The sequence below is a fragment of the Miscanthus floridulus genome, chromosome 10 (assembly GCF_019320115.1).
Source record: "Miscanthus floridulus cultivar M001 chromosome 10, ASM1932011v1, whole genome shotgun sequence".
In the NCBI taxonomy this organism is placed as follows: Eukaryota; Viridiplantae; Streptophyta; class Magnoliopsida; order Poales; family Poaceae; genus Miscanthus; species Miscanthus floridulus.
Genome location: NC_089589.1, coordinates 106,319,425 through 106,391,513, shown reverse-complemented (window position 1 = coordinate 106,391,513; position 72,089 = coordinate 106,319,425). Strand labels below are relative to the sequence as shown.

General features: G+C 41.5%; 1 protein-coding gene and 1 long non-coding RNA gene across 2 annotated transcripts; one reads left to right on the top strand and one right to left on the bottom strand.

Annotated features, from left to right (window-relative positions):
- Positions 1-27,236: 27,236 nt before the first annotated feature.
- LOC136485255 (uncharacterized) lies at positions 27,237-29,718 on the top strand. Its single transcript, XR_010766381.1, has 4 exons — positions 27,237-27,671; positions 27,788-27,876; positions 28,334-28,515; positions 29,455-29,718. It is a non-coding gene; the product is annotated as an uncharacterized lncRNA (long non-coding RNA).
- Positions 29,719-42,813: 13,095 nt separating this feature from the next.
- On the bottom strand, positions 42,814-53,927 carry LOC136486009 (uncharacterized). The gene is made up of 7 exons (XM_066482772.1): positions 52,912-53,927; positions 52,076-52,515; positions 43,850-44,183; positions 43,578-43,760; positions 43,241-43,295; positions 43,031-43,150; positions 42,814-42,942 (listed from the first exon to the last, which is right to left on the bottom strand). The coding sequence occupies exons 1-7, from the start codon at positions 53,925-53,927 to the stop codon at positions 42,814-42,816; spliced, it is 2,277 nt and encodes a 758-aa protein (XP_066338869.1).
- Positions 53,928-72,089: the final 18,162 nt, after the last annotated feature.

Below are 72,089 nucleotides of genomic sequence, written 5' to 3'. Positions count from 1 at the left end.
TCATGGTTTGAATCATATCTTAAATAACAATTATGCAACTAGGTTTTATAAATAAAATATGATTTATTTTACTTTGGTATTATATTTTAAATCTAAATTTGACTTAATTGATATTATCTATAAAATATCCTATATATGTTTTTATATAATTAAAACACATGAAGCTAATAGTTTTATGAGTAGATCTTTCGGTAGTTGTATCTTTCCAACCTAGCTCTAATTAGCGTGCTCTTCGCGTCTGTGTGTTCGTAGTGAGACATAGATTCGTTTTACAAACTTTTCATCTTGATTTTATGTTTGGTGTACTGTTCTAATTTAGATCTATTGTTTGCTTCGTGTATGATTGCATGGATGCTTGTGTGGTGCTTTATAATCTTGTCCAGTCGGTGAGTTATACGTGGTGATCAAGAAGAAGAAGAAGAAGAAGAACGTTGAAGATTAAAGCTTATCGAATGATCGGTGTTTAAGGCAAGTATAGGATGGGATCTTCCTTCTTGTCCTATACACCTTTAATCATTTAATTCATACTACATGTTTCTACCTCGACTGCCACTAAGGATTTTCTAGTACTTTGTACCATATGCCTTGTCACCTATGGGTTATTGCATTGGGTAGTATGATGCTAGTGCTCCACTACAACCATGATCATATAACTTGACTAATGGTATATGCAATAAACATTAAAAGATGCTTTTTAGCAACATGGAACAAGGGGGCTAGAGCATTGGGCTATTTTATGGTGCCCTAGATTCCTCTCCCTAAGGACTTATCTGTATGTGATCATCCAAGACTTACAGTACAACTGTGAGGGCTACATGGCTCTGGCTTTAGCTTAGTATGAGGACATTTTCTAGCTTGTTAGTGGTTACCTATATTGATGTAAGAATGGCTTGACGAATTGGGTATAGTGCGGCCTCTGTCCCCTTGAGTATAGGCTGCGTGTCATTGTGCCATCGGGAAGGGGGCTCTACATCTGTTTGCCGAGTGAATCTAATGGCCCTAACTTGTTAAACAAACCTTTGAAAGACTTCATAGTGAACCCTATCGACCTTCCTTGGAAGTGGGTCAAGAGATTTGCTACCTTAGGTGAAAGGGTAAATCACGACTCATAGTGAAAGTGTACAACCTCTGCAGAGTGTAAAACTGGTATATCAGCCATGCTCACGGTCACGAGTGGCCATGGAACCCTTACGGAATAGATGATCACTAATGGTTAATGATGATGAACACTAATGATATGGATGATGAAGATGCTCATTAATTATTACTGTTTATGTTATTCATTATTCATGTTTACCTGATCATGTGTTTATGTGGGCTTGTGGATAAACTTGTTGCTACTCAATTGCTAAAAGATGACTAATTAAAAGCTAATCGTAGTTTAAACCAGTGTTAGCCTTTTGAGCCTCATGAACCCCATGTTATATTTATTGAGTACGACATGTACTTACGCTTGCTTTATTTTTCCCATATTTGGAAAAAATCCCGGATGGGTATGAGATTGCTAGAGTTTGGAGTAATTAGGCTTGTGATCAACCAGTCAGTTGTCCCTATGGATTTGGAGTCTTCGCTTGAAGATCAGAGTTGTCTTTCCGCTGTCTATACTCTGAGGTTATAATCTTTATACTAATACGCTATGTATTTAAGCATTGTCTTTTGATATTACCCTTATTTGTAGCTATATGTGAGATTTGACTTTCTGGGCTCATATATGGTGTGTATCTGGTTTTGTTCTTAAAACCAGGTGCTACAAAGTGGTATCAGAGCAATGCTGACTGTAGGACCTAAGCCTAGTTAGAAACTGGTCATCTTAAGGTTTTGAAATTGCTATAAAATCTTGTTCTATAAGTCTTGATATTTTCTTCTCTACTATATATCTATCCTTGATATTTATCTCCTCCTTGATGCTTGTTTTAAGCCTTTGTTCTCATCTTTACTCCTTTGTTTGATATGCTTTTAGAACTGTTCCTCACCACGTTCTTGCATAATTTGAAGATAAGTCTCAGGATTATTACCCCTAGCATAAAGAGGACGATAGTATCGCAAGTTGAGTCAATGACTGAATTGTGCATCTTTATTGCTTGTTGAATTGTCATAATGCTTATGATTGTTTTGAATCTTTGTAATGATTACAATGATCTTTTTGGGTGTTTCCACAATTTCATTTAGCTTATAGGCCTAAGGTATAAGGATTAATAAAATAAATAGTCGAGTTTTGTTTATCTCTAGTTTTCTCTATTCTGTCTTTTGGGAGCAACCTGTTTTTATCGGCTTATATCTCTGTTCTTGGATAGCCTAAAATCATGAGAAAAGTTTGGACAATAGTAGACTTCAATATCTTTCTCTGAGCGTAAGAATCAGCTAGATAGGTATTTTGTTTATGGAGATACGAAAATCACAAGGCAATGCATCGGTGCTGTTTGGAACCCGGAGCAATTTCTCTTGTGCACTATTTTCGACTAAGTTAACTGCAGAATTTGTAAAAGTGTTCTATAAGGAAGCTGTGGATAATTTTATAAGCTTTCCATCAGTATAATCTACAACTTCATTGGATTAACAGAATGAGAGTACAGCTATTTTACTATGCTGCTATTTTTCTGCTCGCGAGGAATTTCAGGATTTCTTATTCCTGCTCATATATAAGAGTATCATTGGGATGTCAGGACGTCGTGATACTAATTAGCTCATCTAGAAGAAGATGCAAGCTACCCTTCTTGTGTCCCCTAGTCTATCTTTTCTTAAGGGGGTAGCCAAGTTGAAGTATTTGCAAGATGTAGTATCATACGTTCTAGTTTACGCAGCAGAAGCGTGGTGGTACCCAAAGATGTGAAAGAAGTTTAGAGTCTCAATGAGGTTTGATTGAAGATTCAAGGAAGGTTTATCCAAGATCATCAAGATTTTGGTAGTGCTGCTGGAAGATGTTTTAAGTTAGTTTGGATCAAAAGACCTCAGCTAAGTGTCTAAAGGAGTCCAAGAAGAGGTTGAAGTAAAACCTATGTATTAAATTTGCCAGATCCGGACAAGAGCTTCATATCTACACCATGTCAAGGTGTGGAATGTGTCCTTATATGACAGGAAAAGTAGTAGATTATTCATTAAGTCAACTAAGGAAGCGTGAGTTGAACTACCTGACATGCATCTAGAGTTATCCACTATGGAGCATGGAAGTAATATCTTTTTGGAAGTAAAAGTGGCATATAGGAGGGTCACAAGAATCTACAGGACATCTTCACCAAGTTGGTCTTGAGCTTGTGATATCTTCGTTGGAATGAGATGGATTATGACTTGGAAAAGTGCTAACACCTGGAGAAGTAAAAGTCGTGACTGATGCCGTTAGCAACGAAGAGTCATGCTAAGAAGGTTCGGGTGACACCAAGGACTAAGAATGATATTTCAAGTTCGAGTAACTTGACCAAAATCATTAATGTTTTAAAGATTAGTGGTAGATTCTCCTTCTGACTAAGAGATTCGTCAGACTTTGTTGGAAGGTGAATATTCTAAGAAAGGAATTGATATTACGGACTAAAAATGAAAGATGGCCTAGTGATTGGAATTACCTGAGTATCATTTAGAGTATCTATCAGAACATTGGAATCAGTTTAGCAAGATACATGGAGTAAGATTAACATGTATGCAAAGTAAAGTGGGATTCTGATCAAGACGATGGAACTACGTCAGGATGTAAAGATGGATTCAAAGACATAGTATTCTATCTCCTAGTCGACGTCTTTCGAATATCGACGACGAGATTCATCTTAAGGCGGGTAAAATTGTAACACCCCAAAATTTGAATTTTTGGAAATAGAGCTAAAATGATTTAATTTGGAATTTTGTGCTCATAAAATATAGGAAAATAAATTTTTTTGTTAAATTAAAATTTATCATAAGGTTTAGCAACATGTTTGTGCATACATGCCCTTGCATTTGATTTATTTGGTTGAGTGGTTATGATTGAAAATTTAAAATAGTTGAAATTGCTTTTGCAAATGAAATTAAAAACAGTTTTGAAGTAAAAGAAAAGGGGAAAAAGAAAATATGAAAATAAGAGAATTTTTAAAGTTGTAAAATTTATTTTTGGGAGCATACCAAAATTTCTCCTTTTTATTTGTATTAAAAGTGTATTTTAAACCATATATTGAATTTGATTTGGTTCATATTTGAATTTGGTTTTGAAAACAAAATAGCAAAGGAATTCTTTGTTTTTTTCTTACCTGGTATCTGGCCCACCTGGCCTCTTCCCCTCCTGCGGCCCGTTCCGACATCGTCCGTGCGGCCCTCTCCCCCTCTCTCTTGCGCGGCCCAACTGGAGACTCAGCGGCGCAGGCCCACTCTTTCCCTTCCCTCGCGCCGGCCCAACAGGACGGCCCGCCAGCACGCCTCCTCTTTCCCTACCTCTGGCAACTGGTCCTTCTCTCCCGCGTAGTCGCCGACAGGCGGGTCCCAGCTGTCAGCCTCTTTTCCTTTCTTCCCCGCCATGCCCAACTCGGACTCTACCGCCACCATCGAGAGTCCACGCTGCCCCGTCCTCCGTCGTTGCCTTGCGTACCACGCCTGCGCCCGTCTTAAGTAGCTGATGCCCGAGCCCTACGCTTCGAACCCCAGCTCGAGAGCTGTAGCCACCGCATCGCCTGAGCGCCCGCAGCCTCGTCGTAGGAGATCCACCGCCGACTAGTTCGCCGCTACGTCGTCTCATCGACTCGCCGAGCCCCCTACCTGGCTTTGCGTAAGGGTTAGGAAGCAGTGAGTACCGCCCGTGCCCTCTCCCTCCTTCCCTGTTGCCAGAAATAGCTCGCCGTATGTTCTCTGGCAAACTGAGCCGCCATGTCAAGCCCCGCGTCCATCCCGTACCATAGCGGTTACCACCGATCCCTCCATCATGTTCTCCTCCTTCTATTCTTGCTCCTCGAGTTTTCCCCGAACCGAACAGTGGCCGGAACGCCAAGATCGAAGCATGTCGGCGACCTCCCCTGTTTTCTCCGGCGAGCACGCCGCTGGGGCTCGACGCCGGCCACGTTGTCCCTCTCCCATCTAATCTGTGCCACTCAAACCTGATCCAACGGCTCAGATGAGCCCGTACCTCTTCGGCTGTTGTTTTTGCATAATAACCCCTACGTTATCTAATATCAAACCCGCAGTACATAGCACTTTTTCAGAATCCGTTTTCTTCTTTGGAAAGCGTAGTTTTGTCGGTTTAGATACAAAATATGTTTTCAGTTATTTACTGATTTGCCACTGATTTTGTTTTAGCCATAACTTCTCTGTTTTACCTCCATTTTAGCCCATTCAAGTTGCGTTAGATTCATAGCAACGACATCTACGTGTTAGTAACAGTGTTTATCATGTCACTAATACTGGAATTTCATGGTTTGAATCATATCTTAAATAACAATTATGCAACTGGGTTTTATAAATAAAATATGATTTGTTTTACTTTGGTATTATATTTTAAATCTAAATTTGACTTAATTGATATTATCTATAAAATATCCTATATATGTTTTTATATAATTAAAACACATGAAGCTAATAGTTTTATGAGTAGATCTTTCGGTAGTTGTATCTTTCCAACCGTAGCTCTGATTAGCGTGCTCTTCGCGTCTGTGTGTTCGTAGTGAGACAGATTCATTTTATAAACTTTTCATCTTGATTTTATGTTTGGTGTACTGTTCTAATTTAGATCTGTTGTTTGCTTCGTGTATGATTGCATGGATGCTTGTGTGGTGCTTTATAATCTTGTCCAGTCGGTGAGTTATACGATACGTGGCGATCAAGAAGAAGAAGAAGAAAAACGTTGCAGATTAAAGCTTACCGAAGGATCAGTGTTTAAGGCAAGTATAGCATGGGATCTTCCTTGTTGTCCTATACATCTTTAATCATTTAATTCATACTGCATGTGTCTACCTTGACTGCCACTAAAGATTTTCTAGTACTTTGTACCATGTGCCTTGTCACCTATGGGTTATTGCATTGGATAGTATGATGCTAGTGCTCCACTACAACCATGATTTTGTAACTTGACTAATAGTATATGCAATAAACATTAAAAATGATTTTTAGCAACATGGAACAAGGGGGCTAGAGCATTGGGCTATTTTATGGTGCTCTAGATTTCTCTCCCTAAACACTTATCTGTAAATGATCATCCGGGACTTACAGTACAGCTATGAGAGCTACATGGCTCTGGCTTTTGCTCAGTATGAGGACCTTTTCTAGCTTGTTAGTTGTTACCTTTATTGGTGTAAGAATGGCTTGATGAGTCGGGTATAGTGCAGCCTCTGTCCCTTTGAGTATAGGCTGCGTGTCATTGTGCCATCAGGAAGGCGGGCTCTACATCTGTTTGTCGAGTGAATATAATGGCCATAACTTGTTAGACAAACTTTTGAAAGGCTTCATAGTGAACCCTGCCGACCTTCCTTGGAAGTGAGTCAAGAGATTAGCTACCTCGGACGAAAGGGTAAATCATGACTCACAGTGAAAGTGTACAACCTCTGCAGAGTGTAAAACTGGTATATCAGTCGTGCTCACGGTCACGAGCGGCCTTGGAACCCTTACGGAATAGATGATCACTAATGGTTAATGATAATGAACACTAATGATATGGATGATGAAGATGCTCATTAATTATTACTGTTTATGCTATTTATTATTCATGTTTACCTAATCATGTGCTTAAGTGGGCTTGTGGATTAACTTGTTGCTACTCAATTGCTAAAAGATGACTAATTAAAAGCTAATCACAGTTTAAATCAGTGTTAGCCTTTTGAGCTTCATGAACCCCATGTTATATTTGTTGAGTACGACATGTACTTACGCTTGCTGAATGCTAGAGTTTGGAGGAATTAGGCTTGTGATCAACCAGTCAATTGTCCCTGTGGATTTGGAGTCTTTGCCTGAAGATCAGAGTTATCTTTCCGCTGTCTATACTCTGAGGTAATAATCTTTATACTAATACGCTATATATTTAAGCATTGTCTTTTGATATTACCCTTATTTGTAGCTATATGTGAGATTTGACATCCTGGGCTCACATATGGTGTGTATCTAGTTTTGTTCTTAAAACCGGATGCAAAAGTAAAACAACACTTTATCACCAAAAAAATAGGTCATGGGTTCAAGATCCAAGCCATGTGCCATTTTTTCTTCTATTTTTTGCTAAAACAAATTCTGGCAACCCAATTATTAGTTGCCAGTAAATAAGCTTTTCTTCCATAATTTTAAATCATGGAAACAGAATACCATTAAAAGCAACGATTCGGTTTTCGTTGCGGTATAGAGCAATTAAAAATTAAATATTATGACCATTCAATAAATTAGTGAGAACAAAACCTTTATTGATAGTTTTTTTGCCCTGAAGCTTCATTACGAATTCTAATAATGAGCACCTTTACTCTTCTACCATTTTAACATTATATTTCTAAGTATCTGTTGGAAAAAGCAGTGTATATTAAATTTAAATCTGTTACACCAAAAAAATAAGAAGGGCTTTCGTCCAACACATCTTCGCGCGCGCGCCCGCCGGACGCTGGATCGAGTCCATCTCAGTTCTCTCCCTCCCGTGAAATACAGAAATAGAATACGATCCGTGCGCATACACACAGACACAAGAGCTCGCCTCGGCACCGTTTGGTAGCGCTCCCAGAGGCGCGTCGCCCTGCTCCCTGCTCAGATCTGTGCGCCCTGGGCGAATTTGCCCCTGACGTGAGCGTGGCTACGCGCGCGGGGAAGACGGTCGCTGTCACAGACGCAGAGAAAGAAGCCGTCGGGTGCTGCCGTCGAGGTAGTCGCAGCCACGGCCACTGGGCATGGAGAAGGAGTTGCCGGGCGCGGCTGCCGGGCATGGACACATGGCTACGGTCATCGGAGCGCGGGCGTGGGCATCGGGCCGCACGACTGCGAGATCGCCATGACGCTGACGCGCGGAGCTTCACGATGTTGTGGCGCTGAGGCGCGCGGACCTAGGCTTCAGGGATCACCGTTCGTACACAAGAAGTTACTTCGGCGAGGATAAGGGACGGTAAAGGATAAGAGCGGAGAAGAAAAAAAAAAGAAAGGAAAACAGAAGAAAAAAAGAGAAGGGCATTTTAGACATTTTATCCTTTTTATCCACTATAATAACAGCTTCACTTCATCCCAGAGCTGCCATGGAGCTGAAGCCGAAAAAAACAGCTCCACCGGTGAAGTTATATCATACAGGCCCAAAATATGACTGATAGATAGCGATTAGTGTTGTGGGACTCATGAAAAACTATATGCGTTGAGAGATTGGCCTCCTTGTATCCTTCGCCATGCATTGTGATGCTTTACCGAGCAAGGATAGCGATTAAGGATGTGTGTTTGGTTCTTCGGCCCAAGTTTTTGGGGATTGTTCGGGCAAGGTTTAGCTTGCTCCTGAGGGAGAGGCAAAATGGCTCGCTTGAGCGGGCAATTTTCTTGTTACATGCATCTGCGCAGGTAGGTGAGGCCACACAAGGTCCACACGAAACCAAGCATGCCCATGGTTTTGAGAGCTGGATTCTTCTTGACGTGGCCACATGAAACCTGCATGTGCGCAAGTTGGTGAGGCCACACAAGTGTATGATCGTCTAAGCCGTAAGCCACGTGCGTCGTCATAGGCGTGGCAAAAACTTGTGACCCCGTACAACGCATGGGCATATGTCTAGTAGAATAAAACCCACCGGAACCACTTGCATTTGCACGCCGTTGCACAGGGAACACGCAGGCGATGCGCCCATGAAGCCATCACCAGCAATGAGTTTCCATTGCTTCTGCCGCGGAGAGCGGCGAAGGCGAACTCGGCCTCCGCCGGGCGCCGGCGACTGGAATGAAAATGGCCCGGCCGGCGACCGCCACATCCAAATCGCAATCCAAGAGAAGCTGCGCGTATCACATGGCGGAGCGGGAAGTCGGCGGCGGCAGCTCGTCGATTAACTTCCACCGGGCGCGGCGGTCACTAGACGTACTCAAAATCGGAGCTGGCAGTGGCAGGCTCCTGAGCTATACGTCCAAATTCCTAAAGTCCATGTCCTAACCGAATCTCCTAGAATTGAGTCAAATTCTCAAGCCAGGCAAAGTCCTCGATTTAAGGCCAAAAAAGGGAATTCAACTTTTCTAGAAACAAGAACACATATGCGTACCTTCAGACTCGCCACTAAGCTTCTTCCCTTCAAAGTCCAGCTCCCTAGCTAGTTCTGAACCGAGTGCAGGCTATTAGGATGTATATCAGATATATATTGTAATATAAAGTAGTGGCACTGGATCGTTGCCGACGAAAAGACTGTAGCTTGTACCTGCTGCTGAGCCTACTGCACGTTGAGACTTGAGAATGAGAGGGAACTGTAGCTGCTGCTGCAGCAACGGCAATGGCTACTGGTGGACAGGCTCACAAACAGGACCCAAAGGCCCATAATCAGGACCCAGTCTCCGATAAGGGGACGATATAAGGTATATTTTTATAACTAAAAAAAGGTGTGTGTATAATTTATTAGATGTGATATCTTACCTACCCAATTGCGGGCCATTTGAAAACATGAACATATATATATATATCATGTGTGTTTTTCATGGCAGAGCTCTCAGAGCTGATTCTCTGCTAAATTCAGAAGAATCTCTGCTAAATAGCTTTTTAGAGAGAAGTAATTCTTCTACAGATTCCATGAAGTGATTCTGTGAAATAAATTAAGAGCTTGTGAGCTAAAAAAAAAGTAGTTCCTCCTGGTTCTTTGAAATAATTCTCCATCATGATTTGGAGAGTTTATGCTAAGAAATCAAAGAGAATAACTTTTAGCCATATAATCACTTCCCTCACAGAATCAGCTATCATAGAGAATCAAAATCATACAGAGCTCTACCAAACAAGCTCATACTCTTATGGTGACTTCTTGTTGCAGCTCGTCCCGCAATTGGTTGCAACTTGTTTATAGTTGATTAATGCTTTTTTATATATTTTCCATGTGTTCTAACTAGATGTGTTAGTTCCAACGGGTTGCTAGTGAGGGCCTCTTTGGCTCGTTCCCAAACGGTTTCAGTTCTCACTCTTCCAGAAAAGTCGCTTCTCTACTACAAAACCGAATCCCTTTAGGGTATGTTTGGATATAGATATTTATGGACATAGAATTTGAACAGGATTCAATAACAAATTAGTTTTGGTGGAGTGGAGTGTTAGGGCCTTGGTGGTGGGTCGGGCAGTGGAGTGTTAGGGCCCTGGTGGTGGGTCAGTCTGATCAATGCAAAGCAATATAGAGGGACATGGCTCGGTATTGAAGAATAGGGGTCCAAGTATAGTGAATGCCACTTGGTATATAATATTGGGCTCGAATTCCAGTTCGGAGTTATTAACCATATCCCAACAACTATATTCAAAGCTAGCCAATACCAATTCTAAATTCAAAGGCCGAATATCTATCCAAACAGACCCTAAATGAAACAGTATTTTTCTCTCACAAAAATCAGCTTCAGCCGGTTTATCAGTCGCAGAAACCATCAGCCGAACAGCTCCAAGGTATTATAGAAATGTTGCAAAACAACTTCTCCTATTTTTTAGGAATATTAGACAAAACAGATACAAGGTCTTCACACAAATGTTAATATTCCACATGCATACTAATTCAGTGTTACTTAGACAGACGTTGGCCTCAAATTAGTTCATCTTTGGCTGACGAAGAGCAGTAAAAGGGTTCACTTTTCTGAATGACGGATCATTGAACTCCCAATACTGCAATACAGAAATTTCACAGAGTTTCAAGATGCTAGAGCATCATGCAAAATAAAACGTTGTCACGATGCATCTGTTGATCTTCTGTGATATATAGATAGGTTTGTTGAATTTTTTCCCACTGAAATGCCTAGTGCTTGAAATCAAGGGGGAAATATATTAGTAGATGGGTTCACGACCATATACATGGACCCATAAGTAGAGGCTAACCATCATCTAACAGCAAACCATGTCAACTACTCAGCTCTATATAGAAGGCAACATAGGCAAACTAATTAAGATCAGGCGACTACAAAAGACAAGTGGCATACAGAGTACGATTGTACAGTATGCAAAAAACGTTTTGTAGCAACGAGGCAATTTTTTTGTAGGGGCGGCCGGTGATGGAGCCGCCCCTACAGTGACATGTTCGGTAGCCTAGAGACCAGCCGCCCCTACAAATAGATCGGATTTATAGAGGCGGCTGATAATACCAGCCGCCCCTGCTGTGTCCATTTGTAGGGGCGTCTGAATCACCGACCGCCCTGCAAATACCGAACCACAATAAAATTCGGTTTGCCTCGCCCGGCCCGTCGCCCTCTCTTTCTCTCCCCTTCGCTCCCTCTCCCTCTCCCTCTCGACGCGACCTCCACGGCCGTCCCCACGGGGGAGCCTAGGGTTTCGCCTCCCCACGGCCGCACCCCCCGCGGCGCCGTCAGCGGCCGTCCCCACGGGCTCCCCTCCGGCGGCGGCGCCCCCCGGCACGGCCAAACCCGGCGCACCGGCCCTGTTCTACCGCACATGCGCACCGCCGCCCTCACAGAGTCACGGCTCCTCCCCAGTCCCTAGCCGCGCCGCCGCCCACAAGGTCGCCTTCACCGGCAGCAGATCAAAGTCGGACCGTCGCATCGCATCTCAACTAGCGGCTGCCCAGATCCACATCTGTGGACGTCGCCGCCACACATCCTGTAGGCGAGGCACAAGCGGAGGGGGGAGGAGGTGGTTCGTTGCCCGACCCAACCCGGCGACCCTACTGCTCCGGCCGTCGCGTCCCACCATTGCCCCAACATCAGAGGTCCGTCTAGGTCTGCACAGGTTGAGCTCCTCCCTCCAACGGCGGCCGAGGTACCCTTATGGCGCGATGGCGAGGTACACATTCCTTCAGATCCGGTCCTCTCCCACCACCTTTCGCACATACAGATGCCTGATTTGGTTGTTCGCTTGTTGATTTCGTGTTTTGTGGTGGTGGTGTGCCGGTGGTTCAGATGAATACCAAGGAAGGAAGGTTCGTACAGGATGCAGCCCAAGTGTTTGATGGAATTCCGAGAAGTGGCGTAAGTACAGGTGCTGGTGGGTAAGTATCCATGTTTCTTTGCCCATAATTACTAGAAGTAGTGAATCCAGTATTCTCAAGCAGATAGTGATGGCTTGGTTGATGTTTCAGTATTCTAAAATTAGATAATGATGACTGAATGTTGAATGCAGACTGCATTCAAGTACTACAGAGTGAACTTTCTATTGGCGTGCATATTTTTAAGAATGTCTTCAGTGACTCTTATTACATGTGACAAATCAAATGTTTGTGTGCTGCCTTGTATACCAAGATAAATAAATACTAACAAGATGGTTGCTTATTTGCCGGCTGGGGATGAAATCAATATGTAGTTAGCTATTAGAGACTGAAGATTTCTTTTAGCTAGTAGCATTTCATTATGTGTAATTAGAGACCGAAGATTTCTTTCTTAAATTGTTATTACCAATGTATTCCTTTTGTTTTCCTCACAGAGAAACTTCTATTGGCCCATTGGCAGATCGCAGGTGTTCGACTTTATTAAGAAGCACATAAATTCAGCCACTATATTATTAACTGGGAATTCCGTTTGTGGAATTGCTATTTCTGAAGATTAGTTTCAATAACTGGGAACCTTCAGCGTAAAATGTGACTGCACAACATTGACAGTCTCCAGGAAATTGCTTCTTTTTTTTGTGCTGGGTAGTTATCTCTCTGAATTTTTTGCTGTACTGCAGACATTGCATCTGGCTCAGACCGTATACTGGATGACATAGTATGTAGCAGGGATGTATTAATGCTTTACTTTATAATAATGATTTCCATCTTGGTTGAAATTTTAGAGCTGCACATGAATGATTGTTTGGCATCTTTCTATCATTTGTTTATTCACTCACATCTTTCTTGAAGATGCATATCTCAGTATTTAATAGTTTGGCATCTGCATAGCTGTCCATACTTAGTCTGAAATTTGACATATTATAAATAAAAATCCAGTTGAAAACTGTAGTCAACTTCCTTGGCATCAATGGCATGAGCATGCAAAGTAGGCTATGCTAATAAACTATTTAGCTATGTAGTATGTAAAATTCCTGCTGAAAAATTGAAGCTTTCACTACTACTGTGAAATTGAGGTGCTTAAAAAACACGAGTTGAGTTTAGCTATGTATGTAAAATTCCTGTTGAAAAATTGAAGCCTGTCTAGATAATTTCGGCAAACTTCAAATCCATAGCTTGCTTCGTAAGAGAAGATGCAAGTGAATGAGGATTGCATCCTTCTGCTAAAACCACTAGTTCTTGCTTGCTTGTCCCCAATGCAAGCTGACCAACTGTATTTCAAATCCTTCTATAAGTTCGGACTCTACATAGTCAATGTGGTATCTGTAGGGTGGAGGTGCACAGCCTGCAGCTTATCTGCAGTTCAGAACTTTATACTTTGGTTACTTGTATATGTGTAGTGAGAATGTGCGAGGTGGCACATGTTTTCAACCCATAAGAAGCAAGATTTTCATGTATAAAAATCGATAGTTCTTGATGATTTCATGTATTTTGTAGGAAGTGTGGCTATAGAGATGTTTGTCCCTACTGCCTATAGATCTATCATGTTCTCCTTTCTGATAGTTGACTCCTATGCCTATCAGGTCTGTGACTTGCCAAGAAGAAGCCACCGCGACGTGCAACTCGTGTCTGCCGAGGCCGCGTTCCGCCACCGCGACGTGGCCTTCACGGAGGATCACTGGCGCTGCCTCGGCACTCTGTAGCCGGCTGGAGGATGCTGCCATGGTTCAGTTGGTAGACGGTAGGAGTACGAGACATCAGACATGGCATCTGTGACGGCACTTGTAGATTGTTAGTATGCTTGATTTGAATTATATATATATATATTGGTTGAATTTGAATTGTAAATTTGATTTTTTTTTAACGGGAAATTGTACTGTAGGGGTGGTTGGTACTGTAGCCGCCCCTACAAATTGATTTGCAGAGGCGGCTGGTGTTATCAGCCGCCCCTACAAATCGATTTGTATGGGCGGCTACAGTACCAACCGCCCCTACAAATTGATTTGTAGGGGCGGCTAGTAACACCAGCTGCCCCTACAAATCGATTTGTAGCCACCTTTTCATAGGGGCGGCTGGCAAAACCGCCCCTACAGAACGTTACCGGCCGCCCCTAGAAAGGATTTTCTAGGTAGTGGTAGAAGCTATGAGAAGCTGGGAACTAAAAGATAAATTTGATATTTGCTCATCACACATATAAAAAACATCCATTGCTCTTAGTGGAGAAAAGCGCCCGCCCCTGATACAGAAGTGTTAATAGTGGTGAGTTTGTTGCCCAATGGTTATTCACAGCTGGCCAGTGGGCGGTTATTAGTTGGCTGAAATCCCGCTACTTTTAACTTATATTCTGATATAACCACATAAAAATAAGTGAATCAAGTGTTTGGGTATAAGTGTGAGCTGAAGAGGAGGATGAAGTAGCACTGTATGGCTCGAACGAACAACGGTGCGACAGCACATGTGCACAACTCGGTGCTACAATATATATAGCAGTATATATAATTGTAACAGTACCACAGACAACGCATAAACTTTGATCCGCAAATACCTAGAACCTTATCTTACTATTACTAATTAGAGGATCCTAACATAACCTAAACGTTAATCATCATCACCAAACACAATAAAAATGGTAAATCTTAGTAAATATCACATCCTAAAGCTGTGGCACGTTTGCAAGCGGACGTCTTGGAAGTAAAAAGTGACTAACATTTGGGGGCCATGTTGACTGCATATATGGGAAGATTTGTGCTTCCATTTTGATTAGGTTTGAGGCCCAATGCATTTTTTCCTGAACCAATTGAGGCCCAATTTGCAACACATCGTTTTTCACTTTTTTGTTTTGCCTATCCTATTGTACATGCCTTATTTGTTTTCGCCTATAGATACCATCTTATTCACTGGCGGAGCTACCCATCGGCCAACCTGAGCGCCGGCGCCCCCTTGCCCAAGAATTTTTTTTGAAGAGTTCAGCTCATTCGAATGATGTTCAAACAAGCGACAATTGTATGGTAGTGCTCTATCTAGAAGTCTAGAACTAGAATCAAACACAAGCCTTCATGATCTTGAACTATTGATCGCAAACAACACAAGTCTCATCCAACTGCTTGGCGACGCAACAGGCTCCGTCGCTCACCAGTGCCGCCATAACGAGGTAACCGCAAGGTAACTGCTATAACGCGGTAATCCAAGGTAACTGCCGGTACACGGTAAGTAATTGCCCCCCCCCCCCCCCCCCCCCCCCTGACTGCGAGCTCCGCCACTGATCTTATTCAAAGCCTAAATCATCCCTTCTCTCCTAGGCCTTGCCCATTCAAACAACTACAGCAATGTCAAGGACAAAATATTAACGCCGCCGGGGAAGGAGAGCGCGCCGAGGGAGAGGAGGGCCACGCCACGCCGCGCCGGGGGAGAGGAGGGCCGCGCCAGGAGGGGGGAGGGCGCCGCCGCGGATTTGGAGAGAGGAGGCGCGGCGGATTTCACGAGAGGGCGCGCGGCGGATTTGGAGAGAGGAGGCGCGGCGGATTTATATTAAATTTTGTTTGCCGAGTGTTCTGGATCCGAGCACTCGGCAAACTTTTTTTCATTTTTTTTTTGTTCTTTTTTTCTAAAAAAATATTTTTTTCCTTTGCCGAGTGTCCTGGATCTGGGCACTCGACAAAGTTTTTTTTTCATTTTTTTTCTTCTCCTTCGTTCATAGAAAAAAAGATTTTTTTCCATTGCCGAGTGTCCTAGATCTGGGCACTCGGCAAAGGTTTTTTTTCATTTTTTTCTGCTCATTCTTTCCCAGAAAAAAAGATTTTATTTCTTTACCGAGTGTCAATAAAAAAACACTCGGCAAACCCCCTCTTTGACGAGTGTTTTTTTTTTGACACTCGGCAAACCTCCTCTTTACCGAGTGTTTTTTTTTGCCGAGTGTTTTTAGGGAAGCACTCGGCAAATCACTTGTTTGCCGAGTGCCCGATAGAATACACTCGGCGAACATAAAAACACTCGGCAAATTTAACGTTTCCGGTAGTGATAATACAAAGACTCCTCTGAGATTCTAATTTGGGATTGGGAAATCCCTGATGGTGCAGCGAGGGCAGTGAATAATTATTATCTCTGTTCTCGACTTGGTAACTCTCGCCACAAAAAAAGACTTGGTAATTTTCTAACACTCATTTTTATTTTAACGTGACTGAATCTAGTATGACAGTACTCACTAATTTCTAAATTTCTAGTGTTCTCATGTTGCCTAAAAACACGCATTCAAAAGCGAAAAAAAACAACAGAGATGAATAGAATTTTTAGGCATAATATTATTATAATTGTAATGAAGGGCCCATTTTTCTAGCCTCGCTCCAGGCCCATAAATTGACAGGCCTGTACATACAAGTTGCAACTACTTTGATGAAAACACTTGTCAGAACTAGTAAACCAAATAGTTTTGCTCTGAAATTTTCATCAAAAGATGTATTCTTTTTTTGTTAAATAGCCAGCACTACTATCAAATTGCAAAATCAAGGCTCTACGTGCAATCAGGGATTTTTCAAGTAGCAAAATCTATCTCTAACAATTGCATCTAGTCCACAAAACATTGATAACTTGAATAGGCAGCCAATCTACCTTATTATCTCCTAAACAAATTGCACTGGCTAAATTGGATCACTACTAACATAAACATACTCCGTATTAGATAACTGGGTCTCAAAAGTATAACAATCATTGACATTCCTACAGTTCAAAAATACAAAAAAGGTCTCACCGCACCGAAAGTCATCTTGGGAAAGGGGATCAATGCACGTAGGACACCGAGACCAGCAGGAGGCTACCCTGGCATTTTGCAACCAATCCAAGGATGGCTGCTCATGTTGCTGCCACCCGTGGCTTGCCGAATTGAGCATGGAATCTTGTCATCTACCGGCGGGGTTACAGGCAACGAATAGGGCCAGTGCAATTGGGTTTTCCCCATGGTGCGGATGGCCGATTCCGATCAGGAGGGTGTGATTTCAAGGAGCTCGAATGCAAGAATAGGGGGCAAGGAGCGGCGCGTGCGGGGGAGCGCGAGAGAGATGGGATGCACTCGTGGGACTCTCTTGCTGGGATGAGGATGGTGAGTGTTGTTCGCTCGGGAAATCTGGTGAGCACAAATGCTAGGATAGCGGATATGGGGAAATGGAGAACTAGAAACACAGAAAGAGATGCTGTTGAGGAGGTTTTGTTGCCATAATTGTCAAATCGGGTTCGTGGCACTGTTGGAGTTGCTCTTCGGCAATAGTACCTCCATCACAAAAATATATGCATTTCTACCTACGCATTAAGATAAACGCTTGTCTAGATAGCTAGCCAAAAATATATTTATTTTCAGACTAAGAGAGAATATCACTGTGAATTCAAAAAATTACATACTGTAATTCATAAATTAATTTAGAAAACAATATTTTATTTAATGAAATTCATTGCAATTTAACTAAAACTAATCAAGATTTCAAATATTTGAGAAAACATAATGCTTTATTTGTGCTTTTATCCACATAAAAAATTTAAATATTTCGGAGGGTGACACATGAGTGCATCAAACATGGTGAGATTTTTTGTGTTTTTGAAAAATGTCAAAACCATTATTAATATAGTAATTTCTTGGTTAGGAAAACAGAATAAACCATGACAACAAATATTATGGATCAATAGGGTGTGATTTCAAGGAGCTCGAATGTGGGAACATAAGGCAAGGAAAGGCGTGTGCATGGGAGAGAGGGTGAGCGGCGCGCGTGGGAAGAGGAAGGAACGTGTGGGAGAGGGATGCACTCGCGGGAAGTTGGGGATGGCGAACAGAGTCTACTCGGGAAATCTACTGGGCGCAAATGCCAAGATAGCGTTTGGGGGGAAATGGAGAACCAGAAATAAATGTCATTGAGGAGGTTTTGTCGCTAGAATCATCAAATCAGTGTTCACAACAGGCAATATTGACTCTGTTGGAGTTGCTCTTAGGCAATACTACCTAATAGGTGCACTTGCAGCTATGCATCAAGGTAAATGCTTGTCTAGATAGATAGCCAAAAATATATTTATTTTTGGATGAAGAGAGTATATCATGCACCAAAAACTCAAATGCAACTGCATGAGTGTAGTAAGCAAATTATAGTGCAATTCATAAAACAATTTAGAAAACAATATTTTATTTAACAAAATTTGTTGTTACTTAACTAAAATTAATCAAGATTTCAAATATCTAAGAAAATATAATGCTTTATTTGTTCTTTTATCCACATGAAAAACTTAAATATGTCGGAGGGTGACGCAGCATGAGTGCATCGGACATGGCGAGATTTTTGTAGAAAAAATCTCAAAGCCATTATTAATATAGTAATTTCTTGGTTAGGGAAACGGAATAGACCACCTTTGGCAGCTCTCTCATCTAGCCATGTTAGTTTATTGTGGTAGGTAAAACTAGCCAAAACCATGGCTCACCAATTTGATGACCAAAATTTAGCCTGGCTTATTAGTAGCCAATTCAATGTATAAGCGCGGACCTTTGGATGAGAACCAGTCCAGACACGACATGCCCAAGATTTATGGGCCCAGCATGTAACACTCCAGGTGTTAGTCACGAGTTAAGCAGCAAATTTGGACTTAAGTAGGATATGTCAAGTCATGATCATGATCTCTAGTTCATAATTTTAAAGTGATGATGAAGGTGCCGAAGTCAAACCTATGAAAATGAACCACAACTTGGACTTGGACAATACACTTTGCTTATATGCGGACCCTTGTTAAGATTATGCAAGAGTAATGTTAAACATTCTTAATTCATGTACATTACATCAACATGCATCCATCTTGACCAGTGGAAAAGTTTCATGAAGTTTGAAGCCAAGAAGTCACATGAGATGATAGGTTATAACCTTTCTTGAATTGCTTCATCAGGTGAATGGGAACATGGGATGTCAATCAAACCTTGCAACCTTGCTTAAACAACTCTACTTAAAGTCAGGAACAAAAGTTATGAAGGGTTCATGTTGAGCAAATGTCCAGAAAATGCTTCAATGGATCAAAAAAGACAATTTAAGCTTTATCGTGATGCTTATTTGACCAAGATGAAACAATGATCTCAGGACTAGATATGAAGTTTGACCTTAAATAAAAGTTGAAGCCTAAGTGGAGTGCTACACACTTTATGTTTGGACCAAGACCTTATTCAACTTCTAAGTGTCTCATATAGTGGTCTCAAATTTGAATGCAGTGCTGTTTTAGCCCCTCTGAAATATTTGTCCCTGATTGACAGCTGTGAGTTGATATGTTTGTGACATTTTATCTTCCAAATTCAGATGGCAGCTCAATTTAATTCATTAATATGATTTGAAGTACACTTTGTGTTGAAAACAACAAAACAAGTATCATCAATTTTGGAGCATGTTTGGACATCCAAAGGTAGTTTCAAAAGCAGCAAATGCTAACTGTTTCTAGGAGTTAACTAAGTCTCAGTTTCAGTTTCGTGTACCACACTTTGGAGCCTTATATCTTGCAAACCAAGCTGATCCAAACCTTGATCCTTTAATGAAAGTTGTGGTTCAGTTTGTGCTCTGCAAACTTTGTTCTTGGACCAAGAGCCAAACCAATTTGGAAGCAAGTCAACTAGGTGCTCGAGTATCGAATCTACGGCTATTTTTCAGACTTAGAAAGTCTGGATTAGTAGCAATTTGGTTGGCACGTCGCATTCTCCAAATTTTGTTAAGTAACTTGAGTTGACTCAAAAATCAAAGTTGGACATAATTCATTGGAGAAGAGCTCAGAAAAATTTCGACTCAGTTTGACCAAGTTTGCCCAGTTAAATTGGGACCCAACCAGGCAAAGCTTAATTCCGTTTAAACCGCTAACAGTGTCAACTTTGGACCTAATTATCTCCTAATCCATGGCTCTAATGGAAATCTACCCTTAATCAAAGTTGTAGAGTATTCAGAGATGTTCAAACTTCGTTTAAGGCTCGTTTGCCAATTAGGCCCGTAGGAGGCCCAAAACTGGTGCCCACCTCACCCGCACCGTTGCCCGCCAGGTGTTCTATGTTTTGCCGATGTGTCACCCATGCACCGGCCATGCCCCCACCATGGCCGACGTGTGCGCTTGCCTCCCTACTGTGTCTCTATGTCCTCCTAGAGTGGGCACCGAGCCCTAGCTCACTCGCCCTCACTCCCTCTGCCCTCCCTTCTCTCTCCCTCACGCTCTGCCTATCTCTCCCTCCATCGAGCGCTCGCCATCGCCATGGCAGATCCGAAGCTCAAGCTACCGCTGCTGCTATAGGCGCTACTCCCTCTCCTTTTCCATTGTAGTGCCTAGCCACACCACGCACGCACCGCCGTAACCCTAGCTGTGCTGGCCCTCTCCTTTCCCTTCCTTGCAGCGCCGTCGCCAATGTCGTCCTGTCGCTGCTGCTTTTGTGGCTAGGCCGCAACAGTCAGCCGCTGGCTCGGCCGCCCCCTTCCTTGGCCACCCATGGGCCAGGCCACCGCCCTCTAGCCAGTGCCACCCACAGCCGGTACCTCCCGGACAGCGTCGCCCCCGAGCCCGACTGCCCCACCGAATCTGGTCGATGAAGATGGAGGGCCAAAATGCGAATAGAAGCTTTTTGGTGGGTCCAGTTGTGAATCCTATTACTCAAGTGAATAGTGCCTAGGAGATTCTTTTCACTGGAATTTGTTTTCATGGAAGTTCAGGGGCCTCGGTGCAAATGTGTTTTCCTTTATTGCTTTTATTTGGCTAAAACTTTGGAAAATCATAGTAAATTGTAGAAAAATCCAAAATTAGCAAATGAAGATGATTTGGAATACTTGTGAGTAGATCAATGCAGTGGAATCATAATATGACATGGTTTAGTAGAAGGTTTGTGTTTTTTTATTTATCTAGTTTAATTAGGGTTTTCTGGGAATAAATTCATATCTAAAGTTGTGGTGCTCCAATTTCTGTGAAATTTTTATGGTATGCTAGTTATGTCATATGTGTGCTTTGGTAAAAATTTCATGCTTATTGGATACCTTATGACTGAGTTATTGATTTAACTTGTTTAATGCTTATTAAATGATTTTAAATGGCTTATAAATAATTTATATATGCAAAAATGTGAAATGTGGTTCCTTTGCCCTTGCATGGTGATAATATGGCCTAAGAAACCCTAATATGGCTATATGTTTATAGAAAATAATGATCTTTAGATTTATCTTGTTCTCACATGTTTATTAATAATTAAGATTTGTCTTTTTCATAGCAATTAAATTATAAAACCTGAGCATATGAAATTTGTGCAATAGCCATGTTTTCATAACATCTACCACTCATAAAAGTCTCAGCCCCAAACTAGTTGTTCTCATATAGTACTAAAAATAATACATATGTTGCATTATTAAAGTAGAGCATCAATGTTGTGAGCATATACATGTATTTATTGCCATGTGATGCTTCTAGTAGATATTCCTACATGCTATGATTGTTTGAATATGATTCCAAGATGTTTGGGGTAGCATATATGTCAAGAATATGTTAGTTTGTAGCAACTAAATGATAGATGAATGCAGTATGCCTCTGTTGTTTGGGCTGCATGTATAGTTTTGGTTAAGCAATTAATTTCATGGTGATAATGATGTTTTCTGTCGATGTGGTGAATACAAAAGTTGTAGATAACTCTCTTACCTTCCTTGTCCTAAAGTTTCATGACTTTAGCGCAACAGATCTGAGAGTTATAGATTTTACAAGTACCCTATCAGGTTTTGCATGAGATCTGTGCAGATCTCAAAGATTGTGTTGTTTTGCTTAGATAAGCTTTGAATAATGTATTGGTGATAATATAAGAGTTGTATTGATTTTGTTAACCTTTCCAAAATGTCTAGGAACACCCTTTTTGGTGGTCTAGAACTCAAGTTATAGCTGTCCAAAGTGGAATGGAAGATTCTGTCCCAAGTCTGCACAGAGATGCCTTCTTGGTGTTGTTTGACCTTGTTAGCTATAGAATCATCTTAAAATGATAATAAGAAAGATATAGATAACTTAATAATATTTCCATAAAGTTAAAAATCATATTTACTAAATGTCTAGAACTCCACTTATGCATCTCTGAAGTTACCGTCAGTTTTCTATCCTTGTCTGTGTAGACCTGAAATATTGGCATATTTTATCATGTTAACCTGTGAATTAGCTTTTGGTATGAATAACAAAGTTATAGACAATTTCCTAAGCTTTCCAGAAAGTCTAGGATCACACTTTTTGCATGCCTAGAACTTTGGGTATGCTGAAAACAAGTGACTGTGGTGCTGCTGTTCAGAATCTGTGTTTATACCTAAAATTGTTTGCTTCATCTTGCTTTGCTTTGTGTGTTGCTAAGTTGAAAGTGCATCTAGCCCTTTAGTGGGTTTCGGATGATTGAATGACAATGTGATTAAAGGTCTAACCCATTTGCTAAGTGTGGACAGGTAATAGGTTATCTCACAGGTACTTAATGAAAGCCAAGATAATGTGATATTGTATAAACAATCTAGTTCAAGCACAAGACAACAATGCAAATGGAATTCATACAAAGACTTATTTATTGTGAGATTTCCATGTACTATGTGAAAGCAAGCATGATAAGAATTAATTAATGATACATGAGGGATTACATATGGAGTGGTCTCATATTTGAAGCTTGCTAAATTGAAATGAAAAAGATAACAATATAAATAAATGGATGATTCAACACAAGATGTGACTTGATGGCTTGAGATGGTGAAGATAGCAAGGAAAGGTTTTGGGGTACTAAGCAAGGGTGAAGGACAAGCGACGGCTTAGTGGCCGAAGAACCTAGCTAGGGTGAATAAGAAAGTACTTGCATTTAGTTGAGGTACTAATCAAGCTAAGATGGTCATATTAATGTGGAGGATCAAATCTATATTGGACAAAGTGTTGGAAGTGACTTGATGCATTTTGAGTTATTCATATTTGATGAATGGAATCACGTCACATGCTCAAGATGGATATGCTCAAGTGAAAGGATCAATATCAACATGTTGGCACCCTTACTTGATGAAGATTGAAAGAGATGGCATCAATTCAAAAAGAGATCAACTCAAGCGGTATAAATTCATTTTTCTTTTGATCTTGAGTTTAATAGGTATGTCGTTCTTTTAAGAGGGATGCATCATGTTGATAGATAATCATTCATAAGTGCTCATGCTAACCCATGTGAGTTTTGAGTGTTTGAGAGACAAAAGAGCTAACTTGTTTCTTGCTGGTCTGGCAATATCGGACGTGTCTAGTATTGATACCGCACGTGTCCGATATTTGCCCAGCCACAGTAAAATACTAGGTGTTCTTGGGTTGGTTCGTCCGGAGTTCCGACGTGAGTCGGGAGTTTCGACGGTCGGGAGTTCCGGCAATCATCGGGAGTTCCGACGTCTTGCGCTTAACTGATACTTGGTGTTCTCAGGTTGGTTCGTCGGGAGTTCCGACGTAAGTCAGGAGTTCCGATAGTCGGGAGTTCCAGCAATCGTTGGGAGTTCCAACATCCTGACACCTAAGTGACTTAGAGAGTTAACTGCCTGGTCACACCAGACGTGTTCGGTATTCTACCGAACGTGTCTGGTATAGTAGTCCAGAGCCCAACGGCTAGTTTTCAAATGAGCTGAGGATCAGGAGTTCTGACGTGAGTCAGGAGTTCCGATAGTCGGTAGTTTCGACATTCGTCGGGAGTTCTAACACCTCACATACTTTAACACAGTTACCGTTAGCGCAGTGTAAGTCATACTAGACGTGTCCGGTATGGCAACGGCTAGTTTTTCAAAGGGGCTATAAATACCCCCAAGCCTCCACCTTTGGAGGCTACTGATTCTGCTGGTTGCAATATACGTTTTTGAGCCTTGCCAACTCTCCCAAACCCTCTCTTAATGAGTGTGTGATCCAAATTGCCAAATTCATTAGTGGGTTGAGAGAAATTAAAAAAGAGAGCAATTCAACCACTTGAGCACTTGTGCATATTGTCTATTTCATGATTCGCATTTGTTACTCTTGGACTCTTCGGTCCTAGATGGTTAGGCGTCACCAGAGAGCACCCGAGAGATTGTGGTGTGCCTCGGAAAGTTTGTAATGGCCGATTCCGCCGCCTCGGAATCAACTAGTGGAAGGAAGAAAAGGAGTTGGAAAAGACTCCGGCTAGAGTGACCTTCGTGGTACCCTGTAGGGCTGACCTTCATTGGGTCGCCCGCAGCCCCCTCAACGGAGAGTAGGACTCTAACAAGTCCAAACTTCGGTAAAACAAATATCGTGTCTCAATTCACATTTCATTTGATATTTGTGTTGCTCTAGCTTTTGTGTAGGTTCTCTGTGTATCTTATCATCTCTAGTAGGTACCTACAGTTTGGTTTGAAGATAGAAATCGAAAGGAGCAAGTTTGGGGCTGTTCTGCCAAAACTGTGTATACCAGACACGTCCAGTATTTCGTACCTGTGCTGAAAATATTCATTCTCTATTCTAACTTTGTGTTGCAGGGTTGTAGCTTCTAGATATATTCTTTATACCTTGTATTCTCTGTTGGCTAACTCGTGAGGGGTTTATTTCTTTGATTAGGAGTTTCCAAGTGTTTGGAAACTCCAACACTAATCGTTTCCGTATTTGAAGGTGTTAATTTTTAGAAACGCCTATTCACCCCCCTCGAGGCGGCATCCTAGGTCCTTTCAATTGGTATCAGAGCAAGGTTCTCACCTAAAGCTTTACCATCGTGAGAAAAGGATGTCGATGCCTATCGAGTTGGAGCCGGTGCTTCTCCAAAATGATGGTTCAAACTTTCTACCTTGGTCAATTCATGTACTCAATACTTTTAGGGATATTAGTCCTCTTGTTGATGATATTGTGGATGCAAGCATACCTCTTCCTATAGTTGATTGGAGCAACTACAAAAATTTGTCAAAAGAGGAAGAGATATGCGTGCAACTCAATGCTCAAGCTATTATGTCATTTTGAGTACATTGAGTGCAGAGGTTCAAGATGAGGCAATCTTCAATGGACAACCACCTTCGGAGAGTGCTCATCTTATTTGGACTAGGCTTGTTGAGCTATATGGAAAATCCAACTGTGATGATCCACTTGAGATCGAGTCAATGGAAAATTTGTCCATTGTGCCTTCATGCAACGAAGAAGCCTCACAAGACCTCAAGTGCGTAGAGCCGGAACAAGAAGTGCAAGCAGCGCATAACTTGTTGTCTACCTGCACATACCGGATGTGTTTGGTATGCCTACTGGACGTGTCTGGTATGGCCGAGTCAGTAGAGCAGCAAGTCGCTGTTTGTAGTGATGCTCAAGCTCGGTGGCGACCAAGTATGAGTCAACCTTAGTATCACATGATTCTCATCACTTGTGTCTCATGGCCAAGAAAAGCAAGAAGAAGAGCAACAAGAAAGATCAAGAAAAGGAGAAAGCACAAGTAGATGATCAAGATAAGAGTGATGTTGAAGTTGAAGACAACTACAACCTCGATCATCTCAACCGCAAAGACAAGTTCATCATCATGAAAATAGTTGAAAAGAATGATGAACTTGAAGAAGAGAATGAGAAGCAAGAGCAATCACTTCAACGACAAGAAATGTTTCTCATCTCCAAGTTAGAAGAACTAAAAGAAATCAATGTATGAAAAATTGTCAATTGAGCATGCTTTAGTTACTAACTGCTCTTTTAGTGTTTCACAACTAGAAAATGAAAACTTTGAGATCAAGGCAAGGCTAGATGAACTATCAAGCAAGCATAATGTGCTACAAGCCAACTATGTTCATCTCAAGTGCTCACATGAGGAATTAGTAGAATCAAGCATCATGCTTGAGGTAGCTCTTGAGGTTGTAATCACATCGCTAAAATTTTCTCAACCTCTCACACATTCACTCACTAGTACACCATCTCAATTAAATATTTCTTGTACTAATGAGTGTGTTCCTCAAGCAAGCCAATCTTCAATTGAGCTAAATCTCATAGAAAACATAGAGCTCAAAGAAGAGGTGAAAAGATTAAAGAAAGATGTGATTCGGTTGAAGGATAAGGAGAAAGCACAACCTTCTCAAGTTAACCGTGATAACATGGTGAAGCTTGAGAAGGGTTCAAACCTTGCTTCCTCCAAAGCCCAACAAAAGAATCACATTTTAAGCAAGTCCAACACAACCAAGAGCAAGAAACTTGGAAAAAGGTTATGCTATGGTTGTGGATTATATGGACATGAGTGCGCAATGTGTCCCATAAGAGTTGGGTTGACAAGTGTGAAGCGGCCAAACAAAAGGCCTCAAACAAGTTGGCCAACCAAAAGAAAAGTGATGGACAAAGCGCTTGTCTCATGAGCAAGAAATTGGGTCATCCTACCAAGAAATGTCCAATGTACAAAGAGGCAAGAAAGGAAGCCCAAGTTGCTACAAGAAGATGCTATGGATGCAATGAGATGGGCCACAAGGTTGATAGATGTCCATACAAGCAAAACAAGCATAGAGCAAACAAAGGCCATATATGCTATGCTTGTAGAAGAAAGGGGCATCTAAGCTATGAATGCCCAAATGGTAACACTCCTAAGCCGAACGCATTTGTTTGTAATGATATGCTTAGGAAGACCACAAATGAAATTAGCACTAGCAAGGTAATGTGTTCACTGAAATGCCTAGTGCTTGAAATCAAGGGGGAAATATATTAGTAGATGAGTTCACGACCATATACATGGACCCATAAGTAGAGGCTAACCATCATCTAACAGCAAACCATGTCAACTACTCAGCTCTATATAGAAGGCAACATAGGCAAACTAATTAAGATCAGGCGACTATAAAAGACAAGTGGCATACAGAGTACGATTGTACAGTATGCGAAAAACGTTTTGTAGCAACGAGGCAAATTTTTTGTAGGGGCGGCTGGTGATGGAGCCGCCCCTACAGTGACATGTTCAGTAGCCCAGAGACCAGCCGCCCCTACAAATAGATCGGATTTATAGAGGCGGCTGGTAATACCAGCCGCCCCTACTGTGTCCATTTGTAGGGGCGCCTGAATCACCGACCGCCCTGCAAATACCGAACCACAATAAAATTCGGTTTGCCTCGCCCGGCCCGTCGCCCTCTCTTTCTCTCCCCTTCGCTCCCTCTCCCTCTCCCTCTCGACGCGACCTCCACGGCCGTCCCCACGGGGGAGCCTAGGGTTTCGCCTCCCCACGGGGGAGCCTAGGGTTTCGCCCGCGGCGCCGTCAGCGGCCGTCCCCACGGGCTCCCCTCCGGCGGCGGCGCCCCCCGGCACGGCCAAACCCGGCGCACCGGCCCTGTTCTACCGCACATGCGCACCGCCGCCCTCACAGAGTCACGGCTCCTCCCCAGTCCCTAGCCGCGCCGCCGCCCACAAGGTCGCCTTCACCGGCAGCAGATCAAAGTCGGACCGTCGCATCGCATCTCAACAAGCGGCTGCCCAGATCCACATCTGTGGACGTCGCCGCCACACATCCTGTAGGCGAGGCACAAGCGGAGGGGGGAGGAGGTGGTTCGTTGCCTGACCCAACCCGGCGACCCTACTGCTCCGGCCGTCGCGTCCCACCATTGCCCCAACATCAGAGGTCCGTCTAGGTCTGCACGGGTTGAGCTCCTCCCTCCAACGGCGGCCGAGGTACCCTTATGGCGCGATGGCGAGGTACACATTCCTTCAGATCCGGTCCTCTCCCACCACCTTTCGCACATACAGATGCCTGATTTGGTTGTTCGCTTGTTGATTTCGTGTTTTGTGGTGGTGGTGTGCCGGTGGTTCAGATGAATACCAAGGAAGGAAGGTTCGTACAGGATGCAGCCCAAGTGTTTGATGGAATTCCGAGAAGTGGCGTAAGTACAGGTGCTGGTGGGTAAGTATCCATGTTTCTTTGCCCATAATTACTAGAAGTAGTGAATCCAGTATTCTCAAGCAGATAGTGATGGCTTGGTTGATGTTTCAGTATTCTAAAATTAGATAATGATGACTGAATGTTGAATGCAGACTGCATTCAAGTACTACAGAGTGAACTTTCTATTGGCGTGCATATTTTTAAGAATGTCTTCAGTGACTCTTATTACATGTGACAAATCAAATGTTTGTGTGCTGCCTTGTATACCAAGATAAATAAATACTAACAAGATGGTTGCTTATTTGCCGGCTGGGGATGAAATCAATATGTAGTTAGCTATTAGAGACTGAAGATTTCTTTTAGCTAGTAGCATTTCATTATGTGTAATTAGAGACCGAAGATTTCTTTCTTAAATTGTTATTACCAATGTATTCCTTTTGTTTTCCTCACAGAGAAACTTCTATTGGCCCATTGGCAGATCGCAGGTGTTCGACTTTATTAGGAAGCACATAAATTCAGCCACTATATTATTAACTGGGAATTCCGTTTGTGGAATTGCTATTTCTGAAGATTAGTTTCAATAACTGGGAACCTTCAGCGTAAAATGTGACTGCACAACATTGACAGTCTCCAGGAAATTGCTTCTTTTTTTTTGTGCTGGTTAGTTATCTCTCTGAATTTTTTGCTGTACTGCAGACATTGCATCTGGCTCAGACCGTATACTGGATGACATAGTATGTAGCAGGGATGTATTAATGCTTTACTTTATAATAATGATTTCCATCTTGGTTGAAATTTTAGAGCTGCACATGAATGATTGTTTGGCATCTTTCTATCATTTGTTTATTCACTCACATCTTTCTTGAAGATGCATATCTCAGTATTTAATAGTTTGGCATCTGCATAGCTGTCCATACTTAGTCTGAAATTTGACATATTATAAATAAAAATCCAGTTGAAAACTGTAGTCAACTTCCTTGGCATCAATGGCATGAGCATGCAAAGTAGGCTATGCTAATAAACTATTTAGCTATGTAGTATGTAAAATTCCTGCTGAAAAATTGAAGCTTTCACTACTACTGTGAAATTGAGGTGCTTAAAAAACACGAGTTGAGTTTAGCTATGTATGTAAAATTCCTGTTGAAAAATTGAAGCCTGTCTAGATAATTTCGGTAAACTTCAAATCCATAGCTTGCTTCGTAAGAGAAGATGCAAGTGAATGAGGATTGCATCCTTCTGCTAAAACCACTAGTTCTTGCTTGCTTGTCCCCAATGCAAGCTGACCAACTGTATTTCAAATCCTTCTATAAGTTCGGACTCTACATAGTCAATGTGGTATCTGTAGGGTGGAGGTGCACAGCCTGCAGCTTATCTGCAGTTCAGAACTTTATACTTTGGTTACTTGTATATGTGTAGTGAGAATGTGCGAGGTGGCACATGTTTTCAACCCATAAGAAGCAAGATTTTCATGTATAAAAATCGATAGTTCTTGATGATTTCATGTATTTTGTAGGAAGTGTGGCTATAGAGATGTTTGTCCCTACTGCCTATAGATCTATCATGTTCTCCTTTCTGATAGTTGACTCCTATGCCTATCAGGTCTGTGACTTGCCAAGAAGAAGCCACCGCGACGCGTTCCGCCACCGCGACGTGCAGCTCGTGTCTGCCGAGGCCGCGTTCCGCCACCACGACGCGGCCTTCACGGAGGATCACTGGCGCTGCCTCGGCACTCTGTAGCCGGCTGGAGGATGCTGCCATGGTTCAGTTGGTAGACGGTAGGAGTACGAGACATCAGACATGGCATCTGTGACGGCACTTGTAGATTGTTAGTATGCTTGATTTGAATTATATATATATATATATATATATATATATATATATATATATATATATATATATATATATATATATATATATATATATATATATATATATATATTGGTCGAATTTGAATTGTAAATTTGATTTTTTTAACGGGAAATTGTACTGTAGGGGTGGTTGGTACTGTAGCCGTCCCTACAAATTGATTTGCAGAGGCGGCTGGTGTTATCAGCCGCCCCTACAAATCGATTTGTAGGGGCGGCTACAGTACCAACCGCTCCTACAAATCGATTTGTAGGGGCGGCTAGTAACACCAGCTGCCCCTACAAATCGATTTGTAGCCACCCTATCATAGGGGCGGCTGGCAAAACCGCCCCTACAGAACGTTACTGGCCGCCCCTAAAAAGGATTTTCTAGGTAGTGGTAGAAGCTATGAGAAGCTGGGAACTAAAAGATAAATTTGATATTTGCTCATCACACATATAAAAAACATCCATTGCTCTTAGTGGAGAAAAGCGCCCGCCCCTGATACAGAAGTGTTAATAGTGGTGAGTTTGTTGCCCAATGGTTATTCACAGCTGGCCAGTGGGCGGTTATTAGTTGGCTGAAATCCCGCTACTTTTAACTTATACTCTGATATAACCACATAAAAATAAGTGAATCAAGTGTTTGGGTATAAGTGTGAGCTGAAGAGGAGGATGAAGTAGCACTGTATGGCTCGAACGAACAACGGTGCGACAGCACATGTGCACAACTCGGTGCTACAATATACTCCCTCCATCCCAAATTATAAGTCATTCCAAGAATCTTGGAGAGTCAAAGCATCTCAAGTTTGACCAAGTTTATATAATAAGATAATAACATTTATGATACTAACTAAGTACTAATAGATTCTTTGTTAATTATATTTTTATAGTATACTTATTTGATGTCATAAATCTTTGTAATTTTTTTTATAATTTTAGTCAAACTTGAGAAGCTTTGACTCTCCAAGATTCTTGGAATGACTTACAATTTGGGATGGAGGGAGTATATAGCAGTATATATAATTGTAACAGTACCGCAGACAACGCATAAACTTTGATCCGCAAATACCTAGAACCTTATCTTACTATTACTAATTAGAGGATCCTAACATAACCTAAACGTTAATCATCATCACCAAACACAATAAAAATGGTAAATCTTAGTAAATATCACATCCTAAAGCTGTGGCACGTTTGCAAGCGGACGTCTTGGAAGTAAAAAGTGACTAACATTTGGGGGCCATGTTGACTGCATATATGGGAAGATTTGTGCTTCCATTTTGATTAGGTTTGAGGCCCAATGCATTTTTTCCTGAACCAATTGAGGCCCAATTTGCAACACATCGTTTTTCACTTTTTTGTTTTGCCTATCCTATTGTACATGCCTTATTTGTTTTCGCCTATAGATACCATCTTATTCACTGGCGGAGCTACCCATCGGCCAACCTGGGCGCCGGCGCCCCCTTGCCCAAGAAATTTTTTTGAAGAGTTCAGCTCATTCGAATGATGTTCAAACATGCGACAATTGTATGGTAGTGCTCTATCTAGAAGTCTAGAACTAGAATCAAACACAAGCCTTCATGATCTTGAACTATTGATCGCAAACAACACAAGTCTCATCCAACTGCTTGGAGACGCAACAGGCTCCGTCGCTCACCAGTGCCGCCATGACGTGGTTTGACTGCGAGCTCCACCACTGATCTTATTCAAAGCCTAAATCATCCCTTCTCTCCTAGGCCTTGCCCATTCAAACAACTACAACAATTTCAAGGACAAAATATTAACAGCACCTATTCAAAGGAGTCTTTTTTCTCTCTCCTGCCAAAATGAACATAGAGCCAGGAGAAGCCACGACTTATGGATCCTCCATCTCTAACTTCTCTGGTACTATAGCGTAGAGCTAAAGTCCGAAAGAGTCCAGCCAAACGAAACCTTAAAGTATGTGATTTGTAATAATAAACTTTATTGTTCCACAAAGTATTGCTAACACACACCCAGCTAAAGTACATGTAAGTTATCGGTCATCTTCCATAGCCACCTATCAAGGAACATCTACATTATTTAATACTACTAGAGACCAATATGCTTAAGAGTGTCACTAGTAAACAAGTACATAAAGAATTACTAGGCATTTATAAGGATGTATTGTGGTACGGGCCAACCAAATTTCAGAACTTTTTAGACAAGATTTAAGTTGGTAAAAGTTCGTGAAAAGTGCAAGAAAATATTTTATAATACGGTATGGTATGGATTATAATTAAAACACCTTGGTCCTTAGTGCTGTGCAAGCACAAACAGATCAATATTATTGAAAGTGAGTTCATAATTTACGACTTCTCACCATCTGAAAAAAAGAATACATAAATCAGTACCACACGACCACTAAATAATCAATAATACAGTATGATATTTCCTGAACAACATGACACAGACCTGTAATTGGCAAACTCAAGTGGGGTATGCCCAAACAATTTATTTCATATTTGATTTATGTACTGTTTATTTTATATCAGATAGTCATATGGGCAACTGCTCCCGTACTCTACTCGTATAAAAGAAATATTAAAGTAATTGTTCCAAAACCGAGATATATACACTCTAAGAGAAAACATCGAACTGGTATATAAACTTGAAGCACTGTGTTGCTCTGATCTAGCAAAAATACAAAATTAACAAAATTAAAGAAGTGTCCTCTGCATCTTCCTATTATAGAAAGCACGGGGTTGCAGATGGATCATCAAATTTCCTGTGTTGTGCATAGGAAGGTCAATTGTTACAAGGATTTACAAAATAGATGGATATTTGAAAAAACTTTGCGATCAATATATACATACACAGGCCCGGCCCGGGGGGGGGGGGGGGGGGGGGGGGGGGGGGGGGGGGGGGGGGTTTCGAGCTGTGCCTCGGCACTGGGCCCTCGAAGGTAAGGGGCCCAATCCTAGGTGTTGTACACTATAAGGCTATAAGCTATAGTTGGTATACTCTGGTCCAATAGTAACTCATACATATGGCCCATAGGAAATGCTACCAGGAGCGTGTGAGGAAGAGTCTTTCCCCTTCAGCCGCGGCCGCTCTCCTTTGTCGCTTCATAGCTGTGCCTTCGCGTCAGGCGTCGTTCTCGCGCGTTGCCATACGAGACATCCTCATGTCCAGATGTGTTCAAGTAAAGTGCCGTGCCCAATTGCCCCTCTTCCCTAAGCCCCTTTGTTGAGTGTTTAATCAATGTTTAATTTGCCTACTCGCCTTTGCCCCTTTATAATACAAAGACTCCTCTGAGATTCTAATTTGGGATTGGGAAATCCCTGATGGTGCAGCGAGGGCAGTGAATAATTATTATCTCTGTTCTCGACTTGGTAACTCTCGCCACAAAAAAAAGACTTGATAATTTTCTAACACTCATTTTTATTTTAACGTGACTGAATCTAGCATGACAGTACTCACTAATTTCTAAATTTCTAGTGTTCTCATGTTGCCTAAAAACACGCATTTAAAAGCGAAAAAAAACAACAGAGATGAATAGAATTTTTATGCATAATATTATTATAATTGTAATGAAGGGCCCATTTTTCTAGCCTCGCTCCAGGCCCATAAATTGACAGGCCTGTACATACAACAAGTTGCAACTACTTTGATGAAAACACTTGTCAGAACTAGTAAACCAAATAGTTTTGCTCTGAAATTTTCATCAAAAGATGTATTCTTTTTTTGTTAAATAGCCAGCACTACTATCAAATTGCAAAATCAAGGCTCTACGTGCAATCAGGGATTTTTCAAGTAGCAAAATCTATCTCTAACAATTGCATCTAGTCCACAAAACATTGATAACTTGAATAGGCAGCCAATCTACCTTATTATCTCCTAAACAAATTGCACTGGCTAAATTGGATCACTACTAACACATACTCCGTATTAGATAACTGGGTCTCGAAAGTATAACAATCCTTGACATTCCTACAGTTCAAAAATACAAAAAAGGTCTCACCGCACCGAAAGTCATCTTGGGAAAGGGGATCAATGCACGTAGGACACCGAGACCGGCAGGAGGCTACCCTGGCATTTGCAACCAATCCAAGGATGGCTGCTCATGTTGCTGCCACCCGTGGCTTGCCGAATTGAGCATGGAATCTTGTCATCTACCGGCGGGGTTACAGGCAACGAATAGGGCCAGTGCAATTGGGTTTTCCCCATGGTGCGGATGGCCGATTCCGATCAGGAGGGTGTGATTTCAAGGAGCTCGAATGCAAGAATAGGGGGCAAGGAGCGGCGCGTGCGGGGGAGCGCGCGAGAGAGGGGATGCACTCGCGGGAAACTCTTGCTGGGCTGAGGATGGCGAGTGTTGTTCTCTCGGGAAATCTGGTGAGCACAAATGCTAGGATAGCGGATGTGGGGAAATGGAGAACTAGAAACACAGAAAGAGATGCTGTTGAGGAGGTTTTGTTGCCATAATTGTCAAATCGGGTTCGTGGCACTGTTGGAGTTGCTCTTCGGCAATAGTACCTCGATCCCAAAAATATATGCATTTCTACCTATGCATTAAGATAAACGCTTGTCTAGATAGCTAGCCAAAAATATATTTATTTTCAGACTAAGAGAGAATATCACTGTGAATTCACCAAAAACTCAAAAAAATTACATACTGTAATTCATAAATTAATTTAGAAAACAATATTTTATTTAATGAAATTCGTTGCAATTTAACTAAAACTAATCAAGATTTCAAATATTTGAGAAAACATAATGCTTTATTTGTGCTTTTATCCACATCAAAAATTTAAATATTTCGGAGGGTGACACATGAGTGCATCAAACATGGTGAGATTTTTTTTGTTTTTGAAAAATGTCAAAACCATTATTAATATAGTAATTTCTTGGTTAGGAAAACAGAATAAACCATGACAACAAATATTATGGATCAGCAGGGTGTGATTTCAAGGAGCTCAAATGTGGGAACATGGGGCAAGGAGAGGCGCGTGCATGGGAGAGAAGGTGAGCGGCGCGCGTGGGAAGAGGAAGGAGCGCGTGGGAGAGGGGATGCACTCGCGGGAAGTTGAGGATGGCGAACAGAGTCTACTCGGGAAATCTACTGGGCGCAAATGCCAAGATAGCGTATGGGGGGAAATGGAGAACTAGAAATAAATGCCGTTGAGGAGGTTTTGTCGCTAGAATCGTCAAATCAGTGTTCACGACAGGCAATATCGACTCTGTTGGAGTTGATCTTAGGCAATACTACCTAATAGGTGCACTTGCAGCTATGCATCAAGGTAAATGCTTGTCTAGATAGATAGCCAAAAATATATTTATTTTTGGATGAGAAGAGAGTATATCATGCACCAAAAACTCAAATGCAACTGCATGAGTGTAGCAAGCAAATTATAGTGCAATTCATAAAACAATTTAGAAAACATTATTTTATTTAACAGAATTTGTTGTTACTTAACTAAAATTAATCAAGATTTCAAATATCTAAGAAAATATAATACTTTATTTGTTTTTTTATCCACATGAAAAACTTAAATATGTCGGAGGGTGACGCAGCATGAGTGCATCGGACATGGCGAGATTTTTGTAGAAAAAATCTCAAAGCCATTATTAATATAATAATTTCTTGGTTAGGGAAACGGAAAAGACCACCTTTGGCAGCTCTCTCATCTAGCCATGTTAGTTTATCGTGGTAGGTAAAACTAGCCAAAACCATGGCTCACCAATTTGATGACCAAAATTTAGCCTGGCTTATTAGTAGCCAATTCAATGTATAAGCGCGGACCTTTGGATGAGAACCAGTCCAGACACGACATGCCCAAGATTTATAGGCCCAGCGTGTAACACCCCAGGTGTTAGTCATGAGTTAAGCGGCAAATTTGGACTTAAGTAGGATATGTCGAGCCATGATCATGATCTCTAGTTCATAATTTTAAAGTGATGATGAAGGTGCCGAAGTCAAACCTATGAAAATGAACCCCAACTTGGACTTGGACAATACACTTTGCTTATATGCGGACCCTTGTTAAGATTATGCAAGAGTAATGTTAAACATTCTTAATTCATGTACATTACATCAACATGCATCCATCTTGACCAGTGGAAAAGTTTCATGAAGTTTGAAGCCAAGAAGTCACATGAGATGATAGGTTATAACCTTTCTTGAATTGCTTCATCAGGTGAATGGGAGCATGGGATGTCGATCAAACCTTGCAACCTTGCTCCAACAACTCTACTTAAACTCAGGAACAAAAGTTATGAAGGGTTCATGTTGAGCAAATGTCCAGAAAATGCTTCAATGGGTCAAAAAGGACAATTTAAGCTTTATCGTAATGCTTATTTGACCAAGATGAAACAATGATCTCGGGACCAGATATGAAGTTTGGCCTTAAATAAAAGTTGAAGCCTAAGTGGAGTGCTACACACTTTATGTTTGGACCAAGACCTTATTCAACTTCTAAGTATCTCATATAGTGGTCTCAAATTTGAATGCAGTGCTGTTTTGGCCCCTCTGAAATATTTCAGTCCCTGATTGACAACTGAGTTGATATGTTTGTGACATTTTATCTTCTAAATTCATATGGCAGCTCAATTTAATTCCTTAATATGATTTGAAGTACACTTTATGTTGAAAACAACAAAACAAGTATCATCAATTTTGGAGCGTGTTTGGACATTCAAAGGTAGTTTCAAAAGAAGCAAATGCTAACTGTTTCTAGGAGTTAACTAAGCCTCGGTTTCAGTTTCGTGTACCACACTTTGTAGCCTTATATCTTGCAAACCAAGCTGATCCAAACCTTGATCCTTTAATGAAAGTTGTGGTTCAGTTTGTGCTCTACAAACTTTGTTCTTGGACCAAGAGCCAAACCAATTTGGAAGCAAGTCAACTAGGTGCTCGAGTATCGAATCTGCGGCTATTTTTCAGACTTAGAAAGTCCAGGATTAGAAGCAATTTGGTTGGCACATTGCATTCTCTAAATTTTGTTAAGTAACTTGAGTTGACTCAAAAATGAAAGTTGGACATAATTCATTGGAGAAGAGCTCAGAAAAATTTTGACTCAGTTTGACCAAGTTTGCTCAGTTAAATTGGGACCCAACCAGGCAAAGCTTAATTCCGTTTAAACCGCTGACAGTGTCAACTTTGGACCTAAGTATCTCCTAATCCATGGCTCTAATGGCAATCTAATCTTAATCAAAGTTGGAGAGTATTTAGAGATGTTCAAACTTCGTTTAAGGCTCGTTCGCCAATTAGGCCCGTAGGAGGCCCAAAACTGGTGCCCACCTCACCCTCACCGTCGCCCGTCAGGTGTTCTATGTTTTGCCGATGTGTCACCCATGCACCGGCCACGCCCCCACCATGGCCAACGTGTGCGCTTGCCTCCCTACTGTGCCTCTATGTCCTCCTAGAGTGGGCACTGAACCCTAGCTCACTCGCCCTCACTCCCTCTGCCCTCCCTTCTCTCTCCGTCACGCTCTGCCTCTCTCTTCCTCCCTCGAGCTCTCGCCATCGCCATGGCAGATCCAAAGCTCAAGCTGCCGCTGCTGCTATAGGCACTACTCCCTCTCCTCCTCCGCTGTAGTGCCTAGCCACACCACGCATGCGCCGCCATAACCCTAGCCGCACCGGCCCTCTCCTTTCCCTTCCCTGCAGCGCCGTCGCCGGTGTCGTCCTGTCGCTGCGTCGCTGCTGCTTTTGTGGCTGGGCCCCAACAGGCAGCCGCTAGCCAGGCCACCCCCTTCCTTGGCCACCCATGGGCCAGGCCACCGCCCTCTAGCCAGCGCTACCCACAGCCGGTACCTCTCGGCCAGCGTCACCCCCGAGCCCGACTGCCCCCACCGTCTCTGGTTGATGAAGATGGAGGGCCAAAATGCGAATAGAAGCTTTTTGGTGGGTCTAGTTGTGAATCCTATTACTCAAGTGAATAGTGCCTAGGAGGACCTTTTCACTGGAATTTGTTTTCGTGGAAGTTCAGGGGCCTCGGTGCAAATGTGTTTTCCTTTATTGCTTTTATTTGGCTAAAACTTTGGAAAATCGTAGTAAATTGTAGAAAAATCCAAAATTAGCAAATGAAGATGTTTTGGAATCCTTGTGAGTAGATCAATGCAGCGGAGTCATAATATGACATGTGTTAGTAGAAGGTTTGTGTTGTTTTTATTTATCTAGTTTAATTAGGGTTTTCTGGGAATAAATTCATTTCTAAAGTTGTGGTGCTCCAATTTCTGTGAAATTTTTATGGTAGGCTAGTTATGTCATATGTGTGCTTTGGTAAAAATTTCATGCTTATTGGATACCTTATGACTGAGTTATTGATTTAACTTGTTTAATGCTTATTAAATGATTTTAAATGGCTTATAAATAATTTATATATGCAAAAATGTGAAATGTGGTTCCTTTGCCCTTGCATGGTGATAATATGGCCTAAGAAACCCTAATATGGCTATATGTTTATAGAAAATAATGATCTTTAGATTTATCTTGTTCTCACATGTTTATTAATAATTAAGATTTATCTTTTTCATAGCAATTAAATTATAAAACCTGAGCATATGAAATTTGTGCAATAGCCATGTTTTCATAACATCTACCACTCATAAAAGTCTCAGCCCCAAACTAGTTGTTCTCATATAGTACTAAAAATAATACATATGTTGCATTATTAAAGTAGAGCATGAATGTTTTGAGCATATACATGTATTTATTGGCATGTGATGCTTCTAGTAGATATTCCTACGTGCTATGATTGTTTGAATAGGATTCCAAGATGTTTGGGGTAGCATTTATGTCAAGAATATGTTAGTTTGTAGCAACTAAATGATAGATGAATGCAGTATGTCTCTGCTGTTTGGGCTGCATGTATAGTTTTGGTTAAGCAATTAATTTTATGGTGATAATGATGTTTTCTATGGATGTGGTGAATACAAAAGTTGTAGATAACTCCCTTACCCTCCTTGTCCTAAAGTTTCATGACCTTAGGGCAACAGATCTGAGAGTTATAGATTTTACAAGTACCCTATCAGGTTTTGCATGAGATCTGTGCAGATCTCAAAGATTATGTTGTTTTGTGTAGATAAGCTTTGAATCATGTATTGGTGATAATATAAGAGTTGTATTGATTTTGTTAAGATTTCCAAAATGTCCAAGAACACCCTTTTTGGTGGTCTAGAACTCAAGTTATAGTTGTCCAAAGTGGAATGGCAGATTCTGTCCCAAGTCTGCACAGAGATGCCTTCTTGGTGTTGTTTGACCTTGTTAGCTATAGAATCATCTTAAAATGATAATGAGAAAGATATAGATAACTTAATAATCTTTCCATAAAGTTAAAAATCATATTTGCTGAATTTTAGAACTCCACTTATGCATCTCTGAAGTTACTGACAGTTTTCTATCCTTGTCTGTGTAGACCTAAAATATTGGCATATTTTATCATGTTAACGTATGAATTAGCTTTTGGTATGAACAACAAAGTTATAGATAATTTCCTAAGCTTTCCAGAAAGTCTAGGGTGAAGAACCTAGCTAGGGTGAAGAAGACAGTACTTGCATTTAGTTGAGGTACTAATCAAGCTAAGATGGTCATATTAATGTGGAGGATCAAATTTATATTGGACAAAGTGTTGGAAGTGACTTGATGCATTTTGAGTTATTCATATTTGATAAATGGAATCAAGTCACATGCTCAAGATGGCTATGCTCAAGTGAAAGGATCAATATCAACATGTTGGCACCCTTACTTGATGAAGATTGAAAGAGACGGCATCAATTCAAAAAGAGATCAACTCAAGCGGTATAAATTCATTTTTCTTTTGATCCTGAGTTTAATAGGTATGTCGTTCTATTAAGAGGGATGCATCATGTTGATAGATAATCATTCATAAGTGCTCATGCCAACCCATGTAAGTTTTGAGTGTTTGAGAGACAAAAGAGCTAACTTGTTTCTTGCTGGTCTGGCAATACGTGTCCGTTATTGATACCGGACGTGTCCGGTATTTGCCCAGCCATGATAAAATACTAGGTGTTCTCGGGTTGGTTCGTCCGGAGTTCCGACGTGAGTCGGGAGTTCCGATGGTCAGGAGTTCCGACAATCATCGGGAGTTCTGACGTCTTGCACTTAACTGATACTTGGTGTTCTCGGGTTGGTTCGTTGGGAGTTCCGACAGTCAGGAGTTCCAGCAATCGTCAGGAGTTCCGATGTCCCGACACCTAACTAACTTGGAGAATTAACTGCCTGGTCACATCGGACGTGTTCGGTATTCTACCGGACGTGTCTGGTATAGTAGGCAGAGCCCAACAGCTAGTTTTCAAATGAGCTGAGGATCATGAGTTCCGACACGAGTTGGGAGTTCCGACACTTCACATACTTTAACTCAGTTACCGTTGGCGCAGTGTAAGTCATACTGGACGTGTCCGGCCGGTATGGCAGCGGCTAGAAAATGGCTAGTTTTTCAAAGGGGCTATAAATACCCCCAAGCCTCCACCTTTGGAGGCTGTTGGTTCTGCTAGTTGTAATACACATTTTTGAGCCTTGCCAACTCTCCCAAATCCTGTCTTAGTGAGTGTGTGATCCAAATTGCCAAATTCATTAGTGGGTTGAGAGAAATTCAAAAAGAGAGCAATTCAACCACTTGAGCACTTGTGCAAATTGTCTATTTCATTATTCGCATTTGTTACTCTTGGACTCTTCTTTTCTAGATGGTTAGACATCGCCAGAGAGCACCCGAGAGATTGTGGTGTGCCTCAGAAAGTTTGTAACGGTCGATTCCACCGCCTCGGAATCAACTAGTGGAAGGAGGAAAAGGAGTTGGAAAAGACTCTGGCTAGAGTGACCTTCGTGGTACCCTCTAGGGCTGACCTTCGCTGGGTCACCTATATCCCCTCAACGGAGAGTAGGACTCGAACGAGTTCAAACTTTGGTAAAATAAATATTGTGTCTCAATTCGCATTTCATTTGATATTTGTGTTGCTCCAGCTTTTGTGCAGGTTCTCTATCTATCTTATCATCTCTAGTTGGTACCTACAGTTTGGTTTGAAGATAGAAATCGAAAGGAGTAAGTTTGGGGTTGTTCTGCCGAAACTGTGTATACCGGACATGTCTGGTATTTCCTACCTGTGCTGAAAATATTCATTCTCTATTCTAACTTTGTGTTGTAGGGTTGTAGTTTCTAGATATATTCTTTATACCTTGTATTCTCTATTGGCTAACTCATGAGGGGTTTATTTCTTTGATTAGGAGTTTCCAAGTGTTTGGAAACTCCAACACTAATCATTTCCGCATTTGAAGGTGTTAATTTTTAGAAATGCCTATTCACCCCCCCCTCTAGGCGGCATCCTAGGTCCTTTCATAAGTGTGGCTCGTGGTTTTGATGGTGTTAAGTTAATATACCTAAAACCTTATGAAACTTGTGTCATGCTTGGTGCTGCCTTCCTTGATATCCTAGCATGATAGGTTGTAATTAAGTAACATGGAGTGCTTATGTATGTTCGTTGTAACCTTATGCTCATCTTGAATACTTTTATATGAGGCATCTGATATTGCCATTCTTTGCAATCATGCACTTGCATTGTTGCATTTCATCTAGGTACGCTAGATGCACCACGTGAAGGACGTGATGTTGGAGCCGAACCCGAAGATGGAGTTTGGTGAATCCATCCAAACGGAAGGACTAAGCAAGTGCCGAGATGGGATATGCTCGCCAAGCAAGTGTCATCTAACAAACACTGACCTAGTGTTGGATCCCAGGCAAGCCCCGGAGCATTCTAAGTCTCCAACCCTCTCTTTTTATATATACACATGAGTATAATTTTGGTATGATGCTTTAGGTGATAGGAGTTGGATGAAACTGTTGGTGCATATTTCCTACCTTGTCCACTATATATAAATACATGTACCCTTACCAGATGCACAGGCCGATCTATGCTTAGCCATGCTTAGTCGGTACAAGTCGGGTGATTTCCTGTCACCTGCGTGATATAGGTGCATAACTGGTCACGGTTGGCTATATTTGCTATCATGGAAAAGAACCATGTGAAGTCGTGTAAATGGAGACCAGGCGGAATCTTATATGTTGGTGGTGTTGTGACTTATAGTGATTCCGTCTGTGTCGGTTAAGGACCACATCGTTGGAGGTCCTCTTGTTATTTTGAACGTATGTCTCTCACTTAGATGGACGGATAACTCGTTTCGACCGCGAAGCCGAGTAGCTCAACTCAGGTCGGGCCTCCTTCTGTCAAAGTGCGCACACTGGAGGTAGTAAGGATGTGTGGAGAGCCGGTGTGAGGCCAAGGGCCGGTTAGAGTCCTGATCGACCTGACATCCGGTAGTGTCCCTGAGGGTGCGACGCTGATCGAACCCGTGAAATGTGTATCTGAGTTGTATCAAAGGTGACCTGACACGACCCCGACGGAGGAAATGTGGGTTTCTATTAAGAATACTGCCCAGGTGGTTGCAATCGATTTGAATCGTCATCTCTCCCGGATAGTGAGAAACTTGGCGGAGCCCCTTCATCATAGTAATACTTGATGGAACATGATTGTTATGAGGATTATACGATAAACCGGATATGCACTACTACAGAATGGACCTGTTGTCCCGGGCGGTAACAGCCTTTAGTCCCGGTTACCGCGCCGGGACAACGATCCCGGGACTAAAGGTGGAACCTTCAGTCCCGGGTCATCGAGCCGGGATTAAAGAGGGACCTTTAGTCCCAGTTGGTAACACCAACCGGGACTAAAGGACCTCCAGCCGAGCGAACCTGGCGCACCCTTTAGTCCCGGTTGGGGTTACCAACCGGGACTAATGGTTCACCCTTTAGTCCCGGTTGGTAACCCCAACCGGGACTAACGGTTCCTTTTCTTTTTCTTTTTTTTTGTTTAATTTGTTTTCAGTTCAGTTACATGTATTTGTTTAATATATAATATGTTTTTATGTACGTATTCTACGTTGCTAATATAAATACACGCATGCATATAATTACATCTAATTCTCATCTTGAGCATTATTATATTCGAATAAAGTATGAAACTATATATATTATAGATATATATATATATATATATATATATGTGTGTATATACAACACTTTCATAATCTTGTTCTCGAAAATAACGATATCAATAAACATTTAATTTACATCATTTATTCCTTAAGATCAAAGTAGAACTCGCCGTTGGGATTTAGCACTTTTTCTAGAAGATATCCTGCTATTGACTCTTGAACTGCTTTCAGATGGTCTTTTTGCATGACCCTTCGTTTCAACCATTCAGTCTTGCATTTGAAATAAAAGGAAAAGTATTAATACACATATATGTATATATATTCTTTTAAAAATAAATAAATATTGATATATACGTACTCTGAGGACATCTTCAGGAGTTCTTCTTATGTGCGCAGTGATAAATTCACAAACGTAGTATCCACACAAGTTATTACCTGGTTCCTGCCGCAAACACCACTGTACGAGAAGAAGATTATTCTCATCATCTCACACGTAAATTGAAGTACGATATAGTAATTAAACACGTGGGGAAGTGTATATAGTACAACTTACTGGTATTTCAACTACATTAAGTGGTGCCTTGCAATCTTTGCGATGTTGCCGAATAAACTCTTTCCAAACCCTGTGCGACCAATAATGTACGATCGTTAATAAATTATGGCAAAGTCTATTCAATAATAGTTGTGCGCGAGAGATCGAAATTACCCCTGGATAATATCTATCATATCTTGGTATAGTGCCCGTTCTTTTCTCAACGAGTCAAAGATTAGTAACCGACTTGAGTTTAACTCAATGACAATGAGTATCCAGTGAAAACTGCATTGGTTTATACACACACGTACATGCATATAAGTTGTATTGATATTACATAAAATGTGTAGACTACATTATTATTAACACTTACTCAAAGTTGTACGGGAAAAGTATTGTTGTCTTGTCGTGCTGCTTCACGAAGAACTTCATGATATTCCTCTGTGCTTCAGATACCCAGTGGTCCTTGACAATAATATCGGTTTTGAATACGATATAAGGATCAATGAAGCCAACACTGGTGTCTTGTATTCTTTGGAGCTCTGACATCTGGAATCTATATATAAATATAAGTTACATGTGAGGATAATTATATACACGTACGCATGGAAGTGAGTTTATTAAATAAAAGTAAGAATCACTTACAAACAAAAGGAGCTCATGATTGATTTGTCCAGAGCGTCCAAGTGGAATAGTTGATGCAATTCTTCGAAACTAATATGTAAGATGTCATCGCCACGGAAGTAATGATGGTCTCTAAATCTGACAAAGATCCACTGCTCACCCCTGCCACACGCCTGCATGTACCACTTGTTGAGCAAGTACATTTGCGTACCCAATTCATTCAGAGCCGCAGGGTTGTACAGACTTTTGCCATATTTATAAGTCTTCCAGGTATCAACTTCCAGGTTCTGGATTGGAGCTTTGCCCGTCAATTGATCCAAGGTTAAACCAGTATCTTTAAAAAAAGCATTAAGGGCTTGAACCGACACTTCTCCAGAGTTGTCTGGTCGATAGACTTCTATGTTGGAACCATATTCATTAGCAACAACAAGATTTTGCATTGGTTGCTTCTGTTGTCCGAGCTGTGGGACATCCTTCCCTGATGCTCTTTTCCTTTTCTTATCTGCATCATGTGACTTCACGAGGGAGCGGTCATAGTCTGATAGTGGCGAAGGCTTACGAAGTTCAATCAACTTTTTCTTGTGAGCATCGACCTTCTGCCTCAGCACATCTCGTGGTATGTAAAAGTACGGCTTCTCCTTAAGCTTTGCTTGACTCTTGTTTTTGATATCTATAAAAAAATCTTTTACTTTTTTGTCTTCTTCAGCTGCTATTTGCTCATCAGTCTTTTCAGGAAGTATTTCTTGAGAAATAACTCTTTTTCTTGGGGTCTTCTTTGCCGCCGGGACCTTAGACGTCTTTGTAGTGCGTCGCTGTGGAGGGGGTGGGGGCGGTGTTGGAGATCGGCGTGGAGGCGATGAGGCCAGTGTTGGTGGAGACCGGCGTGGAGACGTTGGAGATCGTTGTGGAGGCGGTGGGGCCGGTGTAGGAGTTGATCGTTGTGGAGGCGATGGGGCCGGTGTAGGAGTTGGAGATCGTTGTGGAGGCGATGGGGCCGGTGTAGGAGTTGGCGATCGCCGTGGGGATGAAGTCGTCTCGCCCCCCGCGACGCTGTGATGAGATGGGGAATGAATGATTAGGCTAGGCTGGGGAGAGACCCTGCTATAAAAACAATTTGTGTGTCAATTATTTTTGAAGCCAATAGAAAATTAATGGAAAATAATATTTCATTCACTTTCATTCGTACCTAGGGTGAGGTAGGGGAAGCGGTGGCGCCCCAGGAATGATGATGAAGCGTTTGCGCCATTGAATAAATGTCTTCTCTGTTTCTCCTAGTGTCTTCTCCCCATCACCACCTTCAATGTCAAGAGGAACATTGCTGTAACCTTTGAGCACTCTATCGACCGAGACGCTAGCATATCCAGGTTGAATAACTGATCCATGGATTCTTGGTGTCTTCGTTCGGTCTATTGGAGATACAACCCCGACAGCCACCATGATTGATGCATTACCATCTGGAATGTGCAGCTCACATTTTGTTAGAGGCTCGGTAATGTCATCAACAGGGAAGCGCAACCCAGCGTCGTCTTGAATAACTGGCAGCTCCGTAGAAGCACAACTGCTTTTCATCTGACCAACGGGGCTAATGGTGACTCCCGGCGTTGATTGCGATTGCATTTGACTCATTGCTAGCTGCACTTGCCTCTTGATCTCCTCCTGCATTCTTGCCTCAAGAGATTTTTCTCGTTCACGTGATTCAAGCAATGCTTGTCGTGACTCATCAACAAATTGCTCCAATGCACGAATTCGTTCTGCCTCCTCATCCTTCTTTCTCTGGCGGCTTCTGTAGGTATCCTTGTCTGCTGGGAATGCGTGTAGCCACGGAACCGCCCCATAGCCTCTTGTTCGACCACCGTGTTCGGGATTCTCTAGGGCATATGTCAATTCATCCTTCTCTCTGTTGGGCTTGAAAACACCACTATCAGCTTCTTCCCTAGCACGAGCTAGTCTCTGTGTTGCTCTCTCAATTTTTTGGCCGAAAATTAGCTTGCCAGTGTCTGGGTCTAGGCTTCCCCCATGAGCGTAGAACCAATTCTTCGCGCGTTGAGGCCAGTTCTTTTCTATTGTTTCAGGTATGATTCCCTTGGCAGTAATCTCTGCTTCTAGGTTCTACCACTTGGGAATAGCACTCCTATAACCACCTGATCCCATGCGATGATGGTATTGCTTCTGTCGGGCATTCTGCCGATTCCTCATCACACGTTCCTCACTGTCTTGAGATGTCTTGTATTCTACGAAGGCATCCCAATGGGACTCCAACTTGACAAACGCCTTAGCATTGAAATTCGGCGTAGCATTCTTCAAGATAAACTTTTTATACAATGTCTTCTTCCAACTCTGGAACAATGTTGCCATCTTCTTCATTGTCCAATCCCTCACTAGCTCCTTCAAAGCATCATCTGCTTGTAATGTGAAATGCTGAGTGATATCTCTCCAAGCTAGGTTCTTATCACGATCAGATACAAAACTAACATTAGGAGCGGATATCTTCTGCTTCCATTCACGAGCACTAACTGGGATCCTATCCCTTACAATGAACCCACATTGATTGACATATGTCTGAGCATGTGGTCCCAATGGTTTGCCGGTGTCGGTGTCGAATTCTGATATTATGAAACGGCCCTCTAATGGCTTTTTTGGCCCTCGGACTTTCCTACTTTTGTCGGTGGTTGATGTAGATCCAGAGACCGGCTACATGAGTAGAAACACAACGATTAACAACAAATATACGTACGCATGCATCTATAAGAGATGATAGATAATCGAATATACCTCGCCAGTATTTTCTTGCGCGACAATTTGTTGATCTTCAACCACCGGCATATTCAGGATATCCTCATAATCAGCAAAGTACTGACTCGTGTCATCTACATCCACATTGGTGCCGGCGTTGATAATATCCGCCATTATGTCATCACTCAAGTTATCATCCGGAGCAGCCATTTGTATCTTCAAGATAACACATAGATAGAATTATTATGGTACATAACATAAGTACATGTGATAACACATATAGAATTACTAAATCCAATTAAATATAATAACACATAATATTTCATAAGGATAAACAATAATAAGGTATAGGCTTTGGAATCGAATCAAAAACACTTTCGATCCAAAAACATGGAAATAAGTACATGTATATATATACACATAGAATGATACAATATATTTTCTCTCTCTCTCAACACATAGAAATAAGTGCATATGTCTATATCTCTAGATATGCATGTGATAACACATTGAATGTCTCTCTAGATACAATTTTCTCTCTCTCTCAACACATGAAAATAAGTACATGTATATATACATATAGAAATAATTAAGTACATATGTATACCATATAGAATCTCTCTCTAGATATATATAAGAGATAGAATATATAATTACTAAATCCAATTAAATAAATCCAACATGAAATTAGATAAACTAGTAATAGATAATACATTTTAAAAAATCTAACTAACTAAAAAATTACCTAAAAAACTAACATATATCACCTAACAATCTAACTAACATATATCAATTATCTAATAAATCTAACTAACTAAAAATCTAACTAACATATATCAATTATCTAATAAATCTAACTAACTAAAAAATCTAACTAACATATATCAAAAACTATCTAAAAAACTAACTAAAAAACTAAATAACTACTAAATATTGTTTATTAGTATTATCTAAAAAAACAATGAAAAATCCAACATTATAATCGATCGACGACGGCAGTGAGGCCGGGCGGGCGGGCGAGTTCGACGACGAGGCCGGGCGGGCGGGGCTCGACGACGGTAGACGAGGCTGGGCGGGCGAGGCTCGACGACGGCAGCCGATCGAGAGCGCAGTAGAGATCGAGTTCGACGGCGGTGGGCGCGCGGGAAGCCTCGGCGACGGAGGGTGGGATCGGGTGCAGCGGCGGAGACGGGATGCGGCGCAATGCGGGCCGGGAGAATGGCGCGGCCGGGTGGGGGTAGACGACGACGGCGGCGCGGCAGGACGAGCTCGACGACGGCGGATGGCGCGGCCGAGACGAGATCGAAGATGAACAGAACAGACGTTCGATATATATAGGCCGGGACCCTTTAGTCCCGGCTAGTAACACCAACCGGGACTAAAAACCCTTTAGTCCCGGTTGGTTTGACCAGCCGGGACTAAAGGTATTTTTGGGCGCGCAACGAAATTGCCGCCCACCCTTTAGTCCCGGTTCTTAGTCTGGGCCGGGACTGAAGGCCTAAAAGTTTTGGCAACCCGCCAGCGTAATTGGCCTGGGGTTTTGATTTTGTTTAATACTAGTTTAAACAATTAATTCCATATCAACTTCAATACTTTGCAATATTTATTTTAAAAAATACTATTGATTAACTAATTATTTATTGTAAATAGGAAAATTTTGTAACCTAAAGTTTTTAATTTCTTTTATGACTATAGAATATAAATGTTACTAATACTAAGTATTTTGTTAATGCAAAAATATATTTGTAACTTAAAATTAATAAAACTAATATTATTCGATAGGAAATTTATTATCACATTATTGTAACGTCAATGTTTCAATTTTTTTTCGGTTTTTGACCAAAATTGACAGGAAATTTTTGTTAAACCTATAAAAATAAAGAAAATATAGTATTTTTTGTTGTACAACTTTTTCAAATGAAAAAATGGCCTATATAAGGATTGTTGTTTTTTCAATTCGACCAAAATTAACAAACTTGGTATTCAAAACTTTTCAATTCGAAGTCATTTAGAGTCCATAATACTAGGGACAAAGTGTTGTTTTTTCATTTGACCAAATTTGACTTGGTCAAACTTGCTCAAATGAGACACTAAATGACCTCAGATGAAAAAACTCTGAATACCAAGTTTGATCATCTCAGCAAGATCTACAATTGTTACATAGATCATTTTCCCATTTGAGAAATTTTTATCAAACACTAGTCACAATTTTCCTTATCTCTTATAGACTTCTAAAACTATGTCACACACTTGTGAAAATTGAACTACATTTTGTTCAAGCTTTCTCAAATGAAAAATGGTCTATATAAGGATTGTAGATATTGATGATATGAACAAACTTGGTATTCAAAACTTTTCAATTTTAGACAATCTAGGGTTCCGAAAACTAGTTTGTAGGCGTCAAAATTTAAAAATCATAAATTTGAACCGTCCAAACTTTCTCAAATGGAAAGTTGACCAAAACAACAATTGTAGATCTTTTTGAGTTTAACAAACTTGGTATTCAAAACTTTTCAATTCGAAGTCATTTAGAGTCCATAATACTAGGGTCAAAGTGTTGTTTTTTCATTTGACCAAATTTGACTTGGTCAAACTTGCTCAAATGAGACACTAAATGACCTCAGATGAAAAAACTCTGAATACCAAGTTTGATCATCTCAGCAAGATCTACAATTGTTACATAGATCATTTTCCCATTTGAGAAATTTTTATCAAACACTAGTCACAATTTCCCTTATCTCTTATAGACTTCTAAAACTATGTCACACACTTGTGAAAATTGAACTACATTTTGTTCAAGCTTTCTCAAATGAAAAAATGGTCTATATAAGGATTGTAGATATTGATGATATGAACAAACTTGGTATTCAAAACTTTTCAATTTTAGACAATCTAGGGTTCCGAAAACTAGTTTGTAGGCGTCGAAATTTAAAAATCATAAATTTGAACCGTCCAAACTTTCTCAAATGGAAAGTTGACCAAAACAGCAATTGTAGATCTTTTTGAGTTTAACAAACTTGGTATTCAAAACTTTTCAATTCGAAGTCATTTAGAGTCCATAATACTAGGGTCAAAGTGTTGTTTTTTCATTTGACCAAATTTGACTTGGTCAAACTTGCTCAAATGAGACACTAAATGACCTCAGATGAAAAAACTCTGAATACCAAGTTTGATCATCTCAGCAAGATCTACAATTGTTACATAGATCATTTTCCCATTTGAGAAATTTTTATCAAACACTAGTCACAATTTTCCTTATCTCTTATAGACTTTCTAAAACTATGTCACACACTTGTAAAAATTGAACTACATTTTGTTCAAGCTTTTTCAAATGAAAAAATGGTCTATATAAGGATTGTAGATATTGATGATATGAACAAACTTGGTATTCAAAACTTTTCAATTTTAGACAATCTAGGGTTCCGAAAACTAGTTTGTAGGCGTCGAAATTTAAAAATCATAAATTTGAACCGTCCAAACTTTCTCAAATGGAAAGTTGACCAAAACAACAATTGTAGATCTTTTTGAGTTTAACAAACTTGGTATTCAAAACTTTTCAATTCGAAGTCATTTAGAGTCCATAATACTAGGGTCAAAGTGTTGTTTTTTCATTTGACCAAATTTGACTTGGTCAAACTTGCTCAAATGAGACACTAAATGACCTCAGATGAAAAAACTCTGAATACCAAGTTTGATCATCTCAGCAAGATCTACAATTGTTACATAGATCATTTTCCCATTTGAGAAATTTTTATCAAACACTAGTCACAATTTTCCTTATCTCTTATAGACTTTCTAAAACTATGTCACACACTTGTGAAAATTGAACTACATTTTATTCAAGCTTTCTCAAATGAAAAAATGGTCTATATAAGGATTGTAGATATTGATGATATGAACAAACTTGGTATTCAAAACTTTTCAATTTTAGACAATCTAGGGTTCCGAAAACATATTACATAATATCCGTCTCTAAAACATAATATATTAAACATGCATCGTTGTATCATGCGGGCACAACAGTGAATTTCTTCTTGACGTATGACCCTTGGTTATGATCTTGTCGTAACCATGGAGTGTCTTCATCATTTAACATGATGCTTGGATCTTTCTTCACTATGAAGGGTGGAATTCGGACATTTCTTTCGTAATCTTCGGACATGTCTGACTTGTCTTCAATTCCTACTATATTTATTTTCCCAAAAAGAATTATGTGGCGCTTTGGCTCATTGATCATTGAGTTGATGTCTTCGTTTTTTCCTCTCTTTGATTTTGTAGACATGTCTTTCACATAGAACACCTGACTCACATCGGCAGCAAGGACGAATGGTTCCTCTTTGTATCCAATATTGTTGAGGTCCACTGTTGTCATTCCATACTCTTTGTCGACTGTTACCCCTCCTCCGGTCAGCTTCACCCATTGGCACCGGAACAAAGGGACTTTAAAATTAGGTGTGTAGTCTAGTTCCCATATCTCTTCTATGCGGCCATAATATGTTTGTATATTCCCATTTGGATCTGTGCCATCTATGCGAACACCACTATTTTGATTGGTGCTCCTTTTATCTTGGGCAACTGTGTAAAATGTATTCCCATTTATCTCGTACCCTTGGTACGTGAGGATATGCCACGATGGCTGCCTAGCCAACAAATACAGTTGCTCATCAATATTGTCATCGCCTTGACATTCTTTTCGCAACCAACCACTGAAACTTTTCATGTGCTGACGCCTAATCCAAGCTTCAGTCTTCCCTGGAAACTTGGATCGTAAGAACTCCTTATGTATCTCGATGTACGGATGCACCAATGACGAGTTCTGAAGAACTGTGTAGTGTGCTTTATTGAAATAATCGTCTTCCATGCCAATATATGTTTTCTTCCCTAAAGTTCCTTTACCACTGAGTCTCCCCTCATGTCGTGATTCGGGAACGCCAATCGGAGCAATGTCAGGAATAAAGTCAACACAGAACTCAATGACCTCCTCTGTTCCATAGCCCTGGGCGATGCTTCCTTCAGGCTTAGAACGGACTTTCACATATTTCTTCAAGACTCCCATAAACCTCTCGAAGGGGAACATGTTATGTAAGAACACAGGTCCAAGAATACTAATCTCCTTCACCAAATGAACTAGGATGTGTGTCATGATATTAAAGAAGGATGGAGGGAACACCAACTCAAAGCTGACAAGACATTGAACCACATCGTTCTGTAGAGTAGCTAGTTCCACTGGATTGATTGTCTTCTGAGAAATTGCATTGAGAAATGCACATAGCTTCACGGTGGCTAGACGTACATGTGGAGGTAGAATTCCTCTTAAAGCAACTGGAAGCAATTGCGTCATAAGCACGTGGCAGTCGTGGGACTTTAAGTTTAGGAATTTTTTATCTGGCACATTTATTATACCCTTTATATTGGAGGAGAATCCCGATGGGACCTTGATGCTGCTTAGACATTCGAACATGCTGTCCCTCTCTTCTTTGCTAAGCGTGTAGCTAGCAGGACTTAAGTAATGACGTCCATCACCTGTCTTCTCTGGATGAAGGTTGTCTCGTTCTTTCATGCACTGCAAGTCCTGGCGTGCTTCAAGTGAATCCTTTGGCTTCCCGTACACACCCATGAATCCTAACAGGTTCACACAAAGATTCTTTGTCAGGTGCATCACGTCGATTGCGTTGCGGACCTCTAGGACTTGCCAATAGGGCAGCTCCCAAAAGATGGACTTCTTCTTCCACATGGGTGCATGTCCATTAGCATCTTTGGGAACAGATTCACTGCCTTGTCCCTTTCCAAATACTACTTTCACATCCTTGACCATTGCGAGTACATCTTCCCCGGTTCGGTTATGAGGCTTCTTCCGGTGGTCTGGCTTACCTTTAAAATGCTTCCCTTTCTTTCTTACTTGGTGGTTCAAAGGAAGGAATCGACGATGGCCAAGGTACACGACCTTTCGACATCTTTTCAAATATATACTGTCAAGGTCATCAAAACAATGTGTGCATGCATTATATCCTTTGTTTGTCTGACCTGAAAGATTACTTAAAGCAGGCCAATCATTGATGGTTACGAACAACATTGCTCGTAGGTCAAAGTGTTCTTGTTTGTACTCATCCCAGACACGTACACCTGGTTTGTTCCATAAAACTAGAAGTTCTTCAACTAATGGCTTCAGATATACATCAATATCGTTGCCAGGTTGCCTCGGACCTTGGATGAGGATCGGCATCATAATGAACTTCCGCTTCATGCATAACCATGGAGGAAGGTTGTAGATACATAGAGTAACTGGCCAAGTGCTATGACTAGTGCTCTGCTGTCCAAAAGGATTCATACCATCTGTACTTAAGGCGAACCTTAAGTTTCTAACCTCATTTGCAAACTCTGAAAATTCTCTATCTATCGCTCTCCACTGGGACCCATCAGCTGGGTGTCTCAGCATATTGTCTACCTTACGGTCTTCTTTATACCACCGCAACAACTTTGCGTGGTCTTTATTTCTGAACAAACGTTTTAAGCGTGGTATTATAGGAGCATACCACATAACCTTGGCAGGGATTTTCTTTCTAGGACGTTGTTCACCCTCGACGTCACCAGGATCATCGCGCCTGATCTTATACCGCGATGCTTTACATACCGGGCATTCATCCAAATTCTCGTATTCATTGCCATGGTAGAGGATACAGTCATTAGGACATGCATGTATCTTCTGGATTTTTAATCCCAAAGGGCAGACAACCTTTTTTGCTTCGTACGTAGTGGTGGGCAATTCATTTGGCTTCGGAAGCATCTTCTTTATGAGGTTTAATAAATTCCCAAATGCCTTATCGGATACACCATTCTTTGCCTTCCACTGTAGCAATTCCAGTGTTGTACCCAGCTTTTTTTGCCCCTCTTCGGCCATCGGGTATAGCAACTTCCTATGATCCTCAAGCATGCGCTCCAACTTAACTTTCTCTTTTTCACTTTCCCATTCTTGTTGTGCATCACGAATGGCATCGCCAAGAGCATCACCGAGATCATCTTCTACCGCTACCTCTTCTTCATCTCCCCCCATTGTAGTATCATCAAAGGCACCATACTGAGCAATAATGTCATCAATGTCTAAATCTTCTCCTTCACCTTCTTCCATCATGACCCCGCTTTCTCCATGCTTAGTCCAACATATATAGTTTGACATGAAACCTGACTTAAGCAAATGTGAATGAAGACTCATTGAGCTTGAATATTCCTTTAAATTCTTACATAGGGCACATGGACAGCATATGAAACCATCCCGCTTATTTGCCTCGGCCACACCTAAGAAATAGTGCAAGCCCTCTATAAAGTCTTGGGAGCGACGATCGGCATTGTACATCCAATGGCGTGACATAATCTGTATTACACGACAAATTATGAAAACCTTGAACATAATTAAGTATTTTATTACACAACATAAATGACACACACACGGTTGATTAATTAACTAAGCCTGGCTACAACGTAAGCAATCCCAACTATCACTAAACAAACTAAAACTACAATGCACTTCAGTAACATAATTATTTTGTGATCGTACGCAACTAAAACAGACAAATCATTCTTCTGTTGAATATCAATAAGCTTCTCCTGCTGGCTCACTGCCTCATCAGCAGCATCCGCTACCTCAAGCGCACCCAAATTCTGCACGTATGTAGCATAATCTTCCTCCCAGTACCAACCATCGCATCCATTGCCCTCCCACTGAAATTAAAGCCAAAAAATATTTAGTCAAAAATATTCAAGAAAAGCAGGTCAATTAGCCATAATTATAAAATGCGTAAGAAACTCACATCGCGATCCGGGCACTTGTAGAAAACACGACCCTTGTTGGGTCCCTGTCTCTTGACTCGATACTCCATCACAATCTTCTGCTTACACTTGCCGCAGATAATGAGAGGGAGTTCTGGCCTCAGTCGTTTCGCAACCGAACGAGAGGCCGAGGATCCAGTAACAGTTGTCATCTACTTTCTATACTTATTTTTGCAAACTAGTGTAAATTTCATATTTTCAAATATTCATCAAATTATAGCTCAAAAACATGTTTCAATAAATAACCATCCGTACTAGTTGACCTTGCTTACGTGATCATCTCGACGAGCATTTCTCCACCGGACGGCACCGTACTTGGCCAAGGAAGAGCTCCGATTCTACGAGAAAGGGAACACGGTCTTCCACGACCGTTGCCGCTCTCCCTCGTAGAATCAAAGCTCCTCCTTGACGTCCGTTACCGCTCGGCAGAGAACATGCTCGCCGACATGAACACGGTCCGCAAGTTCAACTAGTGCGGATTTTCTACAATTTTCTAACAATTTTCTAAGTTTTTCATTTCATGGAAAAATTAATTCTAAGATCACGTAAGCCACCGGGGACGAGAATGGCGCGTGCTCCAGCGAGGACGAGCGAGGCGTGATTTTGATGAACTAATTTAACTTTTGTTTATCCAAACATATATGCAAATCATCATGTGATTTTGAGCTAAAAATGACATATAAAATCATAATAAATTCCAACATATAAAGTTACACATGCATCTACATCGCAAAATGAGATAAGCTACTGATAAAACATAAGAGGATTAAGTTTGTTACCTCCAAAATCGAAGAGCAACACCAATGGAGGGGGAGAGTGCAAGAACAACAGCAAGCTGAAGAACAGAGGCAGTGAGTTTGAATAATGGAATGGCTCGGGCTCGGGGAGGAAGAATTGAGCAGAATTATAGGCCGGGATAATTAGTCCCGGTTAGGGGTCCAATCCGGGACTAAATATTAATCTTTATTCTCGGGGCATAACCCAAACCGGGACTAAAAGCTTTAGTCCCGGCTGGTATTACCAACCGGGACTAAAGGTAAACCTTTAGTCCCGGTTGGTAATACCAGCCGGGACTAAAGATCCCTGCCCCGCGGACGACCGTTGGGCAGGGACCTTTAGTCCCGGTTGGTAATACCAACCAGGACTAAAGGGTCCTTTAGTCCCGGGGGCAAAAAATGCCGAGGCTAATGCTAAATTGGGACATCGTTCTAAAGTCTGTTCTCTAGTAGTGATGGTTACTATTGTGATGTTTATTAATCAAGTGATTACTCTAGAATAGGTGCAAATTTAGTCATGATAAGCTTCACTAAACTTGATGCTAAAACTTGACTAAAAGATTGGAAGTGAGGACTCATGATAGTAATGCTCTTTTTGCAAAGCTATGCTATCCAACCAGCTTCACTAAATAAGCCTTGCATATCCTTGAGAGTTTTTTTATTTCTCTCATGTCGGGTAAGTCTAGCTGAGTAAATTCGAGTACTCAGGGTTTATCCCACCATGTTGCAGGTGAAGTTCCCGGCCTATTGAAGAGAGTGGTTAACCGCCGGAGGGCTCGACGTCTCTATATTTATTTATCATCTATATGCTTTTGTCAAAGGATGTCATTTATGTTAGCAATGCATTTGAAACTTATACTAGTGTAAACATTCCAAAGTTATGTTGTTTTTACCAATAGGTTTTGAAACTCAAACTTGTATCATTATTTGTGAACTCAGTTATATTATTATTCCCCTGCAACTCCGTGTATGTGATGTATATTTGCTTAATCATATGATCTTGGTTGTGATGTTGATTTACCGAGGTCCTCCGTGACACTCGGCGGACTACCGGTTTTATATAAGTGAAAATATGAGCGTGTCAACGTGTTAACAGAAATAGTTGTACTAGATCTTGTATAAATTTGCACAGCGTGCTTTGGCGCCTACGGCATTTCTAATTGAAAAAAGATGACTACCACCAGTTTTGAAACCCGTCCCCGTACACCCTAGCTAGCTAGTCGACGAACGCGCGCGGGAACACGTTGTCTTGCCAGCGTGTGAACACGTACAGGCTCGCAGCCAGCAGCATGCTGATACAGTGATACCTGCGCTCCAGCGTCCATCATTGCCTAAAGGATCAAGGCCTTGTTTAGATTCAAGTTTTTTCACTCTCTCTCCATCACATCAAATCTTTAGACACATGCATGGAGTATTAAATATAGATAAAAAATAACTAATTACATAGTTTGATTGTAAATTACGAGACGAATCTTTTGAGCCTAGTTAGACCATGATTGGACAATAATTGTTAAATACAAACGAAAGTGCTACAGTGTCAAATACTGATTCCTATCACTCATCTAAACAAGGCCCAAGTACTAAAATCACCGCATCAGTGTGAAGAAGATGCTATACCATTGTTTATCTGAATTTATTCCTCGAATCCTACACCAACGTATTATGTTGTCATTGGTCAATTCTCCATCCACAAATTTTCTTTACATATAAATGCAACATGATTCCCGTAGCAACGCACGGGGTATCACGTCTCCTAACATACTAGCCCATACGATGATGGATTAGTAGATTTAATATATAGGATATCATTGTATTATTGTCAATATTGTCTTAAATTATGGATACCAAAGTTATCATAAAATAAACTATAGCTCTTAATAAATTTCATGTAGATGGAGGAAAAACAATGTATTGATCGGTTTGGTGTGCGAGGCTTATTTTACTCCCGTAGCGAAGCCCCTTAAAATTTTTGCTAGTTTATTAGGTACAAATTTAAGAGGTTGCCTCCTGTTCTTTGATCCAATTAGGAAATAAGCCAATGACGCGCCATTTACAAATACGTAGTAGTATATAATATTGTGGTTAGTAAGCTAGCGTCGCCAATCGTGTAGCACTACTAAAAAAGTGTCTGTAGCAATGGGATAATTTTTTTTTAGGGACGGCTGGTGATGGAGCCATTCCTACAGTGACGTGCTCGGGAGCCACGAGACCAGCCGCCCCTACAAATGAAACAGTAGGAACGGCTGGTGATACGAGCCGCCCCTACAAATGGGTCGGATTTATAGGGCCGGCTCACTCACTAGCCGCCCCCGGTGTTGCTATTTATAGAGGCGGCTGGTGATTGAGCCACCCCTACAAATGCCCCACGTATAAATACCTATAATTTGTAAGGGCGACTCAATCACCAGTCGCCCTTACAAATGACCCACGTATAAAAAAAACTACAGCACATTCATCCTCCTCGGATCACTCACTCCAACCCGTGAAAGAAAGGTGGGAAGGCCTTAGGCACCTCCCAAAAATTGCTCTACTAAGAGGGGAAGGTTTTGGTCCCAAATCCTTTGGTGGAGAGGTTGTAGAAGGTAAGAAAATGTTATTCCACATTTTTTTTGAAGTATTAATGGTTTGTTAGTGAGTAATTAGAGTTTTGCTTTTCTCTCTCTTCTATGGTGCTTGAGCTACTTATGAAGCAAATTAGATTCAAGTTTTGAATGTACTTGGGTAAATTAGGAAGGGGGACAAGATCATACCCTTATTTGGTCCATGTTTCTTGATTTTAGTGAACAATTGGTTAGTTTTAAGGATGTTTCATGTGCATGTAGATCTAGATCTAAGGTTTGGTTTTTTTATTAATTTTGTTTTTGTAAATTTATGTTTGATGAAATTGGACTAGGGTTTGCATGAAAGATATTGGGTAAAATATAATTGTTGTCTTTAAAATTGTTTATTCTAATCAACAAATATGTATTTTAATTATTTATGGATAAATGGGCCATTAATTAATTTTCCTCTACCATGTTGTGTTTGTATGCTTCATGTAATTATATTTGATTTATATTCATATATATATCTGAAGAATATACAATTATTCTCAAGTAATTATTAATTTGATTCATTTATATATATATAAATAAGTAGTCCTTTAATGTTTGTTTTGTTGTTGTTGTAAAAGATAGAGTACATGAACTCTTGGATGTATGGTTCATTAAGGTTCAAGGCAGGTTTCCATGAAGAGGTGGATGAATTTATTGAAGCCCTAAAGAAGCATGCAATGACGTTGACAGAGAATAAGGATACAATTATTTGTCCATGTAGATATTGCAAGAACCGTATGACATGGATAGATGTGGCTATCATTAGATCACATTTGATTATGCGAGGATTTGTTGACGACTACATAGTGTGGATTCATCATGGTAAAACAGTTATTGTTAACGACGAGGATGAGGAGGAATACGACGATGAAACCCTAGAATCCTTGTCCCAATATTCAGCAGAGCTTGATGCACGAATGGATTCCAAGTTTGGCAATGAACAAGGTGATGATGCTGGTGGTTGGGATGGTAACAACGAAGGTGGTGCCAATAATGATGGTGGAGCACGTGTCAGGGATGAAGATGATTAGGAGGACATGATTCGAGCCCTTGGACCAGAGATTTTACTAAAGAGCCCGAAAGGTCTAGAAATTTTGGAAAGGGTGACAAAAGCATCGAAGGAGACTACGTATGGTGTTGAAAAGAGTTGTCTGACACATTGGACATTGCTATGTTTTGTGCTTGAGCTACTCATCCTGAAGGCTAAGTACGGCTCGTCAGACTGTAGTTTCAATGATCTATTGTGTCTCCTGTCATTGGTGCTGCCACAACCAAACTCAGTTCCCGCCAACACATACCAAGCGAAGAATGTCATAAGTCCATTGACAATGGGGGTTGAAAAAATCCATGCATGCCCCAACCACTATATACTTTTTCGTGGTGAAACGTTTAAGTCGCTGGATAAATGTCCCAGTGTGGGGCTAGCCGGTACAAGAACAATGACCTTTATGGTGGGGACGAAGCCTCCACGGGGAAAAGGAGGAATAAGAAGGGTATAAAAAAGGTGGTACAAGAATCTCAGCCCCTAGAGGACACTCCATTAGGCAATGATGCAAAGCAGAGAAGAATTCCTATCTTGGTAATGTGGTACCTACCAGTGACCGACCGCTTGAGACGTATCTTCCTAAACCCTAAACACGCTGCACTCATGACACGGTGGGATGATGAGCGCAAGGTGAATGATGATAAGATTGCATACCCGGCTGATTGTAGTCAATGGCAAAGGATCGATGAGAAGCACAAAGAATTCAGCGATGACCCAAGGAATGTACGGTTTGGCTTAAGCACTGATGGAATGAATCCCTTCAATGAGAGGATGAGCGACCACTACACTTGGCCAGTGATCTTGACCATGTACAACATCCCAACGTGGTTGTGTCAGAAGAGAAAGTACCTTCTCCTCACTATTCTTATTTCTGGCCCTAAACAACCAGGCATTGATATAGACATATTCCTCGAGCCTTTAATGCAAGAAATGGAGAGGCTGTGGAGGCATGGGGAGCCGATGTACCATGCGTTCCAAAAGGAGGACTTCATATGTAGAGCAATAATATTTGTTACTACCAATGATTACCCCGTGTTGTTTGCTTTGTCTAGACAGATCAAAGGGAAGACGGGATGCTTGGTTTGCTTAGATGGTACTACATGGGTGTTCCTAGATGCATCCAAGAAGATAGTTTACCTAAGGAACCGGCGCTTCTTAAAGACAAGTCACAAGTACCGCAGCAAATTATTCTTTAGATTTTATGACAACACCCTAGAGATTGAACCCCCTCTGGAGAGACGTCATAACAGAGAACACGTGTACAGAATGGTGAAAAACATACGCGTCGTCTATGGAAAGAATAATCCAGATGGAAGGAACAGAGATAGAAGCACACCTCCTGTCGAAGGCATACCTTTCAAGAAACAATCGATCTTCTTTCAGTATCTGCCTTATTGGCCAGACTTGGAGGTCCCCCATGCCATTGATGCTATGCACGTGCAGAAGAATGTCTTTAAGAGTCTCATTGCTACCTTGATGGACACAGGCAAGTCAAAGGATGGTCTAAAATCATGGAAACACATGGTGCAGCTAAACGTGATGCCACAGCTTCACCCGGTACCTGAGGCTAATGGAAAATACACTCTGCCCGTGGCGTGCTTCAACCTAACACCAGAAGAGAAGAGAGCTATATGCATTTTCCTAAGGGGGGTCAAAGTCCCGACTGGGTTTTCAGCGAATGTGAAGAAGCTAGTGTCGATGAAGGACTTATCAATAACACACTGCAAGGCTCACGATTGTCATGTGATGTTGATAGTGTTTCTACCTATTGCAATCAGGGCTATAAAGCTAGAGTTCTTGAAAATGACCATCACCTGCATGTGCTACTTCTTTTCGAAGATCTCATAGAACATGATTGGCAAGAAAGAGCTGAGTGACCTACATGAATTTGTGGTAGAGACACAAAACCAACTAGAGATGTGTTTACCTCCTGTTTTTTTTGATATAATGCCACATCTCATGATTCACATGGTTCTTCAGATACAGGCGTTGGGCCCTTGCTACTTGCATGAAATGTGGTCCTACGAGCGGTTCATGTCGGTTCTAACTCGATACGTGCATAATCGAGCATACCCAGAGGGCTCCATGATAGGGCGCTATAGTACTGAAGAAGTCGTCGAGTGCTATCAAGAGTACCTAAAAGTACAGAAAGGGATTGGTAAACCCAATTCTCGTCACAAGGTTAGGCTGGCTAGGAAGGGCACCAGTGGTAGAAAACTGTTCATCGACCATGATTACAAAGAGGTGAGTCGGGCACATTATAGTATCTTGCATAGTATGCAACTGATGCAACCGTACATTGATGAACACTTGGCTATCATTATGGCAGAGAGAAATGGTCATTCAGATGATTGGGTCATGAAACATCATAAGCAACGACTAACTACATGGTTGAAGGACCAAAACATATCGCCTAGAGAAACCATAGACTCTATTACCATCAGTAGGTTGGCGGAGGGGCCATCGAGACAAGTGATATCTTGGAATGCTTATGACATCAATGGGTATATGTACTATACCCACGCAAAGGATAGTAAATATGTGAACCAAAACAGCGGCGTTCGAATAGAAGCTCTCGATGGAGTGGGGCGAAAGATCCAATACTTTGGCATCATTGAAGAGATATGAGAACTTGACTATGGAAGGGATATAACGGTGGCCCTGTTTCGATGTCGCTGGATCAAACAACACCAACTGAACAAGATCGGATTGAGAGTCCTAGACCTCGAGAATCTATGCTACCAAGATGACCCTTGGGTGCTCGCTTCATGTGTCGCACAAGTTTTCTATATGCCTGGCCCACAAAGTAACCTCCCCCCAAAGAAGAAGACAAAGCACGTGGTTGCCTTTGGGAAGCAGCACATTATCGGAGTTGATGGCGTGGACGATGTTGAAGCTTACAATAACTACGATGAGACGCCGCTATTCACAGACTTTCCTAAGAAGATCGGTGTTGTAGAAAAGAACCTGCCCAAAGACATATTGCCATGGAACAAAAAGGTGTCAAGGGAAAAGTCGTTATAGTAGGCTTGCTAGTTGTTGAACGTGGACTGTTTGTGTAAGTGTGTGTGTTTGTAAGACTTCATTTATGCATGTGTGTGAGACTATATATTTATGTATGTTGTGAGACTATAGATTTATGTATGTGTGTGAGACTACATTTATGCATGTGTGTGAGACTACCCTTTGCAACATCTAGATGAACCTATTGCAACATCCACTCTATTACTACTAAAACAGCTGTAACACGTAGACACTTGAAACAGGCACTTATTACTACTGCAACATGTTCGGACTACTATTGAAACACTTAAAACAAGCACTTAACACTTTATGAAATGAAGAAATGACCAAAATATAAGTTGGAGATCTTGACGAGTTATACAACTTTGGTATTCATCACCTTAACAGCTGAAATCATTTAATGGTTGAAAATCAGGTTTGAAGTTGTCATTTTCTGAAATTGAAAATTTGAATTGTCCAAAATTAGTGATAAAGATAGATGACCAGACTAAAATGATAGAGCATGATTTTAGACAATTTTAGAAAAAAACCATCATATTTGGAGTTAGCATGATGGAGAAAAACTAGTTACAAGTTTCAGTCATAGATTAAAAAGAGAAATCACACTTGTTCATCATTGATCATCATGAACAGTTGTGATTTTTTTTAATCTCTGGATAAATTTGTAACTAGTCTTTCTCCTCGTACTAACTCCAAATGTGATGATTTTTCTCCTAAAATTTTCTAAATCATTCCCTATCAAGTTACTATGTTGATTTGGTCATTCTTTTCATTTGACAAAGTTTGAGCAATTTAAATTTTCAAAATTTTAAAAATGACAAGTTCTAACGAGATTTTCAACCATTAAATGATTTCAGCTGAAAAAGTGATGAATACCAAAGTTGTATAACTCATCAAGATCTACAACTTTTATTTTGGTCATTTCTTCATCTGACAAAGTGATCATAAACATTGTTCACAAATCAACATGTCTCTCGAATAGTTCATGAAACTATGAGTCATAAGTGAATTTGTGAATAATGTTTACTAATACTTTGTCACATAAAGAAGTGACCAAAATAAAAGTTGTAGATAGTGATGAGTTCAACAACTTTTATGTTCACGACATTTATAGTTGAAATCATTTAAGGTTTCAAAACCTTGTTTGAAGTTGTCATTTATTGAAATTTAAAATTTCAACTATTCAAATTTGGTCAACTAAAAAGATGACCAAAATAAAAGTTGTAGATAGTGATGTGTTCAACAACTTCTATGTTCATGACCTTCTTATTTGAAACCATTTAAGGTATCAAAATCTTATTTGAATTTGACATTTATTGTAATTCAAAATTTGAACTGTTCAAATTTGGTCAAATGAAAAGATTAGCAAAATATAAGTTGTACATCTTGATGACTTCTACAACTTTGATGTTTACAAAATTTTCATTTGAGGTCATTTAGTGTCCTAAAATTTTATTAGTTGTTTTGAAATTCAAATTTTAAATTTTGAAAATATTGTTTTTGTAAAGAAGAAAATATAAAATTATATCTATATATATAATAAAATTGTTTATATATACATATATTTATATATATAGAATAATAAACAAACTAATATATAAATTTACATGTTCTTTATATATGAATGAATTACAGAATTAGTGATTAAAATAAATTAAAAAATATTTGTAGGGGCGGCTAACTCAGGAACCGTCCCTAAAAATCAATTTGTAGGGGCGGCTAACTCAGGAGCCGCCAATACAAATGTCCTCCAGTATATAAGCTAGAGCCCCAAAAATATTCAAGTCAGGGCGCGATTCTTCCTTTCAGACGCCGTCAGGCTACCAAACCCGCCGCCGCCACCATCGTGCCCGTGCGCGCCCGGTCGCCGCCACCGTGCCCGTGCGTGCTTCCTCTCACCTCCACCGGCCCATGCGCGCCCAGCCGCGCGCTTCCTCTAACCTCCGCTCCATTCACCACTGGGACCCGTTGCAAAACCCTAGCCATTGGCGATGTCGTTCCTCCGTGGAACCCTAGCCATGGGCAACGCCGTCCCCCGCGTCCCCTATCTCCCCATCGATGTTAGCACCAAAGAAACGAGGCGCGGTCCCCGACGTCCTCTCCCCCTTCGTCGTCGTCAGCACCAAAGAGACGAGGCACGAGCCCCCGCGTCCCCGCCCTCCCCTACGCCAAGTGCCTAGTTCCTCATCGTGTCCTTCATCGGCAACGAGCACCCACTAGGTATGCACGCCCCTTCTCTTCCCTTGCTATTGCGGCTAATGTCCTATTGATCCTGCCCTAGGGTTCAGTCGATTGCTCTTGTGTTAGATTTTTTATTTCCTTAGATGCGATGGTGGTTTGAGTCCTCAGATTTGCTCCGATTTTGGTTCCTGCGTTTGTTGGTTTCATTGAGGATGATAATGATGAGTAGGGTGTTGAATTGGTAGCAAAATATTTGTGACTTGGTGTCTGTATGTATTCTGTAATGCATTGATCTGCCCCCGGGTTCGATTGTTGAAATTGGAACTTGGATGCCTAGACATAGGCCATGCTTCGCATAAGTTAGCTCATGTGGCACATATATGTGCAGCTTGATGATTTCTTCACCATGGTTTTATGTCATGTTTGGTTAGGTAGGTCTTGATGTGAGCCGAGGTGAGAGTATGTGCAGATGAAACATGCTTCCTAAGTGACTTATAATGTGCTATTTGGTTGATGTGTGCTTCTATTTCTGATTACCAACACCTGCAATTTAGATGAAATGACAAAACATTTAGTTGATAAGTGTTGCCAAGCCAAATGTGTTTTAACTAGTTTGCTTAGGATTGTTTTATCTTGTAGCTTGAAAGTTCAAACAAGTTAAAACTTTTCCATGGTGATCTAATTAATATATTATGCTTTCTGGACTAAACTTTCAAAGACTTACTTAAAAGGCATTGTTGTCAGTTGTGCAATTTTTAAGTTTTGTTATATATATGGGGATGAAGTGTGTGTGTTGTATTTTAGAACTATGGTCTAGCTTCTTTGGCAAAAAAATTAAAAACACCATGTGCTAAGAGATGCTGAAACTTTGTAACAATAATAATGGACAGCCATACATCATATCTTGTGGATGTAGGGCGTGATTGGTTGCCCGAAGCGGACCGTCATATGTCCCATCCCACATCCTTTGGTGCATTCGCCCTACTCGCATCATTTGGCCGATGATGCAAACTATAGCAATCTGAGGTGGCTGTGGGTATTCTTCCTGTTGGTGCTTTTTTGTCTTCTTGTGTTTTCTCATGTCTGTCATCAAACCGTGGGATACGTCCATTCCAAAGCAACTGTTGTAGGCATGCCTACCTGATGGCTGGGATGGACGTGTCCCATGCTTCCATGGGAGCCATGAACTTGCCTCAGCAATTTGTGTTCTTATTTGCCACCTGGGATGATTGCAGTTAGCTTGCAAGATGATCATAAGTTAGTTTGCAGTTAGCTGAGGCCTGCATTTTTTTGTGCCTATGATGTCAACCATTTTTTGACTGAGGCTGATACAATTGTGAGATCCTTTTCATGCCTATGAAGATAACAGTGCCAGTTGAGTAATGGATTATGCACATTGATGACCTTGGACTTGTGAGGTACTAGAGCCTTGTTTCTTCTATCTTCTGCTTATGCTTCTCATGGCTGTCATCAAACCATGTGAGACATCCATGCCCAAGCAACAGCTGGGCGGTTGTGATAATCTGATGGCTGGGCTAGATGTCTCTCATGGTTTCATGCCTGTCATGATCTTGGTTTTCTACTATCTGTTTGAGGTTTGTTGATGTCTATGTTTCTTAAGCTCCAAGTTCAAGGTCAAATGAAAAGGCAATTAAATCTGAGGCAAACCGATTGAACTAACCCTCATCTTATCAACATCTTATACTTGCTTTCATCGATCTGCATCTATCTATCTATCTTCGATCCATCCATCTAGCACTGGTTCCTTCCTTCATCATGAACTACCACTGCTCATGTTTGCAATGATATGAGATGGATGCTACTGGTCTACATCATCATGTTCATATATGCTCTTCATTCCCTGCTAACTAGCTCTTTTGCTGCTGGTACACCTGTCCATCATATTATTCCTTCCACATATATATCATGGGCCATGGCTGCTGCATGCAGATGTAGCTAGCCTGCAGGCCAACCCTTGCATTGAGAGATATTTCAGTTGTCTGTGCTAATCTTGTGTTTAGTAGATGTTAGCTGTCTTTTGCTAAACACTAACCCCTCTTATACCATGTCATTTGCTTGCTTGCCTGCTTGTCGCTTCACCTGCAAGCACCGACTGTGTTTTCTTGCTTGCTTGCCTGCTTGTTGCTTCATTCATACACACTGCAATCCATAGCAGCTAGCTTATGTGGCTTCTGAACATGAGTACTAGTAGTGTCAAATTTTAACTTTGATGATCTTTGTGAGACGTCATTTGCTCTAAAGCAACCCCGGGCCGCAGTTTCTTGGTATATGACTGATTCTTTAGTTTAGTAGGCAATAGCTTCATGTGTCTATTTTTCTATACTTGGTAGTATACATGATATTTTTTATACTTGGCAGTATACCATTGTTTAGTAGGTTGTTTAATATACATATATATTTCAGCTGTCATGGTATTCATTTCGTGTATTGTATCTAGCCTATTTCACCTAGAACTAAGTCAAATCTTTTGTACAAGCTAACTGTGGTTTCAAATCAGTAAGGAACTGATAAAGGAGTTTCTCTATTAACTGGAAACTTGGTGAATGTACTTACAACTTTACCGGCTAGCAGCAGCACCATAAGCTGGTTTTGTTTGTATGAATAGAACTATGCTTGATGCTAACCCCAGAAATGTGATGCAAGCCATATTTTATATAACCTGCTTTTGAGTTATTACAGTAGGCCCCAAATTTAATAGTTTGGACGGTACAGTATGAAAGGTTGCTTGTAGTTAAAGGATCTGTGGTTCTTTTTATGTTATAATGATTTGTTTTCATATAATATAAATAATTAGAGTATGCTAATTTTAGTGGCTGTTTTCTAGCTTGCTCGATAACCTTGCAGTTGACCTTAATATCATGACTAGAGTTGACCACTTTGTTTTACATACTTTTGCTGGCAATACCTCTATCCTGTGATGATAGAAGGTAACAACCAATGGCTTTGTAGTTCTCGGATAAAATGAAATGAAGAACAATGGATGTTTGTTTGATAGCCCTAGGGTTTGAGCACTTTAAAAGCTGTACACTAGCTTTGTCATTTCCGCAGAACATCATGTAGCTGGCTTCATCAGTCAAGTGATTCCTACAATGTTATTATTAGGAAGTTTTCACTGTTCTATGTGAGTAGCTGTGAAAAGCACATTTCACCATTGCTTCTAACCTCTAGGACCTGCTCTTAAGGTTGATTGCCATAGAACCTTTAGTTTCTGGATGGCAGTCTGGTCGACCCCCTTGGTCGTGCTTCCTATAGTTGTTGGCATGTGTTTTGTAGTTAACTAGGTGTGTGGGGCATTTTTTTTTTTTGCCTTGCTCTTATACCGTTTGGGACTTAAAGGCTTTGTTGTTATTGTTGTAGAGTAATGGGATTAGTAGGCAGATTATAGTAGTTAATTTGTGCATTAAATAGGAGGTAATTCTCAGCCTTTATTTGTAGCTCTTGGCTGTCTATATAATGATCAAAAATCGGCAAAAACCTACAACCATTTGACAGCACCCAACTACTATTTATGTGTGTGTGTTTTGCTGAGAGTCCCGGGGAACCTGTTGAGGGCTAAGGCCTTTCATTTCCTTTTAGGAGGCTTAAATGAAGCTCACAGTTACGGTCAATTCAAGTTCATCTGCATATATGTCGAGTTCACTATTAGGGTCCAGTCAGTAGTCAGCTTGAACATTCTATTTGATTTGTCGGGCCTTGCTAGCAGCATGCTAAACTTAATACTTTTTTGAACAGTTGAACTGTAAAAAAATAGTTAAATGGACCACTGCTAAAAATATTTTTTTAACAGTCAAAATGTCACATGTGAACTCAAATTTCATATGAACTAGGGAAGTGTGGATATATGGGAAAAGTTCTCATGTGAATTCCTTTTTCTTTTGGAAAGAATCCACAAAATTTCATGTTTAATCTTGACTTGTTTGAAGAAAATGGATTGTGAACTATTCAAGTCTGGTTGTGGTGTCATAGGATCCCTTCCTCTGTACTTAACTGCCTTCCGGGATTAGGTTGTTTTAGTTTTAGTTACATCTTGTAATTGCTTTATAGATTAAATGACTATAAACCTATGTCAGCAAAAAACATTAACCAGTGCTGTTGCTGAACTTTCTTCTTCAAATATATTGCATTAGAGTAGAAATATGTTCATTTCTGTTTGAGTTATTTTATTTAGGGAAAATTGTCTGTTGGACACCCAAAGTGATGGTCATTTGCTGCCGGACACCCACTTTGGAGCATTTTGCCAGAAGACACTCTGGTTCGTTGAAATTAGGCCACAGGACACCGCGGGCCAGTTTCAGCCGGTTAAGGAGAGAGAACAGCGGTGAAATGACATTCTTACCCCTGCTGCTTTCTTCCTCCTTTCTCTTTTTTTCTGTTTCCTGTTCTCGAGCCGACTTTGCCTTGCGCCTCCTGTGTCTGCCTCTGGCCGCGCTCCGCCGCGCCGTCGGCGGCCTCGGTATGCAGTCGCCCACGTCCGCCCGCAGGTCATACGCAGGTCCACAGCCGCCCCCGCCGGTCTACAGGCCGCCCGCGTCCGCAGCGGTAGGTCGCGTCCATCTGAGCGCAGGTCGCGTGCCCGCTCGCACACCTGCAGGTCGTCGCCGTACTCAGGCCAAGCCCCGCAATGGCCGCAAACTTGGAGCTCGCCGGTTCCTAGCCTGTGAGCAGCAGCAGCGCACGCAGCAATGGAGACGCGGCGCTGAAGGTAGGCCCGGGCTCGTCCTGGATGCGGAAGTAGTCGATCTCGTCCAGCGCATCGTCGGCGTTGTACGCCAGGTCCCAGAGCTCCTGCAGCAGCTCCGCTAGGGCCGGGTTCTGGATGTCCTCCCGGCCACGGGCGTTGTTGAGCATGCCCTACGCGTACAGCATGTAGCACCCTAAAATTTGCATTATTCCAAGAATAGCTAAATTGATTTATCTAAAGCATTTATGTGAGCATTCAAACATAGGAAAGTAATATTTTTTTATAAAACTAAAATCAAATATAAGATTAGCTACAAGTGATGCATACATACTGCTGCATATTTATTTTTGTGATAAATGGTTTTGATTCAAAGTCCAAATGAATTCAAAATCTAATTGAAAATGAATTTGGAAAATTGTTGGAAATAGGAAAAGAATTATTTTTTCCTCTCCCTCCCTTCCTTGATTCTCGGCCCGCTCCTCCCGCCAGCCCAGCTCCCTCTCCCCTCCCCTTTCTTCTCATTTCTGGCCGAGGCCCAGCCCAGCGCCGGCCGCCCGCCTCTCCCCTTCCTCCTTCCTTCCTGGGCCGGCCCAAGTCGCGCGCGCCGCTGGAAACTGCCGCGCCTCCCTTTCCTCCTTCAGCCGCTGACCGCTCGGCCCCACCTGTTAGCTCCCCCACCTTCCTCCCGCAACCGCAGCCCCTGGTCAAGCCACGGCCGCAACCGCGCCCGCTCCACGCGCGTCGTGGGAGCGCCCCCCCCCCCCTCCCCGCGCCTGGCCTCTTTTTAAGCGAAGCCGAACCCCCGCGCGTCCCTCTCTCGCTCCCCGCTCCAGTTTTCGCCCTCGCTCACGCCTCGGAGGCCGCAACCGCCGCACGGAGAAGCTCCGAGGACCGCCGTCCGCCGTCCACGTCGCCCGCCTTCCCTGAGCCATCTCCGACCCCGATTTTCCCGGCTGTGAGACCCCCATGCTCCCCTCTACCTTCCCATGCCGTTTGATTTGAGTTTGGTGGCTTCTAGTGCCATAGCCGCGAGCGCCGATAGCTCTTGGCCACCGGCCATGGCGACCACCGCCACGACCGCACCCTTCGGCCACCTTTTTGGCCTAGCTGAGAACCCCTACTCCTCCGCAACTTCCCGGTGCCCGCAGATACGCATTCCGTGGCCCGTGGGGCCCTAACCGAGCTCACCGGAGTGCTCCATGCCGCCGGCCATGGAGAGCCGCCACGGCTGCACTGTTCCCCACCGGCCACCCCTTCCTCTCTCTCCTCTGGTTTAATCGTAGCCGTCCATCGCGTGATCAAAGGCCCTGGTTGGCCGATACCCTTTCGCCGTGGCAAATTTGTTAAAGAGCCCCTCCCTTTTCCCGAAATAGAACCCGCCATCCTTAGCGTATTTCCCTGTGTACGTTTTCTCATTTTGAAAGCGTAAAGTTAACTGTTTTAGTTCAAAGTACGTTTTCAGTATTTACAGAAATGCCATTTGAACTGTTTTGCTTATAAAATCGTCGTTTTAGCTCCAAATTGATCCGTTCAAATTGCGTTAGCTTCGTAATTTCATAATCTACATGTTAGAACCACTGTTAGTCAAGTTTGGAACTTTTAAATTTCATGGTTAGATTTAATTAAATATATTGCTATAGGAAATCCCATTTAAATCATAACTTTCGCATTTTAGCTCCGTTTTTCGTGAACTTCGCGTTGACGTGATCGTAGCGAGACGTAGATTATTTTCATAAATATTTTATCTTGTTTTCTATACTGTTGGTGTACTGTTCTAATTATAGAAATGTTTGCTTTGCATGAATGCCTTTGGAATGTTGTATGTTACCGTGTTGGTCGCGTTCAGACGGTGAGGAGAACGTTGGAGACCAAGAATTCTTCGACGACCAGCAGGACCAGCAAGAGTTTGTGAACCAAGGCAAGTATAGCATGGGATTTACCTTGATGCCTATTCACCGTTATTAATTACTCATTTGCATGTGTCTAATTTTGATACCCGTAAGGACATCCTAGTGATTGATTATCCTGTTCCTTGACTCCTGTGGGTTATTTGCATATGGGTAGATTGCTAGTGCTCTAACTAAACATGATCTATACGATGGCGAATGATTCTATGGAACTAAAAGTATAACATGATTTATAACAACTGTTCCATAGGGTGAAGGTGCAAATGACTTTTGATCATGTTGCTCCCGGCCCTCCATAAGGACTTATCTGTCGGCAAAAGCTGGGACTGACAGTGCAACCAGGAGAGTCATATGGCTCTGACTTTAGCTCAGTAATAGGACCTTTTCTAGCTAGTTAGAGGTTACCTTTATGGCACAAAAGGGGCTTGCCACGTGGGTATAGGGCTGCCTCTGTTCCTATGTGTATAGCCACGATGGATATGTGCCATAGGAAAGGGGGTTCCTACATCTGCCTGCCGAGGAAACCTAGCGGACCTAACTTGTTAGAGAAACCTATAAAATGGCTTCATAGTGTACCCTGCCCGCTCACCTTGGCAGTGACATGGGAGTAATTAACCTGGGCATATGGGAATCACGACTCGCGGTGAATGTGCACTACCTCTGCAGAGGGTAACAAACTGTTATAACAGCCGTGCTCACGGTCACGAGCGGCCCGGAAAACTCACAGAATAACTGGTTACTTGTTGATGATCATTTAAGATGTTCTATCATGTTAAATGATACACTTGACCCTGATAATTGTTCATATGGGATTAAATGGGAGTTTAAGCATAATATGATAATACCTGATAATAAAAGCTTGACTTACTAAAAATGCTAACTGCAGTAAACCAGTGTCAACCTTTTTGAGCTTCATAACCCCATGTTAACTTGTTAAGTACGGGATGTTCTTACGCTTGTTTATTTTCTTTATTTGGATAAAAATCCTGGATGGGTAACAGATGACAACGGGTATGAGAATTTCCCTGAGGATTTTTAGGCTTGTGGTCAACCAGTTGACCTTCCCTGTGATGAAGCCCACGAGAGAGCTATCTTTTTATTTTCCGCTGTGTGATGTAAGACTAAGTTATATTATGGATCTGATGTAAGGACACCGTGATGATACTTTATGTAATTTGTCAGCTTGTGTGTGTGATTGATCCCTGGGCACACACGAGTTTTGTGCATTCAATTTTATCCTTAAAATTGGGTGTGACACAGCAGCTCCATCCTGAGGGCGCGAATGTTGGTGCCGAGCTCAGAGCTAGCCGCCCATGCCTCCAGCACCCCGCCGGCGGCGGGGCCCATGCCTCCAGTAGTTGCGCACATTTGAGTCTAATGGTTGACGACCATCGAGATTGCCATTCAAGTCTAAGCGTTGGTGGCCGTCAAGATCGCTGTTCGAGTCTAAGTCTCTACGACGTAAGGATTTTTCT

Excerpts from the sequence above, each read along its gene's own strand:
- LOC136486009 (XM_066482772.1), bottom strand. The coding sequence starts at position 53,927 with ATGTCACGCCATTGGATGTACAATGCCGATCGTCGCTCCCAAGACTTT. Across the intron at positions 43,761-43,849 it reads ATCATGAGCTCCTTTTGTTT|ATTCCAGATGTCAGAGCTCC; the intron begins GTAAGTGATTCT and ends ATTTATATATAG. Across the intron at positions 42,943-43,030 it reads CTCCTGAAGATGTCCTCAGA|ACTGAATGGTTGAAACGAAG; the intron begins GTACGTATATAT and ends TTCAAATGCAAG.